A 72,089-nucleotide genomic window follows, 5' to 3' on the forward strand; every position below is an offset into this window, starting at 1 on the left:
AGTACTTAATCCCTAAAGCTCCAGAAACTGAGCATTTAAAAAGATAAAGTTTTATCAGATCAGTTTCTAAACGAAGCATGTACACATAGCAAAGGTCCATGAAGACATGGTTGGATGAATCCAACAGAAACACTCCACAATCTTGTGGGAAGCCTTGCCAGAAGAGTGGAAGCTGTTATAGCTACAAAGGGGGGACCAGCTACATATTAATGTCTATGGATTTAAAAATGCAATGTCATAAAAGTCCCTTTTGGGGTGATGGTCAGGTGTCCCAATACTTTTGTCCATATAGTGTACATTAACACTGGTTAAGAACCAAACAAGCATTTCATATGCCTTAACATTTTAGGTGTACAAGTCAGGGTTTGTGGCAAGTGACAGGTAGATCTATACTGTAACTGCACAGACCTATAATCGATTTCAGGAGAGATCAGTGGATCTACCCAGCTCAGATACCAAGCACTGCTGACTGACTGCTCCCTACCCCTATGTAAAAACACAGATGTTACATGTTTTAATCGTAAGCATCTATAAATCCCTCCGCATGACTTTTCAGACTATTAAATATATAAGATGAATTTCTGATCAAATTAAAGTCCTGCACCTGCAGCAGAATACACGATGATCTCATAAAATGAACTGCAGTTTATTAAGATTTATAGCACAGAAAAAAGTAAAACTCCTTTATAGCACTACAATACTAGGTTCCTGCAACACAAAGTGTTTAAAAATAAATATATATGCACATGAATCCACTACGATATATTTACCATTGACTTGTCATATTAACAAACACGACTCAATGGATCACATTTAGTTGTATAAATAGCTTCTCTGTTTATCTCTGCTCTGTAGTTCTGGTTCTGCACTGTTTGATGAATCCCAGTAACTTTGCAATTTTATCTTTTGTGTTCTCTCTGTCCAGGACTAGGTTATTTCATGGCATGCATCCTCAACTAACCCTGAAATCCAATTGTAAGGCTTTTAATTCTATTGCCCAGTGATGTAACAACAACGGTTGCAAGGGTCGCAACTGTGACTGGGCCCACCACTCTGTGACCCCGGCAACCATTTATTAGCCCCTTTAAACTGTTATCCATGCACACCAAAGGCCCGTAGCTTAGCTCTCCGTAACAAGGGCCAGAGAGAAAGCAGGTGTGGTAAGGGGGTTCGAGGGGGCAGAGGGAATGTATATATAAGTGTATGTGGGTTAACATGTATGTGTATGTGAGCATGAATGTGTATGCATGCTTGTGTGTTAGCATGGATGTGTAAGCATCGAAGTGTTATGCCCCAAACAGCCTGCCTATACCATCTTTGCATTGACCTTCCTACTAGCAAAGATGGCACAGGCAAGCTGTTTGGGGGAACTGACAAACTAGGGCAAAGATGGCACATACATGCTGTTTTGGGGGGCAAGGGTCCTGTGGTTTCTAGTTACGCCCCTGCTCATTTTATATATATATATATATATATATATATATATATACACACACACACACACATACATACACACACATCCTGTATGGTGTATTTGCGATTGCTATATTGTCTTTATTACTAACACACAACAATCAGCCCTCCGTTGCATGGACACACATATGCGTGTATTATTATTATTTAAGTGTATGCCTAATTAAATCAAATTACTAATTGGAAATGTAAGAGATTCAATAAATGTCTTCCAACAATTGGGTAAACAAAGTAACTTGTGTGTGTGTGTGTAATAAAATAATATCAAGTAAAAGGGGTAACCATGACATGTGACAGACATTTCTATAGCTTTGTGATGGGACAAACCCTGTAGCATGAGGGCCATAAGTGTCATGGTTAGTGATCTTAAGCACAGTCCTCTAGGGCAATAAGACTCAGGAACACCGACTTGTAGCAGACAGTGATTTATTTACAACTGATCAAATGAAACACACCAAAGCACAATCGTAAAAGAGACAAACCTAGCTCCCAATTGTAGCCTCTCTTGCTATACTATGATGGCCCAGACTGACAAACTAACTAGACCTCCTAGTCAGACCTAGCTAAGCTAATGCTCTGGAAAACCTCCCCCAGACAACACACAAAGGTCCAGATAGATATTGCCTCACTTGGCTTAGGGATGGTCTTCTTCAGAGCCTCTCCTTGCCCTGGGAGTGCAGGGAACTTCCTCTTCCCCCAACAGTCTCTCTGATCATGAGGCTCCAGGGGGTTTTAATGCCCAGCACCTGTGCCTGATCCAGGTCACATAGGAATTCAGGACTGGATCCTGCAGACCTCCTGCCTCTTAGCATGGATTTTCCACTGAAAGGGTAGATGAAGCACCCTGCTCTCCAATTGCTCAACTCCAGGGGCCCATATGTATGATTTGCATAGCACCTGCACCCAAATGCCACAAACAAACAAATCATCTCCCTTGGGTTTATAGCATCACAAAGACCAAACACATCATTGCAAAATAATTAGCTTGTGAGTTTCACAAGTTGGTAATAAACATGGTCCTTCATATATACATAGGAAACACAAAAAACAGCTAGGGGGATTCCTAGCTGGGTCAGACCCTATAATGCATCAGACCTAATATTGCACATTATATCTATTCATCTATCTATTTATGGCAAAAGGTCCTTATAGAAAAGGTCCTACACATATTCACAGCTGAGGGCTCAGCATCTGTTAATAAGTCAAAAAATAACAAATTAAGAATTGTCATCTTCAAACATTAGAATTGCTCTAAATACTGGTATATTAACTGTCCTTAAACCGCATCAGCAGGCCCGGACTGGCCATCGGACAAACCGGGCGTTTGCCCGGTTGGCCGGGCCGCGGCAGGGCCGGATTGATTTAGGGGCTGATGGAGCTGCAGCTCCAGGCCCCTACCTTAAAATAGGCCCAGTCAGGACCGAACTGACTGGGCCTATGCCTCTACGGCCGCATTAACACAGGGCATAAGGGGCACCTGCCCCTTAAGCCCGCCGCAACTGCGATCGGGTCCGCCACTCTAAGGGGACGGGAAGCCCCCACCAGGGCCGGCCTTACGGGTGTGCGGCCGCACAGGGTTTAAATTAAAACATTGGGGGGGGGGTTTAACTTTTTTTAACATCCTCCATGTTAAATAAAGTTTTTGTTAACTTTATTTAGCATGGAGGATGTTAAATAAAGTTAACCCCTCCCGATGTTTTAATGTAAGCCCTGTGCGGCCGCAGACCCCTTATGCCCTGCGTTAATGCGGCCGTAGAGACCGCATAGGCCCAGTCAGTCCGGTCCTGCCGCGGGCCCGGCCGCAGTTGCTGCTTGCTCCGGCAACAAGGTAAGTAGGGTGAGGGAGGGGGGTGCAGTGAGAAGGGGCAGAGGGGGGTTAGATAGTGAGAAATGGGGAGAGGGGATAGATAGTGAGAGGGGGTACATAGTGAAAAGGGGGAACATAGTGAGAAGGGGCAGATAAGATGGGGAGAGGGGGTAGTGTGAATGCGTATGAGAATGAATGAATGAATAGATGTGTGGATGAATTGTGTGAATGCGTATGACAATTAATGAATTCATGTGTGGATGAATTGCTTGAATGATTTGTGAGACTGCATTAATGAATGTGTTAATGATTTGTGTGAATGAGTAAATGCAAATATGGTACATGAAGGGTGGGCTTTAACAATAAATAAATAAATATGGGCTGCTCGGGCTTAAATGCCCGGGCCTATTTTTTGTCCCAGTCCGGGCCTGCGCATTAGCAAAATCATAAATATGAATCTAAAATAAATACATAAAAAAAAATCTTAAAAATAGTTTTTGGGTAAGGGAATCCGTTTGCAGCTCCCAGGTACCCTGCTGTACTGGGATTTTTCTTTATGTAGGATAGGCTGAGATTATTTACTATAAGCAAAGTCCTGACCATTAAATGACATCCCAATGAATTGTAATTTGAGACTGGTTCAGTATAACAGAGGTCCAATGTGTGTACAGCATAAGGCTCTGGGCTAAGGGAATGAAACACCCCCTTTGTTTATTTAAAGCTTATTAAAATAAACAGCAAAAAAAGACCACACATGGATCCAGGCAAAAACACCAACTGGGACAACATGTAGGAGAGGGAGAGGGTTAAAGTCTAGAATAATAAACCTGGGGCATTGTGAAATTGACTGACGAGATACAGTAAGACTCTTGTAGACTGGTCGTCTTCTAGCGCGATACCGCGATGGGACAAGCGTGCTCGGTGCAGGATGCGGCGTTGTATTCTGTTCTACGAAATATTTTGAAGACCCTGCAGCATCGATACTCAAACTTGATACCTTTTATTGGGCCAACATTGAAAACTTTGTAAAGTTGCATACGCTTAAAGGCTGTCTCATTTTTAGGTGCAGCTACATATACTGGGCTAGGGAGGGAGATCTTCTTTAGCTAAGTTGGGGAAGATAGATTTGTCTGCTGCATCACTGCTCAAAGGGTCACATGCAAAAGAAAGCTACTGATACTATCCTGTCTATGCTACTGTACTTGTCCTTCTGAGGCAGAACATCATATAACGATGTATAGTAGAGGGGTTGGTATCTACGAGGGGTTGGTGACAACGGGGTAGCCCAATGAAAATACATCTTTGAACAGTCTGTAAAGTAATAGAGAGGTGCCAGTTACCAGGAACAAAGAAATTGTAACGATGTCATATTTTTTAGAATTTTACCATTATTTAATTGGAATCATTTTTTGAAATGTATAGTTACAGCACACACATGTGGCAGCCATGGCTCAGATTTCCTTCCTTTTGGTTGCATAACAGGGGAAAGATATGTTCATCCCTAGCAGTTGGAACAGGACGGGTTCCCCTTTTAAGCCCCCATTTAAATATAGATCTCAAGTTGTACTTCTCCCGAGCATAAAGATGACTGCTCAAACTAATAAGTCTGCTGATTTTCTGGTGCACATGCAGATGTTGGGCTCACACTGAGCGCACATGTCTGGCGTTCCTAGGAAAGCAATAAAATTTGGTTTAAAGAGAGATCATAGGATTACATACCATCTGCGTCAATGTCCAGATTAAGAAATGTTACTTTATACAAGAATTCCATTCTTGCTGGATGAGGAGCAGTGGAATACTGTCAGTGGGGTAAATGAACATCTGGGTCAGAGGAAGTGCCACCAGCAAGGTCTAACCTTCAGTGCCCTCTGACTACTCGGGGACTCTCTTTGTGTCAGTAATATTTCAAATGTGTCGATTGTATTCAAAATGGCACACCATATAGGTATGGAGAAGCCGCGGGACTGGTCTGTCTTTTTTCTCATTAAGAACCTTCTCATTTAAGAAGAAGAAAAATAAACACAGAAGGAAAAAATAAATTTAAAAAGGAAGCTCAATTCTGAAATGAACAGGTACGGAATTTACTTTGTATTCTAAACTGCTTTGATGATCTGTGGACCTCTAATTGGTGCTGCTCTTGTTTTAGCAAGTATTACTAAATAATAAATGTACCTTACTGTTTGAACTCAGTGGCTTACTTAAGACTTGGTATGAAAAGACATGTTGTTCACTTACATTGCAAGTCTACAAGGGATCTTGACAATTAGCCTTTAAAAAAAAAATGATAGGAGAACCAAAGAAACTTTGTGCACTTACAGAAAACAAACATAATATTACAAAGAAACAAAGCAAAATTACATTTACAGCACCTTTTAGGACAACCATCAGGACAACTCTTGATAGAGACGTTCTTATGGTATAACAACCCAATGACGAGAACAGGAGGCTGAGAGAATGATCGATGAATGCTTGGGGCAATTAACCTATTGATAGTTAGTATGATGCTGATTCTGGAAGTCCGTATTCCGCTATGGAATGGTACAGACAGAGCCCCTTTCTCCCAGTACAGCCAATAACCCTCAGTGCCTGCGGTCTGTGTTTTCCATTCATCCAAGCATGTCCAAGGGAGCTTACGGACCAAAATTTTACCTAATTGCTCCCAGGCATATTTCTATGCAATTACACGTCTTTTTTTTTTTTTTTTTTGCATAAAACCTCAACATGATTTCTCTACCTTTTTTTTTTTTTCATTCCACCTAATGGTGCAATCAAGCAAAACATTTTGCAGCTTACAATATTTATCTCCTATGCCATTTTCTGCTAGGATTACGGAGTAGATAGCCCTTATTACCAGATTCCATTGACGCCCTAAAACACTTTATAACAACCAGACAAAATCTCATCAATGTAATGCTGGCCATCACTGAAATAGCCGATGAGTTGTTGCTTTTCTTGGTCAACCACACAGCTTCTATTTGTACAAAATATTTCCTTCCCAGAAATAGTCATTTTACTGTACATGGGCCTTCGTAGTGTAGTTAAAGCCTATCTAGAAAACCCAAGAAGTGCTGACCATATGTGATGGTGTATTCCTTCCATACAACACAAATAATTAATTTCTGCTGCTATGGCAACAAAGCATTTCAGCTGTTAAGAGTCCTTTCTTTGTTTCAGATAAGGACAAGCTAGAATAGACCTGAACAGAGGAAATATGAGGGAATACTGTAGGTGGAACTGCATCTTAAAAGAAAATGCTAAATGTTGGATAAATTGCTTGAATATGACCATACCTGAGACAAGACAACATTGCTGTTTTATACACATTACACTTTATAGCCATTCTGAAATTTGCCACGATGGCATTACAAACGTATTTATTCGGATGACTTTTCTGTAATGCCATTAATGGTGACAGGCGCTTGCCGGGTGCTGCTGCATTACACAGAGGCATTGTCGTAACACATAAAGGTTATATAGATGACTTTAGCATGGCTTTCCTCTGATATGTCAATGTAGGCAGCATGTCAAAAAAACATCTGTTCTGTACTGGGGTATTTTTTTTTTCTTTTCAAAGGTGAAACCCCTGATGAAGCACAGCCTTTCATTTCCTTATGTTTATATAGTTTTAGAAGTAAAAGCGCCCCCTTTACCCATTAGACATAAAGCAGTAACCAGGGAGAAGAGAAGGGCTCATTGTCGTCCTCGTATTTTGTGTGTCAGGGGACAATGATGGCTTTAGCCTTACTTAATGGGTGGCAGTGAGGAACACTATGATGTCTATGTTCCAGCAAAGGTATGAGAAGAGACATGAAAGAAATAGGCGATCCACTGAAAAAAAGGTATGTTATTCTAAAGAGCCAATTCATAAGCGCGGGGCTTAAATTCTAACAAGGATTTGTACTTACCCCAGTGCTTCATGTAGGTGCATATCTACAAGTAAATATATATCATGCATACAGTCCTCCTAAATAGAGATCCGATGTGCAAGCATATGTCAGAATTATAGTACAGTAAAAATACTTTAAAAAAAAAAAAAAAAAAAGATACTTAGGGGATGGTAGATAAGTGGAACAGATTTCCAGCAGAAGGCTATCCTGAATCTAAGATGAGACCAATGACTGATTAAGGTCTGAGTCAGGGAAAACAGGCAGACTAGATGGGCCAAATGAGTCTTATCTGCTGTCAAATTCCTTCTGTGTGTGTGTGTATATATATATATATATATATATATATACACACATACACATATAGACACACATATACATACATACCGGTATATATATATCTATAGACACACACACAAAAATGTAATGAGGCTAATACACGGTATGCTAATACTTTTCAGTACATTATGCCATTAAGGTGATACATTTCTTGCAATTTACATGAGAAGGTTGTCAATGTGATTCGGGTGAATCCTTTGTTGTGTTGGGTAGAAGTTTGGCTTTTCACGTATGAATAAGACACGGTATGTGAGCATAAACAGTGTACGCAAACACTGTATGTTGCCGTGTGATTCTTCTCCATGTATTAATGTTTGGATTATGAATGATGGTAGAGCAGCGCCACATGGTGGCAGTTTTGTAGAACGCACCCACATTCTCACACATCCACGTAATAACGAGTCTTTGTCACTGGGTGTGCGACTAATTGGGAGCTGTGACCTCGTCGACAGAAAAGTCCAGAACAGAAGGGAAATGATCTGCGCACAATCAACATTTTGTTCTATGCACTACAAAACTGGTGACCATTCACTTATTACTAATCTAGAGTTCAGACAGAGGCCGATTTGTTCTGGAGTACAGGCTCTATATACATAGAAATATATTTCTACATTACAGGTTAAAAAGAATATTGTGTGGGAAATTTGACTCAAAGAATGAGCCTTCTGTTTCCAGAACGCAGTTTTATTTCGTCACAGCGCAGCTGCGAGACACATCTGAGATGTCACATTCACTATTGAAATGAACTAAAGAACGACGTTACATGAACTAGCCCTGGGCCTGATATGCAAGCCCTGAAAGGCCACAGATGGGAGTTTAACACATACAAGGTGACTGCGCCAGAAACATTATGGCAGGGCTGGTTTGGGGCACAGATCCTAAACAGATGTTGAGTTTTAGTTACAAAAATGTGGTCACCCCCCCCTTTTACAGAGTAATTTCTCTTGTTTCAGGACATGTAAAGACATGAGCAATCTGGCAAACCGGGCAGTCCTAGAACTCAACTGCTGCTCTCGTGGCAGCACCAATACACCAGTGTGTGGCCACGGGCTACATACACGTGGCCACGCAAGTTTACAAGCGTAGTGTGCAGCTGCGTGTATCCAGTTGGCTGGCAGATACGTCATTTGGTGGCGGGCTGTGATTGGAAGAAAATCTGGTGCACAAACTGAGCAATGGTGGTAAACTGAGCAATCACCAGTAACATCCTACTGGTTGCTATGTTAACTGCCCCGTTTTGTACCGGGACCTGCATTGTAACTATATAATATAATTCAGTGATAACGGATTCAGGGTTTCTTACTATTATGGCAAAATAAACATTCTATCTGATATCATATAATAATCATTATGTTTCCTCCCAGCATTGATTAATCCTACCCTGCAAAAAACATGTCTCGTTCCAAGATGTAGAGAGTCCCTATAGTATTATAGTATTGTTCAGGCACTATTTAGGGACTACCTATGGGGCTAAAATGGTTTGTAGATTATTTTATTAAAATAAAAATATCCATATGTTACCTAGAGCAGGAACACAATATCTTAATTACCAAGATACAACATCTAGTGTCCCCATGATCTTTCAAGTCTATGTGGTCTGGTTGAACATTCACTTCTCTTGAACAGAGAGGTCCCCTAGTTTGTCCTGAGTGGCAGCTACACTCGGCTCCCCTGTCTGAGCCTTGGAGTAAACGCGTTCACCAAAAATGGTACTGCCGACACGGACATTCGTCGAGCCAACCTCGATCTAGGAAGACAGAAGAAAACACATAATTATCAAGTACAGTGAGGCAGACAATACACACGATGAGAAGTTTAGGCAACAACCCAAGAAAGACCTCTGGGTACCATCAGCAAAGACATATGCAATACATGGGAAAGGTGAAAATTAATTAATTTTTTTTTTTTTACATAACACAGATTTCCCTCCTTGTCCTGGAAACATGTACTTTTTCCTCTTTTTATAGTTGCAAACCTTGTCAGTAACGTTGTGGAGTCTCCAAATGTTTCTTTGGGACGCTGATCAAGTCAGCTCATGGGAAATCCTAAGCCTTTATGGTTAGAAGACTTACCTTTTCTCAACAGAACATGAAGCAAGGAAACTTAATTTCTAACCTATCCATACAAATATCCAGCACTATTTTATATAGTGTCATTTTACACCAGCAACCTACTCACCGCGTGCTCAAAGTCATTAGACATCCCCATGCTGAGCTCCACTTTGTCCAGCTGGAGTCCCAGTTTTTCACACACCTCCTGCCGTTCAGCCAGCAATAACTGCAAAGAGAAGAAAACCAGTAAATCCACTTGACCATTTTTCAAGTTACTTTAATACATCAAGTCCTTTAGCTCTGTTACAGATGACAAACGTGGCCTTAATATTGGAAAAAGTCACATGCCAACAAAATCAGCACATTATGCTAAACTAGAGCGGCAGGTATGATACTGAACTGCATGAAATAATTTATGGCAAACACACACACGGTGTGTATATATATATATATATATATATATATATATATATACACACACACATACATACAACACACCAACATTGGGTGGGGGATAAATAAGTTTGTATTAAGCACAAAACATTCGGCCATGATTCATGAAGGCTTCTTTCACGTTCCAAAATGTGGATATACCCCAACAGGGTGGATACCTGAAAATCTGGGTTTGGACCTTGTGTGACATCATGACCAAAACTTCCGATCGTCATCAATCCCACAAACTCCAGGCATGGGCACTTCTCCACGATATGTTTCACTAGTTGCACAGTATCACCTGCAGCAAGGCCATGTTTACCTGCAAAGAGAGTGGGTTTGTTTACCTGCAATGACCACCTTCCACACAACTGACACAATGAACCCGACTGCTCGGGCGGCTCATCACGGCACTTACTGTCCTCATCACTCGTTTTGACCTGCACCATGATCTTTAACTTTTCGGACGAGCCTTTCTTTTGCCAGGAGCTGTTTACTTTGTCAGCCAGTTTCACAGAATCTATGGTTTCCAACATGTGAAGGTTTGGGACAGCTGGGAAAGGAAGAAGTGTAGATTCCGATAAACAAGGATATATAGTCTTGTGTTGTTTCAGAAGAACCCACCATATAACTCCTAAAATCAATGGGCAGAAGTCACTGCATCTCAGCCGGAGCAGACAGGGATATGCCTTCTCATATAGAATCCACAACAGCAGCTACGAGGGACTTACCAACCAGCTTATTAATGTGTGTCTTCTGGAGATGTCCAATGAAATGCCACTTGATCTCTGGACAAGATGACAAAATCTAGAACACAAAAAAACCAAGTCAACAGTTTGTATTAAACAAAACATAGTAATAAAAAATAAACAATGAATATATTTTGCTAACGGACAGGAAAATATAACTTAACTATGATTATAAATACCGTATTTATCAGCGCATACCACGCACCGTGGTATAACATGCACCCCCACCTGGACCGGAAGAGAGGAAGACGCTGCTCTAGGATTTATTGGCGTATAACACACAGGTAGGGTTTGCGCTTCTTATTTTAGTTATAATAGTGCGTGCTATACGCCGATAAATATGGTAGTGGCTTTTTAAGTTCATTGAATAACATTTAGCTAATGCACTACTTTTTAACCCGGCAGAAATGGTATTTGTTGGAGAGCGAGGGCAGTTCTACTGATGTACCCGGGTGATTACCTCCACAGGGGTACTTCTGACCTTGCATCCTTCTACCTGCTGCTAAATTAATAAGCCACCATTATTAGTAAAACCCGTATAAATCAGTGAAGAGATAGGGAGAAATGAACGGTCTTACACCTATATCTGCGGTATACTCCCGGCACTTGCCATGTAGATCACATAGGTAACGGATAAATTAAAACTCACCCTTATTAAATAGCAGGCTAATGAACCTTAAAGAAAATGTGATTCAATGCACTATATATACTTTGTATATACACTGTGTTTGTATCTACAGATTAGGGAACATAATAGATATGTTAGAAACCCACCTTATATTTATCCCATAGGAGCAGCCATTGCTCTAATAGATGGGCATGATTTTCCCTCCCCTTTTGTTAAGTTACTGCCCCTCTTTGGTTGAAGCTGATTGGTCCTGGTTGTCTTTGTAAGGGCGGAGCGAGGAGAAATGTAAAGGACATCAGGAAAGGGAATTAGATATGCTATTTCTGCCACAGATATCAGTTCCCTTGGGTAAAACAAACAGTCCCTTACTTTTAAAAACTTATAGCACAGAATCAATTTCAACTGATTGAAAAAAAGGGACAGATTTAATAAATGTAACTGATAAAATATGCATTGGAAACAATTCAGTGTGTATATAATATGTATATTCTCTGTGGAGACTCGGAAAGAATGGCTTTGCGTAATGCATAGGTAAAACGGGTAAGAATTCCAAAAAAAACATTATCTATAACTATGCATTATTCAGAGCCCATTCAGCCATTCTTGCTCCAAAAACCTTCAAGGGTCGGACCTTCCTAATTTATGGCGAAGTCGGAGAGATGAAGCGTCGCGACTCACCTGCAAGTTCCCTACTTAAGTAAATAAACCCGAAAGTGAAATTCCAGGTAATTCCAATAACTTACATTTGTGTCTGAAGCCTTTTCACTAAGTTCCTGGACCTGAAAACAGAGAAAGGTCTTTAATAACAATTTAAAGAAACAGAGCAAGATTGTTAGCCCAAATACCAGGTGAGAGTACGCAAACACAGCCGACAATATGACGGCGAAACCAAGGAGAGTACAGATTTGCTGTGCAAGAGGTTCTTGGTAAGATCTCCAACCTATACCGCAGCTCATTAAAGCATAATGTTACCTGCTTGATTACATGTAACAAGAGCCTGTAGCCCCTAATGTAATTTTCACACTGGGATTGAAATGGGTCAGCTGTTTCCTCTTATCTCTTAAATTGGACACTCCAGCCATCATATGCACGTGACAGCTGTGTGGCCCCTAGATTTTTATGCTGTCCCAATTGCAAATCCATGCACATCACAGCTAGTTGCCTTGCATGTGATGCTCTCAGACCCCCGTGCTCAGGTGCAGAAAGCGCTGATTTTATTACAAGCACTTTCCTGCCACCAACTGGCTGCTTGAGGCAGCTGCAGCAGCAGAGCTGCATATTAATGTACTAAAGCATTACGGTACTAGGGCTGTCAGGGACAGACTGTCTCTATAACTCATTAAAATTGTTATTCAAATGTTGTTCTTCAGGAAACCAGACCATGATCACATTATAAATAATATCTATAGATTATATTTATCCCACGATTACAGACGCAGTAACTCTTCCACCACCCAGTGACATTTTAATTTAAATCAATAACGACTTATACGTGGAACAGTCATAGCACACGGTGTTTCTATAGGGTAATAAACAATGCTTGATTGACCACGTGATAAAACAATATATCAACTTACATAGTTCTCCCCGAAATATCTCTGTCCGTGTTGGTAAGCCTCGATCACCATGTCTGCCGGCTTTGTTTTACTGACGGCCACCAGCCTGGGCTGAATAGATGGCAGAGCCTGGAAAGAAAAGAGATACTTTTAATAAAGTGTTTAGAGCAGGCGTGTGTATGTTGTGCAAAGATTAAAGCAAGATGAGCCATGTTCCTTTTATACGGGAATTGAGAAAAAAAAAGACATGCATATTCTTCACAGCGGACAACGACAATATTCAGACAAAATAAATTAGGTAAACACAACGGGATAAGGTTTCCTGGGAGTTGTAGTTCTAACACAGCTGGGGATCTAGATCAGGGTAATATTTCTGGAAATGCAATATGGTTCATTCTCTGACACTATTATAATAATTATTATTTATTAATTTAAGGACTCAGGAGCTTGCAATCTATGACAATTTCATACAAAGGTCCCCCGCTCATGAGCTTAGATTGTAAAGGGATTATTTGGCTTCCTGGGAGAAAAGATGGGGTCAACGAGGCAGCGAGTAGTCCTAGTGTATAATATACACCTACCAAAGCTGCTGTCTATTGCAGAACTATAACTCACATAATGCTCAGCCAGCTTCTGCTCCCTGTGCATCCTGGCAGTTTGTCATCAACAGGTAACGCTTGCTGTTTTTAAAAATGGCAAACAAATATCTTACATTTGGAGTATTCACTATTAAAGTCCCATTAAACGCTATTTCTTATGTCACAATAAGTGGGAGCTGGGGGCACAACATGAAAACTGCACCCTAAGAATACACAGAGATTCTACAGGTATTGGTATTAGAAACTCATTTAATGCCGAGTGCCGAACAGCTCTCTGATGGGATTAATAAAACATGAGGTATAATAGGTTAGGTCACTAGCTGTGCAAAAGCAAGTAGAATGGTTATTTAACACTAATAATTGTAAATACTAAATCATCCCTAGACGGCTATTTGTATTAGCTATTGTAATATCACCTGTGTTCGCCTGGCTGCAGCATGTTGCACTCTTTCTCGCACAGACTGCAAAGCTCTCCCTATCTCCTCAGACATGCCTGCCCTCCACATTCTAGCCGGCTACTTCCGTTCCATTAGCAGCTAAAACCAAACGCTAAATCTCCAGCCAATAGAAATCGAGCACTCCGAGCGTCAGCCAACTGCAGCATCGGAACTTTGACAATGGGGCGGAGCTGCAAAAAGGAAACGGGGAGGGAGGAAAGCGGCCATATTGAGAAGGTCAGAAAGGAGTTTGGATTAGTCATAGTGAGTCGTGACTGATGAAGCTTGACCTATAGTAACGCGTTTATTGTCAATGTGCTGCCAGGAAGCAAAGCGAAACGTGTGTCTGTAACTTCAATACAAAAAGAATGCAGCCATTTCCATGCGCTAAAATGCACTGGAGCCAAGGTGTACTATACTATGTGTAGTTAGGAGCTACAATGTCTGCAATAACATGGGAACAAATACGTGTATATAATAACTATACGAACACTTCAGCCATCAAATACACATTAAAGCTGGGGCGGCCCCTTTACTGTTTTATGGTGAGGGGGGGGGGGTTTGTAGGACCCCAAGTGACTTTCCTGCCACTGATTAGCTGTCTCGAACAGCCAATCAGTAGCGAGAAGCATTGGACCACAGAGGCGATGTGAAGCTGCGTCGCTGCAGCTGCAACTTCTCCCTAATGCAAATAAATTTTGTTTTCCAATTTTCATCAATGCACATGAAAGGTAGGTATTATCCGCATCTCTGGAAGGTCTGATTGTGGAAGCAGGCTACTCATTCGCTATCCTTAGAAAAAAGACAGGTGCCAAGATCTCAGGTACAGGCCAAAGACGAAATCATCTCTCAGGTTTAGACCAGAGGTGAACTATAGCAATCACATGGAGGGTTACACTGATTTCTGTAAACTTTGTCAAAGCAATAATCTCCCAGACTGCTGGTACTTATACCGAGTGAATACATTGTGAGCATTTACTAGCACTTAAACAAAGGCGTCTATCATGTGGGCAATATTAAATGATAGGCAAAGGTCCACGGTATTATTTCTTATGTAGTGCTAATGAGATATAGACCTAGTATGTGCTTAGGTGGTTAGTGTTAGTTGAAACTTCAAGTTTTCCATTGATGTCCTCGCTTTGCTATGTGTGTGTAAGTGCATATTGTGTATAAGTGTATGGATTAGATTGTGTGTGTATGTATGTTAGGTGAATGGTGAGCATGCGTGTGTGTATGTATGTTTATAAGTCTAAGTGTATAGTGTTAGAGTGAGCATGCATGTGTGTGTGTGTATGTATGTTTCTAAGTGTAAGTGTATGGTGTTAGAGTGAGCATGCATGTGTGTATGTATGTTTCTAAGTGTAAGTGTATGGTGTTAGAGTGAGCATGCATGTGTGTATGTATGTATGTTTATAAGTGTATGGTGATAGAGTTTCTATGTATATTTATGTATAAGTGGAGGGGCTGTGTGTATGTATGCGTAAGTGTTTGATGTTACAAGTGGTGTGTGTGTATGTAAATGTATGGTGTTAAAGTGGCTGCTAGTGTGTATGCACTTGCTCACTCTCTCTTGCACCGCTGCAGCTTTCTCTCTGAAGGTCGAAAGCAGACTCACTTTTACCGGGGAAAACATGTCTGCCAGCCAGTGTCACGATGGATATAACATAATATCTGGCAGATGTGCAGTGGGTGCCCAATGCAACTGCAGGGGCCACATGTATAATTAGGTGGTTTGCCTCAAGAGCGGCCCCAGGGGAGGCGGCCTGCCAGGAAATCTCCTGGTATCTCCGTAGGCCAGTCTGGGTCAGCCCCCTGATTGGAGGAATGAGGGAGAGGCTGTTCCTGTGGCTCCGCCCTTTGGTGGATGTGCACCGTTATGTTAATCATTACTTTTATAAATGCACCTACTTTGTACGGATCAAGAAAGTAAAAGAGGCTTACAATAGAAACAGATCAAGGAATATATTAAAAATAACATGAATTATGTTATATATTAATGATAAAATATTTAATCGGAATCCCAAGATCCTGTTATGCATGGTGAAAGGGGAACGATGTATTGTATCAAAATTCTGTTTACAGCTGTTATCAAGCATTTTGTTGGGGAGGTAAAACACATTGGACGGAGCCTCTGGACACACCCTCTCCCTTGATTGGAGGAATTGGGGAGAGTGTTCCTGCACCTCTCTTTCTCTGTGAATCTGCGGTTGGCGGAGACGGTAGGTAGAGAGAGCAAGATTGCGAGACAGTGTCAAAGTGAGCGTGCGTAAATGAGAGTGCGAGGGAGAGTGAATTTCACTTCCGAATGGAAAAAGCGCTCCGAATTTCATCTGAAACGAAAGAGCAGGAAAATAAATTCTTTGTCCAAAAATAAATGGACCAAAAACTAGATGAAAGATAATTTTTGGTCCATTTGCACAAGTCTAGTAATTCGACTGTGTTTGAAGATAATTGAGTTTGGAAGTCCTTTTATCACTTTGTTTCTACATCCTCCTAAAAACTTTTGTTCGCCTCAATCTCTTGCCATTTGTGTTTCTTTCTTTCATTCCTTTCCATCATTGTCTTTTGCCCCATATGCAACTTACCAGGTCATGCCATATGACTGAAGGCATCTGGAGTGGTGCAGTTCCACCAAAATGGGAAAAAGAGCACATCCCAGTTTCCTAATATTTGGTTATGGAAGCTTAAATCTGGGTGAACCAGTTCGGCTCAAGCTGAACGTCAGGCTCAGCTCATTGGAGGAGAACTGCAAACCAGAACCAAACTTCCTTCCTCTACAGGTTTGCGTCTTCTACCACGGAAGTTCGGCTAAAACTATAGGTAATTAATTTTTGTACCTATGCAATATCGATTTTTAACTTTTTTTTTTTTTTTTACATTTTTTATTATTAATCTTATTTTTATTAGTCATAATATTTAGCCCCTTAAGGATCAGGGTTATTTCACTCTACAGGACCAGATCATTCTTTCTGTTTTTGCTATGTTTTTTCAACTGGTCTTTCCCTCTCATTTTGTCTACCTACACAAATAATATCTGTTTTTTAGGTCACATTTATTCACAGTTTTACAGGTATACGAATTGTACACATTTTATAAAAAATATAGTAATGTATTCAAAATGTACTACCCCATATTAATTTTCATTTATGTTAAGTTGTATTTTAATTACCTAGCCCTAATAAATTCCCCACTAATTACCCCCACCACATAAACTTCACAATATAAACTAACAAGTAAATATAAAAAATAATTAACCCCTTATGGGGCTTGGGACACACTGTTTCTTACTGTTCTCTGTCTCTCTCCTGCTCACCTTAACAATGCGAAGGGGAGAGGCAGAGAACAGATACAAACGCAAGTTTTGCCTTTGTCATCTGACAGCGCATGTGCATGTGATTGGCTGTAGAAGCAATCATATGGACATATGTAAAGTGAATATGCTGTAGATTGACCACTCAGGTCGTGGAATGGGCAGCAAAAGCAATCACGGTGACATGGAGCAATTTTAATGTCATTGGTCCTGTAGGACCATCTTTTCATGACGTACCTGGTATGTCATCAGTCAGGAAGGAGTTAAACCTCCTTTTTTAACATTACGATGAGCAGATGTCAAATTAAAGTCTATATGTAAAGGTATTAATGCGTATCTATTCATATTGCAATTATAGTAACACTTGGCCTAATCATTGTTGACCATCATTAATTATGTATTATTTAGTTGTTTAATTAAAATTAAGAATTGGTAAATGAGACCTTGATTGCTACTGGTTTTGTTACATGTTATATTATGGCCACTTGTTTCTTTATCCCAAGAATCTCTGATAATATTTAGCAAAGGCGATATATATACTACACCTTGGAACTGTCTATACCAAAGACAACAACAAATTCTTGTTACTATTTTTATTCATTTTGTTGTAAAATGTAACAAGGGACAGTTAATTTATTTTTCCATTGTTCTTTTTGGCTCTTGGGCTTAAAGCACAACCCATGAATGGAGAATGCTGGTAAAATATGGTGATGTAATATTATCTTTTTTTATTAAAATGTGTTACGTGGAGCACAATATTCTTGGATGTTGGGAAGTCCGGGTACTACACAACAACTCAAAGCACTACGGTAGATGGACATGTCCTGGGCGGCATACCATTCTCTTGTCTTCTCATCATAATACTCAACTTTAAAAGTGGTTGTAAAGCCATTGAAACCTCCAATGACATAGATTAGGTCATCCACCACCTCAATGCCGAAGTTGCTACGGCAGGAGAGCATAGAAGGTAGAGGGAGCCATGTGTTGGAAACGGGGCTGTAACATTCGGCACTGCATAACCTATTAGTGCCATCAAATCCACCTACCTGCAACAAAGTAATAAGAAATAACATGAGAATAATAATGTAAAGCTTCCTCGCTTCCGGTATTGTTACTATACATTTCTAATTTTATGTCTACTACTACTTCTTAGCAGACGTTGTAGACGTGGGATTATTTAACGGTTTATATAGCTGGCATAGGTTCTATAGGTCGGCTGTGATATGTTTTTTTGCCTCATCAAAATACTACTATTATAATGCTGAAATTTGTTAAAACAAACTGGTATAAACAATGCTGTGTTTCTAACATTTATTATACTATTATTAGCTTAATTTGGCTCCTCTAGGTTGTAACGTTGTTAGAACAGGGCCCTCCTCACCTATTGTTTCTGTGAGTCTAATTGTTATGTTATATACTACTTGCCATGTCCTGTTTACCCATTCTACAGCACTACAGAATGTGATGGCGCTATATAAAGCAATTAATCGTAAATTATAATATTAGCATAACCCAATGCACTTAAAAACATTCTTCAAAAGGCATATATTTAAAATTAAACATAATATATAAAAAGGTGATTACGGTGGAAAGTTGTATACGTCCACGGTAACCAGTGGAATTACTTCTTTGCTTTGGTGATAAGAACACATTTCAAACTTTCACCAGAATCATATTTTATACAACCCAAGTATGTTCTGTAAAATATGGGCCTCTAACCTTTTCAGAAAACAAGTACATACATATACATTGGCCACAATAAGTCACTGAAATATGAAGTGTTAACAAAATCCCCATACTGCATAGATGTGATGTCCGTAGGCTACAACTCCTACACCACTGCGCCTGCTTCTCATCGGAGTTACCATGGTCCATTGGTCGGTCTTGGGATTGTAGACCTCAGTTGAGAACAAGCATTCGTTGCCATTAAATCCACCACATATGTAGATCTACAAATATACAATACTTGTTAGAAAAACAGTAGTCCCCAGGCATGGTTTGCTTATTCTAAAGACCAAATTTTAAACCCCTGCCACACATAAGAAATATGTATATATTCAAAACATAGTGTAGAGCTGAAGTAGGCTGCATCTTGAATTTTTTTGAAGATGCCTTGTGAGCTCTATGTATAATTCCCTGGTACGATTGTGTGATATGTCTTGGACTGCTTCTAAGCTCCATTAACATGTGACTGAACCCCTCAATAGCAGGAACAACACCATAACTGTTTAAGTTTAATAAAGCTAGTGATAGTGACACACCTTTCCAGAGAGTGTGGTAGCATTGGCATCACTCCGTTGTTCGATCATAGGTGCAGTCAAAGTCCACTGATTAGTCTCTGGCTGGAATTGTTCTGCGGTGTTGAGTCTTACGTAGCCATCAAATCCCCCCATAGCATAAATCAAGTTCTGTAGTACCGTGACACTGACATAACATCTTTTAGAATGCATTGGGGCCACTTGTTCCCATAATTTCTTCACTGGATCGAATCGCTTCACACTGTTAAAGTAGTGCAAGCCATCAAATCCACCAATGATGTAGATAAAGCCCTTCAAGTACACTACACCATGGTAAGCCCTTGGATGCTCTTCGTCGCACATAACATGGACCCATTGAGCTGCTCTGGAATCATAGGTTTCGATGGTACTTGTAGGGCTTCTGCCACTCCAGCCACCAATAGCAAATAAGATATTATAAGGGAGGCGTGGTCTACAAAGTGGGTTTCTGAAGTTGGAACTGGATCGTCCACTCATGTTGAAATGAAAAATAGCTTCAAAAGCATTAATAATAATGGGTTTACAATCTTCTCTGTCCTTCACATAGATGTTGGTTTTCACATTGTTTAGGAAGTATGCTATTTGTATCAATCCCAGTCGAACCTGGTAGAGAGAAGACTTGTTACATTATGTAATGGGTGGGATAAAATATTACTTCTCAAAATAAGCTTTTGGGACCTCAGAGGTCTCTTTCATTCATGGAGAAGACCTCTGAGGTCCCCAAAGCTTATGTAACTTCAACTTTTTGTGTGTGTTGGCCCAATAAATGGTATCAACTTCATCTTAACAGTCCCATTTTGAACAGTATGATTTATCATTAACATAAAACACATCAAGGTGCGCTTAATGAATCAAACTAATAAGAGATTAAAAAAAATTACTCATTGTATTTGCAAAACAAAAAAGCAAGACTTTTGTGGGGCATTTTGTCCTTAAAAATAAAAGTTAAAGCACATATAGGTGATCGAGTATTTTCAACGATACCTTTGGAAGCAGGATTGAGATATACCGATTCCTTTTTTCCGGATCATGGTCAATCCATTTCAGAATGGCTTCAAACACAACATTCTCTTTATTAATATTGAGTTCATCCCTCTCTATGATGTAGCTGAGCTTCATCACCGACAGTTCCAAGAATTCCTCAGACGTCTTAAAGATGTTCTCAAAGTTATGCAGGATAAACACAAAAGCCTTCTGACACAGTTCGGGACAGTAGTAAATTTCAGTAAGACTGCAGATACCAATGCAATTGTCGAAGGAAAGATGAGACGTAAGAAACGCACAGCACTCTCTTACAATACCCATGATGTTAAACTGATCGGCAGCAGCCAAGAGTTGCTCTACATTACAAGTTGTGACGGGGACCCTTCTGGTGTAGGCATACTCTATAATCAATTCCATCATGTCTGGAGAGATGCCTGGAATGTTGTACACCCTTTTCTGCATATTATTCAAAATACTTGTAAATAAAACTCTGTTGGAAAAAGTAGACGTCATTAAAAACCATCTCTGTTAATAGTTTTCTAGGTCACCGGGGCTTGGGGTGACCAGGTCGTTGTTTCCACTATGTATTGTATAGCAAAGAACTGCATGAAAGTTATTGGTGATATGTACAACATATTAACGTATGTGTCCCCAGTTACAGGATAAAACAAAGAAGGCTGTATCTACTAAAGTAGGAGTTGGCAGGAGAGTTGAATCTGTTGTAATAAGTAGTCACATTCATTAAGATTTCTTGAACTATTTATTGAACTATGCAGTATGATATAATATATTTTAACACAGCAGCCCTAGCTGCAAGATTATAGCATACCTAAAATAAGAGCTGCAGCTGCAGAGGATGTTCTTGTGAGCCTTGAACTCTACGCCATTGACCATGATGACGACATCACACAGTTTACCCTCTAGCCTCAGCTCGTTGAAGACAGAGCAGGCCGTGGTGCTCAGTTGGCGTTCCATGGCTCTCTAGAGTAAACCTAAAGTGAAAATGTCCTCCAACCAGAGGAGATCACTTGGTAATCATGGTCTGCAACTTTCATTCCAGACAATGCTGATCTGCAAGGGGAACCAAACGTTCTAATCAGACCTCTGATGACTCCATTACCTGAAACGTTGCCCATGACAACATAATACAATTCTATAACGCTCATGTCCAAATTTTATGTACAAAAAATATTGGCCTGACTAGGATTATTGGCCTTTTTAAATGGTAGGTAAATGAACTTACCAGTGATGCTTAGCAGCCGAGTCCTCCCCTCAGTGCCCTGTATGTTACGTTGCTAGGAGTTTTGCTGAAACTAATCATAAGCACAGATTTAACAATTTGCACAGAAAATCACAGAACCCCTTTTAGTGCATGCAACAGATGAATATAATAATTTAAGGTGCCAGTGAGTTTTTTTTTTTTTTGTTTTGTTTTTTTTAACCCCTTGATGACAATTGCCGGTCCGGGCACGTCACGGAAATTCAAGTCGATAACAACAAATGACGTGCCAGGACCGGCACATCATTAAACGGGTGCAGAAAGCGATCTATTTACGCTTTCTGCACCGAAACGGCGTTGCTGTAATGCCTCGACCTCGAGGCATTCAGCAACGCCATTATCGGCACAAAGGGGCCATCTCTGGCCCCTCCCCGGGGCGTCAACATCCGCCATACTTTGTATGGCTGCGGACGCCCGTTTTAAAAACGTTTAGGAGGCGATCAACGATCGCCTCCTAAACTTAAATGGTGTCTCTGGAATGCCTCAATCAGGAGGCATCCAACGACACCAAACACTTACCTGGTGATGGACTGTGACCGCTCCGGAGAGCGGTCACAGCCGCAGCTGCCGGTGATCTTCGCCATCAGCAAGATGGCGGCGGCCCGGGAAAAAAAATAATAAAGATGAAAAGGTTCGCTAGACGGTCTCCTGACCCTCTAGAGAACTCTGGCTCCACTTGCAGGTTGAATATAGGTACTGCATTCAACCATGCAAGTCAATGGAGCTCAGTTTTCTAATCACAGTGTGATTAGAAAAAATAAATTAAAAATAAAATAAAATTAATAATAATTAGAAAAAAAATAGTTAAAAAACAGTAAAATGTAAAAATAATTTCCCACTGATGTCACTATCAGGGGAACCTTCAAGTTGAAAAAAAATGTTAAAAAATTTAAAAAAAAGGCAAAAAAAAAAAAAAATATATAAAAAATATATTTTTGTGAGCAAGTCCTAAAATTAGCATATTAGCTTAAAACAATTCTCGCATGGAAAGAGTTAAAATACTGGCATATTAAATGCCCATGGGGTGTCTACTTTAAAAAAATGTATGATTTGATGGGGTAAATTGAATTGGCCGGGTTCAACAAGGTCCCAATTAACACGGGGGGAAGGATGGCCACACATCTAATTTCCAATTAGAAAAATGCACACGTACCAAATGTGGCCTTTTAGTTCCCCCCAAAAATGACAAACCCATGCATGTGGGGTATCACTGTACTCAGGAGATGTTGCTGAACACATATTGGGGTGTCGTGTGACAGCAGCATATACCAGGAGCTGTAAATTCATACATAAAGTAGGTGTGTGGGGGAAAAATACACACAAAAAAATACTACTGCAAACTTTGAAAAAATGCTGGTGGTAAAATGTGTGCATGCAAAGAGTTAAAATACCAGCATTTAAAATACCCTGGGGTGTCTAGTTTTCAAAAATATATGGTTTTGTTGGGCACACTGAAATGGCCCGGCTCAAATATGTACCAAATAGGGCATGGGCAGTGGATCCCCAAATGCCAAAGTTCAACATTGAAAAATGCGCATGTCCCAAATGTGGCCCTTTTGCCCCCAAACAGCCAGGCAAAATCATTCATGTGAGGTATCGCTGTACTCAGGAGATGTTGCTGAACACATATTGGGGTGTTTTATGATAGTGACATATACCAGAACCTGTTTATTCATACCTAAAGTAAAATGTGTGTGAAAAAACAAATGCAAAAAAAGTTTGACAAAGGCTGATGGTAGAATAAGTGCTTGGAAAGGGTTAAAATACCAGCATTTGGAATACCCTGGGCTGTTTAGTTTTCAAAAATATATGATTTGATGGGGTAAATTGCATTGGCCGGCTTCAAAGATACCCGAAATGGCACATGAGGGGAAGAATTACCAGATTTGGAAAAAATGGCTTTAAAATAGCAAAACGCTACCTGTATTTATTGCTCCATAACGTGCAGAAAAAAGCAAAAAAACATAAAAACATTGGGTATTTCTAAACTCAGGACAAATAGTAGAATCTATTTAGCAGGTTTTTTAATTACCTTTTATAGATGAGTAAAAGATTTTTCAACTAAAAGTTAGAAACAGTCATTTTTTTCTAAATTTTTCACCATATTTTATACTTTTTTTAATAGTAAATAATATGATACAATCAAAACAATGTCATCTAAAGAAATCCCTTCTTGTCCTGAAAAAAACAATATCTAATGTGTGTGGGTTCAGTAAACGGGAAAGAAGAAAATTACAGCTAAACACGAGCAGCGCAGAAATGTTAAAACGGCCATTGTCACGAAGGGTTTAAAGCAAGTAGGTGGAACAGCATCTTTAAGTTTAGCATGTTTGTCAAATTTTTGGGGCTGAATATGGGAAACCAGAATTATGGACTTGATGGTTCATCTTGTAATTTACCTATCTATGCAGGAGATGAACCACTTTTTACGGTGTGACATTTTGTACGAATATATCCTTTTTGGGCTGACTTAAAATATTGTGGTAAATCAGTTTGTACATTTGACTGTTTTGCACATTTATTGATCCTGTTTTTGCACCTGGAGTTACTTTATAACAGTATTCATCATTGTTTTCCGAATGATCTCTCTGTAATTCACGTTAAGGATGAAATGTATTCGGTATAAGGGTTACGTATGTTCACTTACTTTTTAAATACCATCAAGATTTACTAATCAATGCCCTTGAGTCCTCACCTTCAGCCCATGGAAAGGGACCATTCATGCAAAGCATTATTGTTTTCTCTCTAAAATGGCCGTTGACAGCGCAGGAGTGTGTATATATATATACTCCCGTTTGGCATCAGGCGGTTGGAGGATGCATCATGGCTTCCACCGACTATAACGGAAGTCTATTACGCTGGGCACCCCTGAATAAGGCTACTTTCCAGCTTTGCCCCACCGTCAGCAACGTATTCTGGCCCGGGCTGACTAGGCCTAGGGTAGCGGGCGGCAGTTGTACCCAACGGGTCGGTTACAGGGGAGTCTTGCATGGACTGTATTTAAAAAACGCTGCTCACCTTCAAGACATGGAACACCAGGATATGATGTCATATCCCAGCATCCTGTCATGAAGATGGTGGTTGGGGAGGGGGGCTGCCCCGGGTCACTGTGGCTAAATTGATCTCAGTCAATCTCAATAAACAACGGATAACTGAAATATATCGAAAAATGACTTCACTATTGTGCAGTTTTAGCAACACATCGGCCGGTGTTATAAATCTAAGGTGATAACGAAAAATGTTTACCAACATGGAGCCGTGCCAGAAAGCGGTTTGGCTTATCATTGACTCACCCGTTGATGGACAAACCCAGCCATGTGCTCGCCCGATCTGCCTCCCCGGTGTGCAAACAGTGCCTGGGTATGTCCGGCTGCACGCTATGCAAGCATAAAATGGACATATGCGTTAAAGTTGCTGTTGTTATCTCCAGTCCAGCCCTGATCACATCTAAGCCTCTCACCCTATAATTCCTCTTACCATGTAACATACGCAGTTTGACGGTTATTTGCTGTATGCACCCGTTTGCCACAGGTTATGTTTAGCAGAGAGATAATTGGAGCAGAATAAATGACGCCAATCGGATGTAAAGACATGTTTATTTCACATACACACATCATAAACATTTGGATCATTGGATGCCAGTTATACAGAAAGAGAATAATTTGAAATATTTTAATTTTTTTTAATTCTTGGTGCTGTTAATCCTCAAACTCGTCCCAGAAATAAATTAATGGTGTCAAATTTAGACCGAATAAATGCTTGTCATGTGACACAAAAGCCGACACTGATAGGCTGTTGCCATATAAACTGTAACAGCTCCTTAAATGTTTATGTGCCATTTTAAGGGATTAAATATATTTAATGGCCGAGGTGGCATCTGTCACCTAGCCCGGTAGCTTTACCAACAAAAAAAATGCGATCTTTGGTAATAAGTCTTAAACTTAGCTAAGAACGATTCCCTGCTTGTAACACACAAACCCTAGTTCCTAATTAGCATACCTGGGAACTATCTAAATGAGCTGACCCCAAGACTCGAAATATTCATCATTTAATAGCCCATCACGATGATTCTATGTAGTGTCTCGCCAAATGTGTTAAACCAAATAGCTCCAATAGCTGTCCTTGACCTTGTCATTAGTTAAAGATACACTTAACTGAGTCACCTGCATGCAAGCAGGAATATCAATCATAACATATTCGGGGCAAAAGCACCAACTGGGAGTCATATATGATCACAGTGCACAATAGGAAGGAGTCCGTTCCAGACTGTGTGACTCTGGGTCAAACCCTGAAAGTTCCTGGGTACGCTTATTAGAAAACTAGAATTTGGTGGCTAAGAACGATTCAACCCACCTAGTCGGCCCATTTTAAAATACCTCATAATTACCGTATTTGCTCGATTATAAGACGAGGTTTTTTCCAGAGCAAATGCTCTGAAAAATACCCCTCGTCTTATAATACGGGTCGTCTTATAATCAGACCTCAAATAGGTCTGATTATGAGACTAAGATCCAGATCCCCCGCAGCTGCAGGGGACCTGGATCCTCCTGTGTTATGCCCCGCCAATTTACCGGTGCTTCTGAGTCCCCGGTGCTTAGTCCAGGCTGCGTGTAGAGCTCTACGCGACACAATCGCGTAGAGCTCTACACGCTTCCCGGACTAAGGACTGGGGACCCAGATCCTCCTGTGTTATGCCCCTCCAACTTACCGGTGGTTCTGAGTCCCCGGTGCTTAGTCCGGGCTGCGTGTAGAGCTCTACACGATATAATCGCGTAGAGCTCTACACGATATAATCGCGTAGAGCTCTACACGATACAATCGCGTAGAGCTCTACACGCTTCCCGGACTAAGCACCGTGGACTCAGATGCAGGGGACCTAGATCCTCCTGTGTTATGCGGCCCCCCCCAACTCAGAAGCACCTGTAAGTTTGGAGGAGGGAGGGGGAGGGAGTGTTAAATGGGGGGTGTAAGGCATTTCTGGAGACAGAGTGCTCTGTGAAATGACTTTTAACCCCTTTAATGCCACTCTGCCTCCAGAAATGCCTTTTACCTCCCTATATGCCACTCTGCCTCATTATATGCCTTTTAACCCCCTAAATGCCATATAGTGGCATATAGGGGTATAAGGCATTTCTGGAGGCAGAGTGGCACATTGGGGGTCAAAAGGCATATCATGGGGCACAGTGGCATATAGAGGGTTAAAAGGCGTATCATGGAGCACAGTGGCATTTAGAGGGTTAAAAGGCATATCATGGGGCACAGTGGCATATATGGGGTATAAGGCATTTCTGTGCAGGTTGAAAGAAAAAAAAAGGAAATAAAAACAAAATATTTTTCTCAATCATAGCTTTTATTAACAAACAATTGTTGACATAGTTTACATGAACTAACATTTACTAGTAAAACTTTTTTCCTATAGGGTCATCTTATATTCAGGCTTTTTCTTTTTTTCATAAGTTAATATTCAGATTTTGGGGGGTCGTCTTATAATCAGGGTCGTCTTATAATCGAGCAAATACGGTAGTTACCTAACATGATTTAAAGAAAATATATATATTTTTTTTTTTACAAAGGCCTGCATTATTTATCGACATTTCTTATAATTTATATAAATATTACATATATAATAATATGTATATTACCTGTTTCTTGTACTTAACATATTTACTTTACCTCTCCCTGAATTCCTTTTGATTCGTTTTGCTGATTTATGAAACAGGTAATAATTCATGTTGGAGTGACTCAATTCCCTTTTGTATCATAACAAGCTGGCTTTCACTGTGTCATTTCTCTTAGAAAGCAACATATACAAAATCGATACAATTGTGTTAAGGGATTCTTTAGAAAGTTTCCCAAGAATGGGGGAAATAGACACATTTGACAATTTTTTTTTAAAAATGAAAGCTTTTGGCATCATGGAAAAACTGGCGAAAACTGAAATATGGTAGGACATTAGTAACACTAATAATAAGATTTTTGGCAATTGGAGTTTAAAAGTCCATTTGATGGGTAGAGACACCAAAAACATCTTCGCCCAATGCCCTAATACTGTATCTGCTCGATTATAAGACGACCCTGATTATAAGACGACCCCCCAAAATCTGAATATTAATTTAGGAAAAAAAAGAAAAAGCCTGAATATAAGACAACCCTATAGGAAAAGTTTTACCAGTAAATGTTAATTCATCTAATCAATTTTTTTTATAAAAGCTATGATTGAGAAAAATATTTTGGTTTTATTTCCTTCTATTTTCCAACCAGAAATACCTTATACCCCCTATATGCCACTGTGCCCCATGATATGCCTTTTAACCCTCTAAATGCCACTGTGCCCCATGATATGCCTTTTAACCCTATATGCCACTGTCCCCCATGATATGCCTTTTGACCCCCTATGTGCCACTCTGCCTCCAGAAATGCCTTATACCCCTATATGCCACTCTGGCATTTAGAGGGTTAAAAGGCATATTCTGGGGAAGAGTGGCATATAGGGAGGTTTAAGGCATTCAGGAGGCAGAGTGGCATTAAGGGTTAAAAGGCATTTCACAGAGCACTCTGCCTCTAGAAATGCCTTATGCCCCCCATTTAACACCCCCCCCAAACTTACCGTTGCTTCTGACTTCCCTGTCATGTAGCCGGGGCAGCGTGTAGATCCCACGCACTTACGCTGCAGCCGGAAGGAGACGTGGCTAGCAGCGGGGGTTGTCTGCGTCCATCGCGCAGACCTTCCCCGGCTGTCAGAGATCAGAGTTCCCTGCACCGGTACCGGTGGATCGTAGTCGTCTCATAGTCAGACCTATTTGAGGTCTGATTATAAGATGACCCCGATTATAAAACCTTGTCTTATAATTGAGCAAATACGGTACTTTGTGGGGCACGTGTACTTTTTTTTTTTAACTAAAAATTTTAGATAAACTGCTCATATAAGTTTATGAAATCCAATCCTCATGTGAGGCGATTTAGAAATATCCATGTTATAAGTAGAGCTCTGGATGGAATTTTAATTTTTCAAGCACTGTTACATGAACCTGCAATCAAAACCAATTCTTCATTTCTCTATAAGAAAACAATTCTTGTAACAGGTAACATAAAATAGAGCTTAGGCAATAAATGTAAATAAATCGACCCAATATCAATACAGGAATTAGTTTTTGTGCTCATTTGGGGGTGTTCATCACAAACCGAGTAGGCTTGGAAATTCATGGCCAGAGATGATTCCAGAACATCTACAAAATCTAGAAAACATTCAGGCCAAATTTACATGGCCTATTCTGGAGCAGCATGCCAGCACTGATGGGAAAGTGTCGTAGAATAAAACAACTGTCGAATTTCCAATTTGTTTGCTATTGTACTTTCAATATTATGACCATTTCATCATCCGCTGCACACAATACGTCCAAAAAGGCATAAAATTGTCCACATTTTATCAAGGTTCCTAAGTTAAGTGTGCGCCTTGTGGCTCTCAGGGGAAGAACAAAACTTCCAACACCGGAGAAGTGAAATCTGTTAATTTTCCGATTTTGTGGTGTGATTAGATTCGGGTCCAGAATATAAGAGCCAGGCGGCTCTGGAGTTTGAGATTAACCAGGTGGAACAGCAGGCAGGTCTTTCCAAAAGCAATTATGGAGAACACAGGCAGTATTCAGACGTTTCTGCCTTGAGTTCAAATAAATAAGTAGTAAAGAAAAATAAAGCAAAAGATGGTGTCTAGCTTTAAAGAGAAAGCTGTGCACTATACATAATTTCATAATCTAACATATCACAGAACTACCTTTTTAATCATCCTACATTGTGTTTCGACAGGAAACCTGGTAACCCAGTTGATGCGCTCAATGGACAACTCAGGAGCCTGCTGGGAGGTCCTTCAAGTAGAACCACGCCATAAACCATCTAGAAAAACCGGTATTATGACTACCCCTTACAAGACAGTTTCACAGAAGGGGATAAAAACCTTACACCGACCAAAACACAAACTCCTATACGCAAAACCCTACATTTTTAAACAAAATACACCTATTGTACTAATCTACAAATAAGAAGAAATCTTTAAAAAATCCTGGTGCCCTGAGTTACTCCAGGGTTTTTTGTTTTTTTTACAGAAACCTGCAAGATTTTAACTTGGGTTTAAATATTCACAAAATAGTGGTAGATTATATTTTATATTATAAGGTTTCTTTTAGCTGTAATGTACCACAATCGCTGTAGCTAAACTATCAGAAGATATGAACCAGGGCTGTACAATTCCAGTTCAGTCGCAAATGGGCTGCAGTTTTTTTTGCAGTAAGCAAAACAAACTCATTAAACTGTATGTCTTCAGAAACCACTGGTATGTTTGTGGCCCTCATGGATCGGTGCTGTACAGCCCTGCTATAAACTGCGGTACTTTAATGGCATATAAATTTACAGGCTGGGAATCCTATAGAGGGACAGGCGGCGATGCGAACGAAGAACGGTTCTGATGCAAAGAGTTACATGAGGATTCAACACTGGAGTTCTTTGCCCTAGACCTGCCCCTTATAAATATATCCCGATGTAATTATTTAGACCTTTAACGCAATTGTGAAACATTAAGGACATTGTTACAAATATATAATGGCAGTAGTGTGTGCGTATCAGTAAGAAGCGGGATTATCACATCTGCAGGGTATAAAGACACGTTCATACATGACTAACGACAGCCGTCTCACCCTATTCCCCATTGATATTGATCAGAGACACTATTGACTTTAACATGATTTCAGTTTGTATATGTAAGAGCGGCTACTGCTCGGTTCTCAAGCATGCATGTCCAACTACCACGCATAAAGATGGTAGCTCATCTTGTACATGTTCAACAGAAGCAGACGGGGGAGATGCATTTTCTAATTTCAATAGCCACCTGTTAGTATGCAGTAAAACGCACTGGACTCCGTGCAAAATGGACAACAATATTCACTTTACTTGTACTTAGGGGTTAAAGAAATTACTTGACGTACAGCTGCACCCACGGTATGGATATAAGGTGGATTCTTTATTACATCTATATAAATTATGGTAATCTGTAAACACCATCGCACAGGTTTAGTGTATGGAATTGTAAAACGAAATATTTGGAAAAAGTGGCACAACTGCTTTAATGTTACACGGAATCAAAATGTATTTTTGCTGCATGTAGTGCGTGTGATGACTTTACACGCTATTATATGTGTACCGTATTTTTCGCTCTATAAGACGCACCTGCTGATAAGACGCACCTAGATTTTAGAGGAGAAAAAAAAGGAAAAAATATTTTGAGCTAAAAAATGGGCTAAAATATTTATTACAATAACTGAATAAGCTATGAACACAGTAAGACACACACAGTAAGACACACACAGACACAGTAAGACACACACAGACACAGTGAGACACACACACACACACACACAGTAAGACACACACACACACAGTAAGACACACACACAAACACAGTAAGACACACACAGTAAGACCTCCCTCCCTAACCCCCCTTCTCAGTATCTCCCCTCTAACTCCCTAACCCCCCCTTCTCAGGATCTCCCCTCTAACTCCCTAACCCCCCCTTCTCAGGATCTCCCCTCTAACTCCCTAACCCCCCCTTCTCAGGATCTCCCCCCCCGCCCCGGTCACTTACCTTAAACTCCTGTGTTGGAAGCGTGAGGCGTTTGTCTCGGGTGCCGGCGCTTCACTGCTGAGCGCCGGCGTCTGACGTCATATGCCGGCGCCCAGCGTAAAGCGCCGGCACCCGAGACAAACGCTTCCAACACAGGAGTTGAAGCGCTGAGGCAGGCGGCAGTGGCGGCGGCCGCCGCCAGCAAAGGATTCCTGTATATCTGTCAGGCAGGGGGGCCCGAGAGTTGCCGAGCGGTTGTCTTCAGCAACCGCTCGGCACCCCTTGGGCCCCCCTGACTGGCAGAAATCCAGGACTCCTCTGCTGGCGGCCGCCGCCGCCGCCGCCGCCTGCCTCAGTTGCGACCCCGGATTTATCGGCGTATAACACGCAGGTAGGGTTTAAGCTCCGGATTTTAGTTAAAAAAGTGCGTGTTATACGCCGATAAATACGGTATATCGTTGCCCCCCCCCCCCCCCTCCCTGCCTGCATCTTCGCTCCATAAGACGCGGCTGATTTTTCATCCTACTTTGGGAGGAAAAAAACTGCGTCTTATGGAGCGAAAAATACGGTAATTCAGTAGCAGCATCTCACATGTGTAGCCTTACTGTACTATCCATAAAGGAAAGAAGCGCAGGCTTCACTAACATAACACGCGTGTGAAGATTGTTCAACCCCGACATTAATAAGAATCCTTAAATCTTCACACAAAGGTTCTTTTTCATACCTTGCAAGGGCACAGATGGATCATACGGGGGCATCTTCGAAGACAGACAGACCTTCAATAATTCTGGGTTATAATTACCTCCTCTTTGAGCACCGGTGAGAGACTGGTTTGTTCACACTCACAGAATAGAAGAGAAATAGGTTTCCTTTTTGACATGAAAATATAAAGGCTTCACAGCTTACGATGTCTTATGTTCAATTCCTCACAAAGATGTAGCAGACTTTCTACAGAATGCAGCGGAAGAGCAGCGTGCTAACAGAAGTTCAACGAGTGGTCCCTGTGTTGTACCTGGTAAGCTTCCCACCGCCCGATGAATACTGCGCTATGAAACCCATGTACCGATTTATAGTTTATTTTCCTAATGAAACGTGTGGCTGAGATCTAACAGGTAGACGGGACAAGCAGTGCTTCATTTTTGGCTACACAGCTCTCTAGAGCAAAGGACTGGCAAGCACTGGCCACGGTGGAGTAGCGTTTAGTGTCATCATGGACGGACCTACTAGGTCAAGCCAGTAAGTGGTTACAAAGAATTAGTTAGTGGTGGAGTGTGACTATCGCAATGCATTATTCGTAGCTCTTGCATTCATTCAAAAGTCAAAAACTCAAATTAAAGTGTGAGGTTGAGGGGGCCAGACAACCTTCGTCTTGTTTACAAAAATATAAAATTCTTGAACGAAAGCGCAATCCATTCACGAGCTCTGACACAAATAGATTTGGTTGTAGTATACAAACTTGTTTAAAAAATAGAATAAAAAAAAAAAAATCATAACTAATCCTGGAATAATTCAACTTTCAGCTATTTCTTAAAAATTAGACGTTAGCCACAATCCTCAAACAGCCAGCTGCTCTGCTCCGACTCCTTGAGGATCCGGCTGCTCTGCTCTTTTAAGTTTGAAAGGGTCTTCTGACACCATCGGCGGAGGATGAGATGTCCCCGAGTAGTCCATAAACATTTCTGGAATGTCTTTACCAAAATAGATCTTACTGTTGGCAGCAATGGCTTGGAACTTCATGAGTTGCAGGTATTGGGGTGTTAATTTTAGCTGTGGATGAAAGAAGACTGAGTAAGATGGAGAGAACACATGGGGAATGCGTCAATGATGGCCAATCTCCCTACGCTTCAGTAAGAGAACTTGGAGCAGAGGTGAAAGGGAGCGGACGCATACTAGAGAAGTGGTGCTTCCAAGGTTGTGTTCTACCACCTTAAACTTTTGTAACTGAATATACAGCATTAGTAACATTTCTGGTACTGTTGAATGGCCAAGCCCTTCCCAGAGATAATTCTGTCATTAAGGAAAACTCTCACATCATGCATAAGTTTTGGGGCAACCAATAGGTTGTTATAGAAATGGCAAACCTTCTTGAAAGCGTATGTGTTGTTTTCATGCGTTTCCAAGTAAAGCACCTGCTAAGGTTTATTTAACATTATAAACATTACAAACACGGCATGCGTTCAGGTGGAAATAGAGGTGTGAAGCCATAGGTTACATCTTAAGGGTAACAGACATATTTGTAAAAAAATAATTCATGGATGTCATATTTTTATGACAATTACCCTTTAAAAAAAGCCATAATGTTTGGTAACGCTGCATATATTTTTTGGGGGGAGTAGAAAGTAAAGCAATATTTTACCTTATTGGCCTCTGCCAGTCTGTGCGCTGTGTAAAACTCTGCATCAGCTTTTGCTTTCTCACGAGCGAGGAAAGCAGAGTCTGTCAAAAACAAACAGATTCATTTTCCAATTGTTAACAGAAAAAGGGGAAAACAAATAAAAACTCTTGCATAATCTAACATGCTGTAACTGCCAGAAAAGACTCAGATCAGATGACCTGGATGGGGATTCATCATAATTAGAGATACATGTGAACAGCTCCCGGCATTGGAATAAAACCTATTCATTTAACCAACACCGGCAGTGACAAAAGCAGACATACAGTACGGCCTTTCACCCAGCAATGGGGCAACACCCAGCACAGACCCCGGTAAAACACAAGCAAACAAAGAACCTGTTAGCGGATTCTAAGAACCGAGAAGACACTAGAAAGGGCTGTGTCTTCTTAGTGTGGCCTATCTAGTTAGAAGGCGAGTAGGAAGTCAGTTCTAAGCTTTACCTTCAATTTCTGAAATCCTCTTTTCAGTTTCCTTTTCCATCACTTTCTGCCCAAACTTAATCTCGGCAACTTGGGCGACCTTTTCTGCCTCTGTATGAAGACAAATTATTTTTGTATGGAAAACACCTTTGGACCTTTTAATGGTTTTGTCAATGAATGATTTGTGTGCTTAAAGGGACAGTATAATTTCACTTCTAGCCTTAATATGTATTATTTAAACATATAACACTTTAGGGAGAAGCTGTACAGCTCCTTCACGGTCCAACAATTCTCACCACTGACTGGCTGTTAAAGCAGCCAATCAGTGGCAAGAAAGCATGAAATCAATGAAAGCGATTCCAGCACAGGTGGTCTCATTCGGTACGCCCCAAAAGAACACATCACAGCTCAAAGGACTACAACAGGCCATCCCTCCTCCCATCCTTTAAAGTAAAATGACTTTTAATGATCCGTGGTATGGCCATCATTACGTACCGATAACAGCCTTTTTTCTCTCGGTCTCTGCTTCTTTCTCCACCACCTTCTGCTTTTGTGCAGCAATCAGCAGCTTGGTCTTCTCACTTTCCCTGTAACGCATGAAACCTCATAAGGATCCAAGTGGCAACAATGTGATGGTTAAAGAAAAAACAACTGGCTCGTACATTTTTGTCTGGCTCCTCAATCTAAAACACGTGTGATGTTCTGATATGCTATGTGCTCATACTAGCAGATCTTACATTAGCTCGTAGTTCCTGCGAATGGTTTCAGGGATGTTGGGCTTTGTGACTCTTACAGCCTGCAAAAGGAAAAGGACAAAGACCATCATTAGATCCATTTGTTCAGACCAATCAACTCATTGTAGACTCCTAGAGTTAATGATTTTCATTAATGAAAAATAATGCATTTTATTAAAGTGTAAATACACCTGAAACCATAACCCAGTGAAGGCTATGGATAACATCTGAGCTACGCAGTGAGATTCTGCAAATACATCCCCCAATGACTTCCCTGGTAACCTGGAATTTCGGTTGACCTGAAACATTTACCATACAGATGTCCAGGGTCCAAGTTGCCAAATGTGTTCAGCAGATCACTTAAAATGCATGTGTCACTTTCTTACATGGTATATATTATTGTTCGGTACGCTTAAAAAAACAGAAGTGTGTAATGGTCATTCAAATGTAACAAACTGCGAGCACAGCCATCCTGATCACTTGTCACACGATTTGTATCATTATTCCAAATCATTAGGAAAGGCAGATAACTAATTAGTAATTCGCCCCTGTGTCTCTGAATTTAGCTTTATTGATTTCAATTGAAATATATTGGGAATATATTATTGATGATGTTTCAATTAGCCATAGATTAGTTAAATAAAACATATGCACACAGGTTGATTTGTCAATGTCATGTGGCATTTGTAGTATAATACATAACACGGTATACTTCAATGCAGGGATTAATCTGTAGTGAGACTGTGGTCTGGCTTCATGCAGGCAGGATTAAGCATGCCTGCTGAAAACAAATGTTGCTGGTCGTTCCACAGATATGCTCAACAATTTCCTTTCTAATTTTCTTTCTAAAAAATTTTTTCTAATTATGTTAATCATATTAATCAAAGCACTTGTATTTATATATCTGGAGGGACACAACTATTTAAAAGATGCACTCCTGCACACGACCAGGAAATGATTTCATCTCTTCAATGCGGAACGTTAAGTGTTTTGGTATGTTGGCAAGTCTTCAAACACGGCAGGTTCTATGTATCTGCTCAGTCTCATAATCCTAGTATTGGAGCAAACACGGACAACATGCACAGCATTTGGGAACACATTTTATGAATGTTTTGGGTTCTCTTTGGTGGTTCATTTTCCAACATTTTGTGTTCTGTGCCGTTCTAGACGACTGACGAAATATTTCAGAGTAATGAAGTGTTAATGTACTTAAGATAAGAATAATTACTTAAGATAATCAGAAAAATGTTGAATATATTTTTCAGAAGGAAGGCTCACGCCCGGGAAGAACTGCACAAGATTGCTCTTCAGAAATCTTTCCATACCTGAATGATGAGTCCAGGCGCCATTGTATTGAGATCTTGCTGCAGGGCCAGCTTGAGGTTCTCATCTATCTGATCTGTGTCGAGTAGAGAACATTGCCAGATTACTAATCACCAATCATTCTAAAGCAGCCCCTCGTAATGCTGGGAGATGCAGTCAAACAGGAGTTGCCTACTATTGGCGCACAGAAAGAAAACAATACCCTACAGTAATGGAGAAAGAAAAGCGTTCCTGCGTATCTCTTTCAACGCAAATCTGTCTGCAATATTCTGGCCTGTTGGAGTACTTGCGCAAAAGGGTGAAGCCATGGCACGCACCAGGGGGACAGCCTCTTCACAGTTCCTCCAATCACCCTTTTGCCCAAGTATCTGGATAACGAAGTGGATGAAGAAAGAAGAACAAGAAAAAGCAAGAGAAGAAGCAGAGCTGTGTGGAAGGAGACAGGGACACGGAAGCAGTCAGTGGAGAAGGTAGGGAGACACAGAACGTGCGAGAGTGAATGACAGCGTGAGTTACAAGCCCCTAGGATTAATCTGCGGTGCCACAGATCTGAGGTCTAAGTAAACGACAACCTCTATTATAAGACGAGGTCGTTTTTTTCAGATTTTTATAACTTAAATATGCTAATTTAGCCTAAATCCATCAAGTTCAACCTGCACTGTTGATAGAGATGTGCCACTTACCAAACAGCTCTATGTAGACTTCCTGTAATGTGTGGACACTGCAAAACTGGTTCAGCTCATGGTGAATTTTGTTGAAGATCAACGCTTTATCATAGTCAGCAGTGAAGTTTTTCACTATATCATACACTAGGAGGAAAAGGGGGGTATTCAGCAAATAGGACATACAGGGTGCTTGTAAGAAATAGACAAACTGTGACAAGTTGTTCTCATTTAAGTGCAAACTGATCTGTAATAACAACCAAGTTTAATACTCACCAGCACCAGGGACTAAGAAATTTACCACCTCAATTCGGTCAAAGTAGATCATGACACCACCACTGAGGAAGAGAAAAGATGAGTTAGGAACACACCTTCAAGTCATTAGCCAAATTCAACTCAAAACAAATAAACGCTATAACGGACGTTGTGTACCCACTGATATACCTAGGCAGACCTTGAATGTGAAAATTTTATGTGAAAAGGGGAGACATTTCGATCCCTTGGTTGGTGGACCCATTTTTGGCAAGAGCATTCCTCAAGAAATGCTCTGTAGCATTAGAACACAGTGTCACAGTAACAGGTACTGCATTCTAGCGGCCTGTCACGCATTCATGCAATAGGGCAGATGATATATTTGAGACCTAACAGATATTGCCCCGTTTTCTGTTCATGATGATAACCTACCTTGTACCGCATGGAACATTCTTCACCTCGTCTGTCTGCAAAGTACTCTTCAGGAAAGAAGGAAAAGGTTTGAAATTAGTGATGCAAATATTCTATATTGGTTATGCATGATTTTTCATTTCAGTCCATAGCAGTGCACATCAATCAGGATCTGGAGAGCCCAGGACAGTATCTTTCCTTCCCAATGTGTCCCTTCTGGACCTATTTACCTGTAGGCTCCTAGATCATCTACCTCCCCTACCATCCATTGTCTACTTCCTTAACCCCAACTGTCTCCTCTCAAATATCCTCCCAAACATCCAGCCAACCAATCTGCAGGATTACTTGCTAAGACTATATATAAAACTATTCATTATACATCTTTTTTTCTATTTGCTTATGAAATGTCAGCCAAGAATAATTCTCAAATATTTTTATTTTTTTTTTAAGACTTACAAAAATGTACACAATAAAGGAAGGGGAAACAGATTCTTGGTTTTAATGGAACAGTCCCATACATTTTGAGTGTTTCTAAAGATGTTTGGCAATCCTGAACTTTGCCCATGCTGACCTCTGAGAAAATGACTGCCCCATTAAGTATTAGCTGATAATAATAATAATCATCGTTGTTCTTACCTGCACTGATTTGAAAGAGGTTATGAATGGGAGCATTAGATGGAATCCCGGCCCACTTGTAGAAGTAAGCAACGCTCCACCCCTGCAGAAGAAGACAGTAGAGCAGGTTAGTCTATTAGCCACTATGTTCAAATATCAGAGTCACTTGATAAAACACATGGAATTCCACTGCACAAGGCTCCAGATTACATCGAAAGAAGAGACTTCTGAGTTCCCAAAAGGTTATGTCATCCCTTCTACTATATGTTGACCCAATATTATGTACCAACTTCAACTAAAGAGTATACAGAACATGAATACAAAGCATGTTCCCTGGGTACAATTGCCTAGTTGTTTTTAGACTACATACTACATAAAACAGCTAATAACCATAAAATAGTCGGCAGAAAACAACAGAAACTGCACAAGACACAGCATGAGCGTTAACATCACAATTTACTAAAAACCCATTTTATTTCTTGTGCCATTAGTTGCATCATGTGCAGAATCAGGGATGATCAACATGATAAAGATAGGGCGGCATGTATGGGCTATGCCGGCAACTACAATGTTCTGAGGAAATTCCCTCACTGTATTAGCTTCTAAGACAAGATCAGGGACTGATTAAGGTCCAGGTCTTAAACCCAATGGTTCTTATCGGAGGTCATATTCTATGTGTCTAATGCAGGGGTTCGACAAACAGTTTATTTTAAGAAACAAACAAAAAAATATAATTTTTACAATTATGCCGATTATAACAAATATTCAAATCAATGTTCCAAAATGAAATATTCAAAACACTGCACTTCTTATACCCTTTACGACCTTATGGACATACAGGTACATCCATAAAACGCATGTCAGGATGCCCTTATGGATGTACAGGTACGTCATACAGAAAACGCAGCAGCGCTCTCAGGTTTACAGTATATCTGGCCTGTATATATAACTGCATCCGAGGCAGTCCCATGAAAACTAGATATTTTCCCTCTCCCCTCCACCTTTGTGATCTGGAGGAGAGAGAAAGAGCATTGTGTATATCAGCGAAAAGAAAACCATAGCTGTTATACCCTTTGATGCCCATTCCCTCTAACCATTCTATAACCCCTGATCGTTGCGTTAAAAAAAAACATGTATTAGTTTAATGAGTTTAGTGTGTGTGTAAGTGTGTGTGTGTGGGGGGGGGGGGCTAGAGGCAATTGGGGATCGTTTAGAGGGTTTCTAAACCCTAAGAAAACCCTCCATACGCTCATATTGGAGCACTGACCCCGTTATTATGACCAGGACAACGTATTTGGAAGATTCTTCTATGTTATGAATAATGCCCTCCTAGCGGTAACTCACAATTTGACAGATTGTATAAAGTAAGGACCACTATTACTTTTTTTGTAATAAATTCCCTGAAATTTACACCCCCCCCCGAGCAGAATGGCTTGTCAAATTCAAGGGCAGACTGGACTTCAGGCAGTATTTCCCATCAAAGCGCTCACGGTAAGTTCTAGAAGCTTTGCAAGGGCAGTACAGGATATACAATGGGAAGGGCAGTCACTTAGAGCCCACAATCTACAGATACATGAAAATAGCGGTATTGAACAAAGATTTACGTTACTTTAGTCTAGTTAGTTGTTGGGCTGAGAAATCCTTTCATATCATATAAGAGGCTTGTTAAATAATTAAAAACAGCGTATTATTGTTTCAATGCGGCTAGACTGAAAGCTAGAGTACCAGTGAATCAGGATGCCTCAGGCAGATCCTGGTTTATCGCCTAAGTCTGTCACATCTCGTAGCGATGATCCTTTAACTTTGTTTGAGGACATGCAAATGAGGACAATTAATTCCAGATTAACAAGTTGAGCAGCCACCTGCTAAAGCCAAGAGTTCCTGTGCCAATATTATTCCCGGATCTACATCCGCTGGGAAATAAAAGCTATTCTCCTTGTTATCAATGACAGTTCCAGATGCATTGAAATAGCCAATAACTCATTCACTATGCAAACTAGCAACCTGACAAAAGGAACAGGAGTAAAGCACTTTCCCCAAATCATTATCATATCCATTCCGTCCCACGAATTAACAATACAAGCTGGTGAGCGTCAACGTTTGAGTGAAGAGGAGTACAAGCAATAGTCTTACCTGTAATACACTCCAACATGACCCTCTTCTATTTTATGTATGGCTGAAAACAGGGAGGCGGCAGTAATTGCAAACCCAACGGCTGCCAAAGCTCCAACCTGTGACATCTTCACTCCTGTACAGGACAGAGGGAGACAACACGTTACACCACCTCTTTCAAAGAGAAGATCGCTTCGGGCCAGGAGGTTGCGCTTATGTTTTGGCATAATCTATTCACAGAAACTGGATGTATAGGGTACAAACAGGGAAAAGAAAAAATGTCGGTGCGCTAAGCTAGTCTCAGGCTCAAATAATACAAATGTATAATATGAGGCCTACCAAACAGTGTGAGCATGCTGCAAATACAGTGTGTTGGCTGTACAATGTATACAAAAAACAAAATACTGTCTGCGCTTCTCACCCTAATAAAGTTGGCAACAAATATATAAACATAATATAAATGAGAGGTTTTGGTTATATGAATTGGCCAAAGCATAATTAAGCTCACCCGCCACGTCAAGGCACACTCTCAATAGGGTGAGAACCTACTCTCACCTCCTACATAGTGGGCACACAAAGCAGAGCCTGAGACTAGCTTAGCGCACCGACATTTTTTCTTTTCCCTGTTTGCACATATTTGAGGTTGTTGGCTCCTCATCAGTCTGGTTGCAGCTTGCTGTCCAGGGGTTAAATGGGAGGAGGTTTAATTGCACCTCCCCCAACACATTAATCTGGTTTTGGTAGCAGTATAAACTGCTTTGTGTGCCCACTATGTAGGAGGTGAGAGTAGGATCTCACCCTATTGAGAGTGTGCCTTGACGTGGCGGGTGAGCTTAATTATGCTTTGGCCAATTCATATAACCAAAACCTCTCATTTATATTATGTTTATATATTTGTTGCCAACTTTATTAGGGTGAGAAGCGCAGACAGTATTTTGTTTTTTGTATAGGGTACAATCCAACATATGTGGGTCACCAATAAGGTGTCTCTCTACTTACTCCTCTTCGTTATCAATAAGTTATTTAATGTGAACAGGAGTCTGAGACACTTTTTGACCACAGCTGAGGCCCATCTTTCCAGCGACAAACAAGGTAGCCCAAAGATACCAAAGGACATGCTTATTAAATATTTAGTTAATAAAGAAACAAAAACCATAATGTTACTCAACCATACCCAACATACATGTATACGCTGGAGAAGAAATGACAAAGAAATCAACACATGCACTAATGTCTCTGGTTCAGGTAAAATAAATAAAATATATATTCCATAGGGTTATCATTGGTCTTAGGTTGATTTTTTTTGTACCAGCTTGGTGGCAAAATATCAGCTAAGGGGCTACATTGTGTATAATAAACAACAAACCAACTACAACCCATCTACATAAACTGGAGGCCAAACTGAATCTATGTCCTTAAACACGCAACCTATCGCTCTGCAAAAACAACACAAAGAAAATGCTATGTGTATGATCAACAAATCCCAGTTGTTTGCATATTTATAAATAACTTGAAACACATTTATTGGTTAAAAAGGATAAAAAGGGCCTTCTAATACTTTAAGAATAAACACATATGCAATAAATGACCTTTAACTTGAGGTTAATAACATTTAAAGGGATAGTTAACCGTCTCTGGAAGCCTCACTTAAGAAGGACGCATATTAAAGTACCTTGTGAGCAGATCCTCACCGACAGACGACTCCGAGACGAGCCGAGCGGAGGAAAGTATATGACATGTATGAAAAATAGCTGGGTGTCAAGGAAGGTACAAACACCTATTGGGGGGATACTGCAGAACCCATCAATGCATTTGCATGGGGGACACCATGAAACTTTAAAGGGATCATACAGCTACCATATGCATTAAAGCGCATTGGCTGGAGTGTCCCTTTAACAAGGATAACATCAGAGCTAAACGCTTACAAATCCATTGAGAAAGCTAAAGATTACAATCCATTTGTTTCTGTGAACTCCATTTAAGGCCCGCTGTGTTAAAAGCCTGACACCTTTCAATGCCACATGCTGCAGATCAGGGTAACACATGTGCAGTTACATGTATGCACAATTCACACAGTCACATAAACGAATCCTCTTTATAAACTCCACATACTGCCAGGCATGAAGAAAGTCACAGGTGCCAGGCTGTAAATAGCAGTCCTGTGTTAATAATATAACTGCAATAAGAACAACAGATACATATTAACCAAAATATATATCGCATGAAAACATGCCGATTACAGGTAGATGAGCCCTACAAGAGGAACACATGACCTTTCTCACAATACCTGTAAGACAGAGCTGATCGGCTTCTCCTTAATCTTCTTTTTTTTCCCCCACCTGCACCAGCTTCTTCTTCCGGGTGTCGCATTTAGCAACGTAATAGATTGGAGCCAAAGCTGAGCAGGAGGCAGACATATTTGTTAAGGGCATTTCTACTAGGCCGGTAATTTCCTTACCCACCAGCAGGTGGCGAGAGAGGCCGCGCTATGGGAAGGCTGGGACACATCAGAGGTGATTCTCAGTGTGAACATTATATTATATGAATTGCTATTTAATTCATAAATAAATCTTAGTTTAAATGAGTTGGGAATGCAGAAGCTATAAACTTCATGGCTGTTTATGAACTATCTGTTCACATATATATATATATACACAACAGAAGAGGGGTCCATCTTTTGTAGGAGCTCAGAAAGTTAGCTGGATATGAGTGGATTATTCTACACAATAACTTGTCCTACACAGTCGTAAATATCCTTATGAAATAAATTGTGTAAAGCAAAGTAAATAACTTATTTTATTCTATTGCCCCTAAAACAAAAACCGTAGGTGTACCTCCTTAAGCATTTAAGACATTTTGGCATTTGTCCCATGTATTCGGCCGTACTGCATACAAATAATAATAATAAAAAAGATGATCATAATAAATATTATTAACTTATATAGCGCTATAATATTCCGCAGCGCTGCATAATCAGAACGTAAAAAGTAGCGAATAACATAACAAAAGGTGATGAGGTCCCTGCATAACAGAGCTTACAATCTAGAAGGTATCATTTTTATAATTTTTGGTCCAAATAAACCAAAGTACATAGAAATAGAAAAAAAAAACCAACTTAAATGCATCATTTTACATTTTCATGGGATATGTAAAATTGAAGATCCTATCACAATGTATTGGGAAATATTTTTGTGATAAAGGCCGTGCCTATTTCATTTTAAAATTTGAAGGAAATAAGGTTGTTGAATAACCTGATTCTTAAATTGTTAAAGTCTCTTATGTTATTTATTTTAATTTTATGATCCCAATATTATATGTTTTACAGTCACATTTCAGTTGAATCATCTGTCGGCTTCCGAATACGCACTTCTATTACTATAAGTGCTTTTTAAATAAAGAATCAAAAAAGTATATTCTTTGCACAAAATAGATAGCTTGTTGAAAGACAGTCATCATTTAAAATTAAAGAGTGTCAGCCTCTGTATGTCAACCGTCTATCACCACAATGTCTCCAATCAATCACAACAATTAGCAGGCTGACATTACCGGAGAGACAGAAAACATTTAGTGCCGTGGTGTCTTTTATATTCCACGGCCCGTATTTATAAAGAGTTCTGGAGCAAGGCTCTAAAAATGGAGAAATCGCCATGGAAACCAATAGAATGTTCCTGTCCAATGTCCAACCGTTAGAACTTCTCACCAGCATTGCTTCATATAAATAAGAACTACATATTTCAATGTGGGAGGCCCCTATTAGTCTAAATCGGATTATTATCCATTCTCCAGGATTTGAAAAATTGACAGGAAGATTAATATTTACATTTATTTTCTGTTTCGAATTGTATATAATAAAAATACAGGCCTACACGGTGAAAAATTCAATTACATGATGATGACTTCTTCGCATAGCATGCACATCAAGACTGCGTAGGAATAATTACTAATAATTGTTAGGATGTAGTACTAGTAATGGGTTTTCTAAGACCACTAGTCAATTTTTATGCCTTGTGGTTATTTAAACATCCATAAAAAATTAAAAAAATACCATGTAAATGATAAATTTGACATCACAAATAATGCATCAGTCAACAGATGCTGTAGGGAAGAACCGTAACAAAGATGCGTAATAATACGTTAGAGCAGGGGTAGGCAGCAACATTCTTTGTGATGGACATTTGGGTAAATGACCCATAAGCAACAATAACATGTCACAGACACTGGTGTCCCCGTTCTGACACTATACCTAACTTTGTTAGAGGGCACATAGGAAAAAGGCTGACTGCAGCATCATTCTCCAGTATATGCACCATTGTGATAAGAGTGTGGTTTAATATCTGAACTTTGCTTACCAATGCATGTAATGTCTGCAGTTTAGGTGAACTTGGTCTTGAGCAACTATTAAATTCACTTTTTGCTGAATATGTCATTGCTACTGAGTTGCCCCAAGCTGACCTCCGACCACCATATCGTTGAGTTGTCTATAGAGCTGAACTAGAGTGAAACTCACAGCAACACAACTGTTGGTGGTGGGTTTCCTCCATGTTCAGATACTTGGAGCAGATTTCAATTAATTATGGTTTGTACTTATCAAGAACCAAAATGCTGATGAGTTAGACATCAGTGACTACGAGAAGATTTGTAGAAGTCATTGGGACACATTGGGTATTTATAAAAATGCTCAACACTAATGTCTGTTGGTAGAACAATGGTAGGCAACAAATAGATTTTCAGCTATTGTTGTTGAACTACACCTTTGGTGACACCCCTGTTGGCTGCCCATCTTCACCCTCCCAGTCAAAAAAGAAAGTTACATCTCTGGTGTACTTGGACCACCTTGGCTATTATTATTGAAGGAAATCTGGTAATACTATATCCGTAACAAAGGGAGGGTTGGTATTGGTACAGCTCTCGTAGCACCAAAAGAAATATTGACAGGACATTCCTGGATTGAGTCCAAATGCTTTCAATACTTGTCAAGAAAATTTGAGTCTTCCATTAGATGGTGTTGAGATGAACTCAGCAGTTGCTGTTAAGCCCTGTTGAGACTCTTCAGCAGTTTAGTTTGTCAGTTGAGTTGGACAGTCTGCTTTATTTTTTGTGAGCATGACCAGTTTGGGGACAACCCATGTTCTACTGAACAAGGAAGTTGAGTATGTTAAGTTGGTTCTCTTTTTGGAACTCCGCTGGCAACTCTTCTCTCTGTGAATAGTCAAACTAACATGAAATCTAGTCAGGTTGTCAGCTAAGTTTACTTGAGTGAATCCGCAAGTTGCTTCATTTAAGTCAATTGAATCAAGCTGACTTTACCAGCTTCACAACTCTATCCAAATTGACCTTCTGTGAAAAGACCCCTTAGTTTTTTCAGCTGTTCCCTTTATGAGCACCAATATAGTGGTTAGACTTCCTTGACCACATGGCTATGGTATAGCTGTGTTTTACTGCACTGGCAGATTAAAGAAGCCTGCACTATTTTGGTTATTACATATTGAATACTGTACTCTCATGAGTCAAACTGCACATGTTTCAAATAATTGAAATAGTTTAGTAAACACATTACATTATATACATTGATTTCCAGTAAAGCAATAATTTGATTAATTTTTATATTTGTGATTATAAAACCAGCAACATGTACAGTACATTTAACTATGGCAACTTTAACTTGCTACCATATGGTGTTGCAGTTTCTTTCCATCATTTCACAGAAACATAAATCGCATTTCCCTTTTGTTAGCAAACAAACAAGCAAATACATAAATTAGAGAATATGAATCCCCCTCTCCGTGTTTGAGTCTGGAGTGTATTTAATGCATCTGGTAACAGAATGTACCCTTTAAATGGTCATTTTCTCATCTTTGTAAATGCATGCAGGGATTCAGCAAAGTCTGCCCTAAGCATTTGCCTCCTTGGTTTGTAGAACATGTGTTCAGCTTGCCAGAGCACATTTATTGATGGCCAGCCATCTCCAGCACTAACTCATGAAGTTTCAGGGGGTCTAACAGGCATGCACAGAAAGCACTCGCATTGATTTACATTGGAGTGCTTTTCTGCCACTTCTTGGATGCTTGAAGCAGCCAAAAGTGGAGTGAAAACTGGACCATTTATAGAGTAATATAATGTTCATTCTTCATGAATGGTGCAGCATGGCACAATAAACCATCCACTGCCACTTCAGGTTCTCACTGTGGAGCAACCAGGACAATTGGTCCACCTTGGTTCTTCTGTGCATGGTTTTAAACTATACTGATATATCAAAATGTAATGTATCAACACCTAGTCCCTTTATCTACCAGGCTTCAGGGATAAAAGTGTACTTGAAATTGAGAAATGATTTGCCTGATGAAAATATGCCACTCATTCCATATCTTTCACTGCATTTTTTTCTACACCTTTTAAGTTATTCCTTCTGTCTGTATATTTCTGAGACATCCGTGACAACTGTTGGACCTTGTCACCGATTCCACTTAACAGCCCAGGATTCCTGACTAATGAGCCTTTTTTCCCCCTTCATGACATGAGAAACACCATCAGTAATGCACATGTATAAACAGACACACATGTAACCCTAAACTGAGCAGAGGCTCCACGCTCCCGTCAGGCTTGTCATGAAAATGATTAATGACCAACAGGCTCCAAATTACCTTCATTGTCAGCTCTGCATTGTTAGTTCTGACAACTAATGAGGTCCGACAGTCCTTCCTTTCTCACACAGCACTTAAAGAGCGTGTGATTCTTCTTGCCGACCCTTAACTCTTATGCTGCCGATATGCCAGATCTTTCTTCTAAAACTCTTTGCGTGTTTAATGTGTAACTCTGCTCGGTAACTTTACAATGAGTTAAATTTAAATTTAACATTTCATCTCATCTACTTTACTATACATCGTGAACCTGTGTCTACTGTGAGCAGGGCCTCTTAGTCGACCCAGCTTAATGCATAATGTGGTAAGAATGTCACTGGTTTAGCTATGCATTAAGCAGGGAAAAACACATAAACAAGTGAAAAACTTAGGGTTACTGGTCTATGACATCATAATGCATAAATAAGAGATTAAGAGACATTTAAGCGATTAAATGTTTAATCTCTCCTTGGTTTATCTGGAACTGTCAGTTTAATGAATAAAGCCTTCTGAAATGGTATTTTTTCCTTATGCACATGTTACTGCATATGTATGTAAATAAGACTAAGGCACCAGATTAGGCAAAAAGGCTCAGCAGGTAAAGTTTAGCTGAGTTTGGTTCTAGTGGCATATTTTGGTCGAAACCAACAAGGACTATAAAGGCAGGTTCAATCCCTCCTAAAACTGGGCTAGTTATATTGCGGAAATCTGGGCAGACCTTCAAAGTAACTTTTCTGCCCTGTTATGACATGAAATCTTGGTGTTCTGCATAATGTAGATCAGCACAGGACCTCTGTTGCCTGCCGTGGCTAGAAGTGCTGCCTTCTCTAAGGGAATTGACCTCCACAAATATAGCACTGCTTGGTTCTTTTCTACAGTATTAACACATTTTGCCAGTTTGAAAAAAGTGTTGCCAGGTTTAGCTGCCATTTATTTCAATGAGGACATGAGTTTTTAAACTGAACCTAAAAGTACCATACTGATCCTAACAATCTTTTATCGGAAAAACAGCACTAGTGCAAGCTTCTTCCGAGGGTTGGAATGAACTTGTTTATGAGACATTTGCACATTTAACAACAGAGCCTTTCTATGGCCTTGATGAGAATGTTTTTGGACAAACCCTGAAGTTTCTGCGCTTCAGCCTTTCAGTAGCCTGTTCAGTAGACTAGTGTCCCAGAGAAATGCCGTTCTCCTGTAAGGAGGAATTTATTTAGAATATGCTAACGAATGCCTGGGCAGGTTTCACAAGGTGTGCCATGTGCATGCTACCTGTAGGTAAATGAGCCACTTGATTACAAAAAGAAGGCTGTCAGGTAAGAAGTATGTATAGGAATTGAGTTTACGTTCATTTTCCCAAAAAGAATGACAAATGAGTAGAGATCCAGACGACCGTTATTACATATTGTTGTTTCCCTATAAAAGAGACATGTTTCTGGATGTGCACATTCTTCGATTTCCATTAACAGTAATTGCAGCTAGTCAGGAATAGATCCCAATATATAATAGGTGCAATACGTGGTCCATATGTGTGTAAATGTTTCTTTGAAGACCTTCCACATGCTGACCTGGCAAGTCTTCCGTTGTGTAAATGGGCCGGCTGGGGAAATCATAGAGATCACATTTGTAAGTGGCCCATTGATTAGAAAGCGCACCAAGGGGCCTGATTGCTTAAGGGTTCTCTAGTTTGGCGGCAGGGGACTACTGTCCGTAGGACCACCACTTACGTCACGGCCAGAATACGTCACCATGTCACTCCATATTTCTGGGTATCCTCTTAGGAGAATAGATGCAAGCTATAATGCCCTAGTGAGCACGTCCATGAAAACTGTTGGCCAAGACTGAATTGATGTCTCCTTATTCTATGCTTTTGTGCATCTGTTTCACATTTATTTTGTGTGCCTTTCTTAATATGCCTCTATCATGATTTACAGTGGGATCTGAGAGCTCTCTCAACACATATATGCATCTTCTTACACGAATGTACATGCAACCCTTCACATAAAGTCATGTGGTTGGGTCTGCTGGGCTGGACACAGTTTGTTTTGGGTTCCTGTGCCTATTCACTACTTATCCAGGTCTTGCAATGTGTCTTAAGTCACCTGATTTTCATCTTATTAGAAATACAATTTGTATACATGATATTCATTTACTTAGTTTTCTTTAGAAGTGAACTAAAAAAACTACATTTGGTAGATTCTGAACTACTCTATGAAAAAGTGATATTTAGATAAGCAGTACTTGCAGATAAATTGTACCTGACAGATTCACACATCTCTAATGCGCTCATCCATTTCATATAATAAGGGGACATCCTCTACGGCTGGAGGAAAGAAGGTTTCTACACCAGCACAGACGAGGGTTCTTTGGTAAATGGTAATGGTAAACTCAATAAAAGAGTTCAAAAGGAGCCTGGACGTGTTTCTTGAATGCAATAATATTACAAGTTATGGATATTAGATTAATAGGGACAGAAAGTTGATCCAGGGATTTATTCTGATTGCCATATTTGGAGTCGGGAAGGAATTTTCCCCCTGGTATGGGGCAATTGGCATCTGCTTCATAAGGGTTTTTTGCCTTCCTCTGGATCAACACAGTAGGGACACAATATGTATATAGGTTGAACTTGATGGACTTTGGTCTTTTTTCAACCTTATGAACTATGTTACTATATCTTTACTGCATAATTCATACTGCGTTGGATACAGACTTCTAGTTCTCATATGGAACACACATTATGTTGACAAATATTCATTATGCCCCATAACATCATTTGAGTGCTCCTCAACCATTAAGTGGTTTAACCTGAAGAGGTTATTTTGGGACAGATAAGATGACAAACTCTGAGATTAATCTGTATACTAGAAAGTATATGCTTAAAATCCATTGTTCTTGAAGAACCTAAAATCAGATTTGATAAATACTGATGTATGACCTGCCATTTGCTTTGACTGATGGTCATTTACTGTAGCCCAGTTAGGATCTTGGCCAGTCCAGTAGGATTTCAGATCCTTATCATAAAGAATTCCACTTGTTGCACTCTGTCCTCTCAGAGGTGGCACCTCTATGACATTACTTTCCAGAAGCCACATTGCTTTCTTGACACTATAATATATTTATTTACAGAGCACCAGCAGATTCTGTAGCATTTTTGCACTATGGGGACAGTGTAAATTAACAATAACACTTAAACTGACAAAGTACAAAATAAAATTAGCACATGTTGGGACATAGTGGTACAGAACAGGGCTCTTTTCTTGTGAGCTTGCAATCTATTGACATCAGTGTGTGTGTGGGAGGAAAGTGCCTGCATTCTTCTGATCCCATCAGTCAGCAGAACCTCTTTAATCAGTACGTAATGCCAGTCTTATTCATTTGGAACCACGGATTATCATTTAGAGACGTCTTCTTTAACATTAGTAGATACTGCAGACACGATTGAGGTAGATTTTGTGTAGCGCACTTATGGCTGTGCCATATAAATAACGGTGTCGGAAAATACCCATTGCCTTAATGACATTTTGATTCAGGATCATCCCTGGGTACAATCCAAACAGCATGGCATGATGTACTGGCTGCGTACATACTAAATCCCGCGCCACAATCATTTGTTCCTCTGCATGCAACTTCCACACGTTGGAACTGGGAGGATGTAGTTGTCCTATGTGTGTCTCATACAAACATTAATCTTTTGCTTAGGAATCCAAGCATCATTTCTTGCATTTTAGAATGGATTATGCTGTTCTATCCAGCCAGATTTGTTTTGAATAAGAGACTTCTTTACTGTTCCGACATTCAGAATTTACCAGTGGTATCGGGAAAATGTCTCATGTGACCATTAATTAAGGAGCACCACAGCAGATGGGCAAACCATACTAGATTTATTTTAAAAAGACATCCTATTGATTATTCTGTTTCAGCCATTCGTCTATTCCCTATATTTTAGGCCTTCTGTATTTATGATTAAACAATACACTCACTTATCTACTTGTGTCATCTGTCACCCTGGTTTCCTCTAGGTTAATAAAACACCAAAGAGCATATACATCAAACATCTGAAGGGGACAGAGGGTCACTGAGGGCCAGGTGTATGCAGCACCAACAGCAGGATCTGTATAGATACCCTAGATATGTCACACTGCCTAGTTAATGGACGGTAATCATTCTTGACTTCTGTCAGGCAGAGGAAGTAGCTGGAAAGGGACTTTGTGGACACTGCCTTATCTGCCGTGGGAAAGGAACTAAAGAATATACTTACCATTGTGTATCTATGTAACGCTGTGTTTATGGCTATGAAAAGTGAAGCAATGTGGGATGCCGTATGGAGATAATACAGACGCTTACTGGAACGGGAGCTGCTACTGCACAGTTATTTTAAAACAAAGCAAAAATCAGCCCATACCCAGCATACCTTGGTAAGCAATATAGCCATGGACAATTTGGAGTAATCTGACGTAATGGCGTGCAACGGAATCCCCGGCGTGCTTATTCGGTCTTTATTCATGCAGCAAACCCAGGAATCTGAATGTGTATGCTTTTTGTGCTTTTTAGGTTGTGCACTCCCCTATTTTGTATATATTTTGGTCCGGGTTATTTTAAAAGTGAAAGTCATTCATCTGAAAATACACTTCATATGACAGATAGTTACATGATATTTGAGTAAAAAGCATAAGTCACCAAATGCTATAAAGTGGGTTGGTCATAAAACATAAAAATGTTCAGAAAAGATGCCATCCTAGATTCTTTAACTTATACGTATGTCGTATACGTAAATTAGAATAACAAAGTTATACAAAGATATATATATATATATATATATACAGTTGTACAGAAAATAAATAGAGACAAGATGGTTGTGTCAGAAGTGTTATTTTATTTACTCATTTATTGTATAACCAATAGATAATGTTCTCCAGCTCAAAAAGGTCTAAGTTACCAGTTGCTTATATGTAGAGAAACTGGTAGGTAAGAAAACAGAAGCATAATAAAGGTTAGTTTTAACTATTAGAAGGGGTATTGGTAGAAAGCACCTTCTTGGCATCTGCTACAGGGGCTACACTGATCTCCAATGTCAAATCAGGTGAAAGCCAAGAATGTGTTCAGTCCAGAAGAATAAATCAACCAAATTTCATGGAGGATATATTGGTGAGAGATTGTCTCCCATTCTTTACACAGTGATAGCAACAGGTGAACTAAACAACTGGAAAAGTACAAATGTGTTTAAAAAAGCAGAGTCTCAGGTGACAGTGAAAAGTCACTGGTCTTCTGATAAAGTCCCACAAGTGTCTAGTCAAGAGCTCCTTGTGTCTAGTTTGTGATGGTTGAGAAAAAGACAAATGAAGGATGGAGCATTTAAGAAGTAAGATTCCTTCAGCCAGGAATCAAGAAGTTCAGATCTTTCAGAAAAGTGGAAGATTCTTCTAGGTGTATTGGTTTTGTTGTGTTGCAGCATGCAGTTCAGGCTCCTTCACCAGAAGTATAGAAGCTTCCATAAATATGTGGCTATAACTCCCCAAGTCATGAACCCCATCTAAAAGCAATGCCCTTCCTTTTCCAATCTTATTTTCAGTTTTATGACCCCATGCACTTATGCATCCCTTCCTGCGGGGAACCTTAAGACTGAAAGGTGCAGATGCATGGAGGAAGGTCCATCCTCTTGGAATGTTTCCTACACCCATGATAATGACATAACAATATGCAAAAAATGACTCGGAGCAACCCTCAAATAACACCAGGGCAAGAGGCATAAATAAATTAAATAAAGTTGCAGGCAAATTATGTACTAAAATTTGGGCTAAAAGTAAATATTATATAATGTGGACATAGTTTTATTGGTCCAAGAGTTGAGTCATTAGCTGAAGTTGATAAATTTCATTAAGCAAATCACATAAGTTTTTGAACCCAGGGTCTCTTTTTTATTCCAAATAAAAAAGATTCCCACAATCTTTTGTGTCGGAAAAAATAAGATGACTCTCCTTCGACTAAAGACTCAACACTTTGCATACTTTGTGTAAATAGTCGAGTGCATGCTGGAAGAAAAGATCTGCAAAACTGTCCAAAAGTTTTCAAAACTCAAAGTTTTTTTTTTGTTTTATCGATTTATAAAGTTTTTGGAGGCAACAAGTCTGCTTTAAACGTATCAATTTATTCACATTTAGAATATCCAAGTTCTACTTGGCCATACTGTGTGCACAAATCAGAAACAGAAATAGAAACAGATCTATTTTTGTGGGTTGATTGACTGCAGGAGTAATATTTCTACTGGAATATTTACCATCATGTAGAAAACAAGCACACAACATTTTTTTTTGCTGGAAATATGGGGGTATTCTTGTGTCTTTTCAGAAAAAATAATAAATGATCTATAAAATGATCTATGAATAGAATCGGGTGATATTTCATAAATAATTATCAGGGAACGGGAAAAGACAACAGCTATCAGGGAACTAGAGGCACTTAAAGCTGGGGACAGACTAGGGCAGCCTGGTGGGCAGCAGGGTACGAGGGTTTAAAAGATAATTGGAGGGGAGGTGAGTTGGTTCAGGAAGGGTATTAAACTATACAGGGCCATGGAAGGCATTTGTGTGTAGGCGGACTATTGTGAAATGACACAATATTGTGAAGTAAGCTAGCTGTTTTGATATGAGGGTGCAGAAGACCAGAGAGAAGAATGAGCAGAATATAAAGGAGAACCTGAAGTAGGAGTGATTCTTATTATTTGCGAAACTCAAAATCAGATTGGATGATAGCTCTCAAAGACTAGTTTGGATATCTATGGTTAAGATTCTTTTTTTATACTAAACTAAAGCTCTCTGTATAATTCGGAATAATATGAGTCACATATTGACACCATGAAATTAAACGGAGCACGTAATATATTTATTATTTCTGCTTGGCCGTGTCCACCTATCCAAGTCCATGTAATGTATAGGCACATTCACCGGAGCACTAATTTAATGTACTCAGAATTATTTCTTATGTTTTTTCCTTGAATTATAAAGCCCACATTATGCTATTTTTGGGGATTAGGAATTGGATGCAAGTAGAAATTATATAAATATATTTAAAAAACATAATCTGGCACATTTATTCTAATGTTTTTCTCTTTCTAGATGTAGAATTGTGAATCCAGAAGTTCAAATGCGGATTTAGACAACGATTCAGCTGCTAAAATCATGCAAAATGCCCAGGTGTGGGCCAGCTGCTGTGATGCAAAGTATTTGCCAAAATCTGTACGCATTCTTGTGGACAATATATTTATAGAAGATTTTTTTTTTAAGAAAATGGAATTGGAGGTAAACAATTTATCTCTGCCCAAAGCGTTTTTGAATATTTGCATTTAGGAAGAAAGCGTTTGCATCTCTCAGGACAGGTATACATTTTATTTAAACTAAATTTAATTTAAAACACAAGGTAGATTTGTGAAATGTATTGTTGTTTCCATTTTTGCAGTGGTACTACTTCTTATACACCCTTATACTTCTCCACTTGGCCCCTCAGGAAGCTCCTCACGCGGCATGACTTGTGTTCTGGGCCGCGGGGGATGATGTCCTGGTATTCTACCTCTGAAGGACGTGTGGTGCAATGGAAGAGTGTTACGAAGGCTGTGCCAGCAATAGACATCTGTAGTGCAAATGGGTTGGTTACAAAGGAAATCTTCGATCTCCCCAACCTACCCCAATGAATAAGCAGTGCTCTTGAGAGCCTGATTGTCTAAAAGGTCACTCTGCCCCGGTAATATTGTTACTAGCATATGCGCCCATCATTAAAGTGATGTGATTAAAAAGTTTCAATTTTTTACTGTTTCCACTATCCATTGCCCTCTCTCACCACCATAACATAAACTAAGTCAGTATTTCTGCCCTAATGCTCCCACCATTACATGACTTTAGTTTTCATGTATATCCTAATACCTCCAAAATGTCTTTTACATCCCACCATAACACCTCCAACACTAGGCACCATAGACCCCGATAATGTTATAGACACAGCACCCTCCCCATTATTGACCATGCTGGTTGAACATCTAATTATAGCCCACTATTATTATTAAAATATGGTGGCCAATACTATGTGGCACATATCGGCAACTATTCACAATGCATGGAATCCACCACTGGTAACAACTAGTGGGTACGATCATACAGTTAAAACAATGGCAAGAAGCATGTCAAGACAATCTAAGATTTCTTGACACCAACTTGGATGCTGTACATGGTTAATACCCATAAATGCTTAAATATTTTAAGACAGTTTGTCACTTACTAAACACAAACGTGATACAGAGGAAAAAGAGTAAATTTGTGGATGTTCTCAGTTGGCCAGAGATCCCTGAACACTTCTAGTGTTTTATTTCTCCTTTACTTAGCAGATGAAATAAAAGCCCAGCTGAGCGACTAATTTCATTTGACAAGATACACAATACGACAGAGTGAGAAGAATTGCTTAAAATGCTAGTAACAGAGGAAAAAACAACTTTTAAAACTGAAACCTCAGAGCAGAAAATACATTCTGACCCAAGTTCAATATAATTACTGCACCTGACTCTGATACTTAATTATTCTTTGTTAAAAGGGGTTGGAAATATATGCTTTGAAGCTGCACTCCATATAAATCCATTCTCCTGTCCACAGACATTTCCATCTATAGAAGCTCAGGATAAAACCTGATCAGTGTTTTCCAGCACCTAATTAATCAACCTGATTATATTGCCTGAAGTGCAGCAATTCCTGTTTCTCTCCTGCATTGACCTTAGCCATATGGTCTTGGTGATTAAATAGCCATCATAAATGGTTCTTGAGGCTCAAGATGAAATGCTTTCTATGGCTATATTGGCTCTGCTGGAAAAAATGGCAATGTTACAGCTATATTATTGCTGAGCATTTTAATTTCAACCATTATTGCTAAAAAAATGCACATTATTAATATGGGATTCATTTATTAAAGAGGATCAGTCACATCTGCAATAAAACTTTAATTAAATCTAGTACCGAAAACCATCATTTAAGCATATTATTATTATTTTTATTAACTTTTCAATTTTTAATGATACAAATTTATATATTTTTTTCGGTTCTAACATCACATGCAATAAGCCTTCTTCAAAAGCATAACTTGATAATTTCAAGCAAATGTTTAACTTGTTTCCATGATCTTTCATGTAAAGACAGAATCCCAAGGTTGTCCCAAGTAACAGCTCAGGAGAGCCCATCTCCAAAAAGGATTCTAGAGAGAGCTTAGAGAGGGGCTACAAAACTGGTAAATGGATCCCATTTATAGGATAAACGTTACCAGGAGAGACTAAGGGATCTCAATATATATAGCCTGGACTAGAGAAGAGAGAGGAGATGTGATGGAAACATGTAAATACATAAAAGGGATTTAACAAAGTGCTGGAGGGAAGTACAAGAGGTCATAATCTAAAACTAGAGGGTCAGGGGCTTAGATGTAATGTAAGGAAGTTTTATTTTTTGCTGAGAGGGTGGTAGATAAATGGAGCAGCCTCCTTCATGAAGTGGTAGAGGCTAAAACAGTATGGGGATTTAAACATACATGGGATTGGCATAAAGCTATCCTGAATCTAAGATAAGAACAAGGACTGATTAAGGTCTGAGTTGCTACACCGGGAAACACGGGCAGACAAGATGGTCCAAATGGTTCTTATCTGCCATCAGATTCTGTTTCTACATTTCAATGTAACCCTGTCTTTGTTATACTACACATCGATCTGTAGCTCCATAGGATGTTTACACCTTTGCAGTTCCTCTGTAAAGTTACTCTCATCAGTATATACGTCGACAGAGAAGCCTTCACATACCACACAATAGAAAATAACAAACACATTTTTATTGATTCTTAAAGTGGATTTTTTTGTCAAAAATAAAAGTGGCATTCGTTTTTATCATTATTCTTATATTTCATTTATATAGTGCCAACAATTTACGCTCACATCACATATATTCAACCGATATATATTAATTAAAGAGGGACCGGCTTGAAAGGTTACAGTCTAGAGCTCGATCAACAGAACATTTTGTACCCTAAAGACTGGAGTTTGATAATAGATGTTTAATAGCTTTCAACCCTTTCGCGATCAAGAGTGTTTTGTACCCTTGGCTGGGTTTGTTTGGCATGCTTAACATATGTTTGTTCAAACTTCTTTTCTTCTTTAGCGCACTCGCAACAATTAATGCTTTCACTTGAAAAAATATTAAGCAGCTGCATTAGATAAGATTTATTCTCTAGCGCCATTATAATATTATTTGACAAAAAAGACATACCATTATTTATTTAAATTAAAATAAAAAAATAAACTGCAACAAAAGAAATAAAAAAACCACAGGTTTTTGCAGTTTTGTTTAAGATTTCTTTAGCAGTATATACCGGTATGTCACAGTAGAAACTGAAACAATTTATGTTAAACAACATCACCCATGTATAATAACACCACGCGTGTATAGGGCTTTTTAAATATCTTTTGAAAGGCCAAAACACTCCTTTACAAACTACACAGTTTTGTTGTAAATACTTTTGGCTTGGTGGGTAGTATAAGTTTTTTTTTTCTTATTTTTACGTTTTCATTTTTTGGGGGACATAATAGTAGATCCATGGGAGTTTCAAGCAGTTAAGTTATCTTTAAGGGTTTAAGGAAATTTTACTTTACTGAGAGGGTGACAAATAAGTGGATCAGCAGAAGTGTTAGAGGCTATTACAATAAGGAAATTCAAAAATGAATGGAATAGGCATGTGGATAATGGATATCCTTAATCTAAGACGAGATCAAGGATTTATTAAAGGTTTGACACCAGGACAAAAAGGGCACGCTAGATGGGCTGAATGGTTCTTATCTATTTTTGTAAATTCAATATTTCTTAATGTCAAGTTTGTTTTTTAGGTGACATATGCTCATTAAGTGAAAAACCCCACAATAATGAAGGCTTTATAAATATTTAGGTATAGTAATGTAGGATGTGTACATTTTCTCTTTAACATCCTTAGACAAGGATATTTTTATGTGTAGTTAGGATGATTTAAGCAGAAGTGTAAATCACATGCCTGGGGCGCCTATTTTAGAACTTGTTTCTAACCTTCAAGGTCTAGGCAGTCCTATATGTATACATAGGCTCAATAAAGACTCATTTTCATGCCTCTGATTTCTATGCTCAAGCAGGAACTGAGTCTTGTGTAATAATAACCGATACCCACTAGTAGGCATGGATTCTATTTATCTACAAAGCCTTATTTTAAGTATGGGTTTAAGTTGGTCTTCAAGAGTAACATTTTACCAGGAATGGTAGACATTAAAGCCACATGAAATTTGCAGGATGCTTCCTGTTTTAATGATGTGTCTTATGCTACATGAACTAATTAACTAAGCTTAGAGAACCTTCAAACCGTCAACAGTATTGAGATTTAACAGAGAGGTAGGAGACCCCAGCTGTGAGCAGGGACTTATCATTATAATGTTCTTCATCATTGAGATGTCCAGTTAGAGTGATTTGAGAGCATAAGAGACTGCTTTTCTGCAAAACTGGTCTTGGTGAAAACAGAGCTCGAAACATCAGAGTATATCATAAATATCTTAGAGGACCAAGACACCAAAGTTGTGGAAGCCACCCAATGGTTATTTGGTATGCCCTGTGTCTATGTGTTATTGCTTGAGAGTCTCTTTTGGTTTTAAATGCAGAGCAGTCCCACTGATTCAGCTCCCTTGTAAGCAATCTAGCCATGAAAAAATATATAGGACCTGCCAAACTTGGGGTACTTTGACATAGTGACGGGCTACGCAATATATGGCCGCATAGAGTGATGGGATCAATCCTGTTGAACCAATCCTGTTGAGGGTTACTGCATCTTTTTAATCACATCTTCTGGATAATATACCAACTTCCAGTATATCTTATGAATTCTTTAAAACCTGATGGTATAAGATGGGGCAAAGGAAAAATGGTCCTTGTATAGCCCACACTACACTTACCTATGATTTGTAATGTTTCTTGTGGAAGATAACAGAGTGGACTGATTTGATATACATCAGATTCCGTTGTGATTTTGATACATTATTATGCACAATAAATTAACAGAATTCAGCGGGCTGAGCATTATCTGGGTTATAACCCAACATAATAATTGCCTCTGGCCTGGTGAAATGCACTTAAAGTCTGTCTTGCCCTCAAGAGGTTAAACATAAATTTGGCTCCTGAGCACCTGGTTGTAAAAGCATTTCAATGTCCCCTCAACTCATTAATCATTCTGTGACAGGATGGAATTGGCTCGGGAAGTGTCCGCCTGAGATATTCACCTCCTCTGTCTAAATGACTGCATGACAAGTAGGGCTTTGAACTAGAGTTCTTACTAGACAAGGTGATAAAACAGAGGGACAGCTGTTCCATTCATTTAGCAGCAATAGCCCCTACACCTTTATGGAGTGGGAGGAACAACACCAAAATACACCCAGCTCAAGCCGACAGGATACTTTATGATGCCGTGTGTTCATGCTCAATATATATATATATGCGGACATCTTTAATATGAATGACATCCTGTAACATTCGAGAACGTATGACTGACGTTATGGGATGAAATGTTCCGTGTGTTCTGGAAGATGTGATCTGAGGAGTGCTTGGGGCTCAAGTTGTCCTCTGTTGTAAATTAATCATTGTCATGTTTGGCTTCACACCTGTCTCCGACACAGCCCATCCCTTGAGACATTAGAATGTGTTGAGACATAACAAATTTACTTGTCATGTGCGTTCCCCACGTCACCTCACCATATAAGATTCACACTTTTCTACCCTGACTAGTTAATTGGCCCATGTGAATGGAGCAAATGGAGAAAGCAAGCAGTGTTCATTTATGGTCAAATATACCGTATTTGCTCGATTATAAGAAAACCCCCCAAAATCAGAATATTAATTAATGAAAAAAAGAAAAAGCCTGAATATAAGACGACCCTATAGGAAAAAAGTTTTACCAGTAAATGTTAATTCATGTAAACTATGTGAACAATTGTTTGTTAATAAAAGCTATGATTGAGAAAAATATGTTGTTTTTGTTTTTATTTCTTTTTTTCAACCTGCCCCCCCAGTTATGCACATCTGCCCCCAGGCTTGCCACTCTGCCCCAGAAATGCCTTATACCCTCTAAATGCCACTGTGCCCCATGATATGCCCCATGAAATGCCTTTTGACCCCCCCCCTATGTGCCACTCTGCCTCCAGAATTGCCTTATACCCCTATATGCCACTCTGGCATTTAGGGGGTTAAAAGGCATATTATGGTTTAGAGTGGCATATAGGGAGGTATAAGGCATTTCAGGAGGCAGAGTGGCGCATAGAGGGTTAAAAGGCATTTCTGGAGGCAGAGTGGCGCATAGAGGGTTAAAAGGCATTTCTGGAGGCAGAGTGGCATTAAGGGGGGTTAAAAGGCATTTCATTCCAGAAATGCCTTATGCCCCCCCCCCGTCCATTTAACACTCCCTCCCTCTCCCTCCTCCAAACTTACCGGTTCTTCTGAGTCCCTGGTGCTTAGTCCGGGCAGCATGTAGAGCTCTACGCGCTTGAGCGGAAGTTGTCTACGTGAATCGCATAGAGCTCTACGCGCTGCCCGGACTAAGCACCGGGGACTCAGAAGCACCGGTAAGTTGGGGGGGGGGATAACACAGGAGGATCCAGGTCCCCTGCATCTGAGTCCCCCGTGCTTAGTCCGGGCAGTGTGTAGAGCTCTACGCGATTCACCTAGAGCTCTACACGCTGCCTGGACTAAGCACCGGGGACTCAGAAGCACCGGTAAGTTGGGGGCGGAAGATCCAGGTCCCCTGCATCGCTACGGGGGATCTGGATCTTAGTCTCATAGTCAGACCTATTTGAGGTCTGATTATAAGACGACCCCGATTATAAGACGAGGGGTATTTTTCAGAGCGTTTGCTCTGGAAAAAACCTCGTCTTATAATCGGGCAAATACGGTAATCTAAAAGGAAAACATACCATGTACACCCTATAAACTCATTAACATGGTAATTCAGAACTGCACTGCCACAAGCTGGCAATCATAATTTCAGGGGCCTGGCGGTATTGCAGTTTTCAAGTAAACTTTGTGTTTTAAGTCACACAAGTAAAGGCAATTCTCGTCGTTTTAACAACATCCCTAATATTGGTGTTATTGTAATCTTATTTCTAAAGTAGATTCTAAGTACAGTGCCTGTATCCCAGCTACCCAGGGGAAATCATCTAATAAAAACAAAATAGGTAGATCCACAGGGACACTATGCAGATTTTCTTATATTATTTTGTATTCATAACTTCACGATATATGTAACACCAGTGGTGCGGTGGTGTGCAGTACAGTCCCAGAATGTCACTTGTGTCCTTATAGCAATCAAGTATGCTGCTTTTGTATCCAAAATCCCCAGTCTGGTTTACCTAACTCGTCCTTCTTTTTTTATGAATTCTGGGCACACGTGTGCTTCACCAATAAATCTCAATATAATGTTTTTATTTTTTTAAAGGTTTTAATTTGTTTAGTAGAGTTGTGTTAAATAGATCATTGGGTCATGAAGTCACCCTGCAAATCTCAATTAGTGAAGAAAAATTGAATCAAGTTGAACCATAAATCGAAAAATTGAAACGTGAGGGATTTTTTATGAGACTGACTGACACATATATCCCACTTTTGCACACTCAAACACACTAACCATTCTTTACCATACTGACCACATAATCAGCCATACCGATGTGCACTCAAGCACACATACCACTCTCAGTCAAACTAACACAGTATTCTAAGCCATATGGCATGCACTGAAACATACATGTTACTCTCAGCCACACACACTACCAACAGTAAGTGATGGATGTGTTTTGTGTGTGTGGGGGTGGGGTGATGTATGTCCAGCACAACAACACCAATCACCACCTCAATCAACCACAAGTGTTTAAACCCATTCACATTTTTTTATATATAGAAAAACTATTGAAACTCGTTATTTGAAGCTTTATACAATCAACGTGTAGCAAGTTCAAGTTTTGTGGCAATTTCTGGCATTAGATGAATGACTAGATGGCATTTAGACTAGATAAATCTATTTGATTGTTCTAAAACAACTGTTTCATATTGCGACGTGGTTTGCTGTGTTGCTGTGTTTGGTAATCAGTTACTTGCAGGTAAGTTGCGAGGAGATGAAACATGTTATCACACCACATTAACTATGCAATGGAGTAGCAATGTATGTTTCTCACACATTTTTCTTTTTTCTTTAAATTGCTTAGATACATTTACAAGATGACATTTTTAAAGATCCCATGTATATGCAAAATGGCTCCCTGTTCCCTTCAGACCCCTTAGAGATAAGCCCTGGATAGAGAGTTCTATTACAGCTGCTTATCTTCTTAACATTAACTTCTCAAACAGTTTGTCACCCAACTCTATTACCCTTTGCATTTTGCTTCTGTTTAAACCATCCCACAGCACCCAATTATCATTTTCCTACCTGCCCATCACTCACACAATTTCCATAATGTCTCTGAAGTCTTGAATATTCTTTCATTGTCATCTTGACCTCAATTGCTTGCTCCTCATTTTATCCACTAGCAGAACAGAGGTTAGCATGTCCTTGGAATTTTATTTTTCTAACTTGCTTTTACAGAGTTCCTTGAATACGTAATGGAGGCAGGCTTTAAGATTAATGTCCCAGTATAAAAAAGCATGATGTTGGGGTGATAACCAGCAGGATAGGGGTGTCTGTTTTCTGGAGGAGTCTGACCTGTTCATCATCATCATTGAGGAGATTATGAAAAGCAGGGTTGGACAATACGGGGTAGAGGTCATCAGGATGTTGAACAGATTGCATGTTGGTTCAATACAGAAGGAACATAAGTGAAGCTCAATGTGTAAGGAAGTTTATCATGACTAGTTCTTGTTCTATCTATGCATTCATACAAACACTGTCTGAACACTGTTGCTCATGCCTGGGAACCAACATCAACTTGACTGCCCACCTGCATCCCGCAAGAGTACCCTGAGCCAGAAACTTCCCAAGAATGCTGATGCTACAGTCCATAAAAACAGAAACCAAACGTTGGTTTGGAAAATAGCTATGCTCAGAAACTTAATGGCTACTTGGGTTGGGGAAAAGTTACTAATATCTAATAAAATTGATTTATACTATATTTAAAAGTGTAACATCTCTCTCACACTTTGGTACATCTCTGTAGCAAGAAGAGTTCTTACTCATCCTACTCAAGAGAAGTGGAACGGTATGATGTAGGCTTTACCACCCATAGCCTTTCTTTCCTCTCCCAATATGGCTTCTTTTCTAGGAGTTTTGGTTTGGTGGTTAAGGGTGTATCACAGTGTTCTACAGACAACGCTGGGCACTAAAATCAGCCCAGGCACTTTAAGGCCAGTGGGCGATAAATTACATACATGCAGCCACAACCCGTGCTCTTATATTTTTGTGGCATACAGTCATGTGTATCTTGCTAGTGGGCATACACTAAAAGGACTGGATCTGCCAGCAGTTAAGGTAAGTGGGCAGCACCTTCACCAATTTACTCGCCTCTCTATAACCCCAAGTGTTGCAGTGGTAATCAGAAACAGAAATGTGCTTAATTAAATACATTATTTTACTTCTCAATAGATCACATAAAGCCCCATCCTATAAAACAAAGGTATCCTTCTTCAGCCATTTCAGATTTTGAAACTCCCATCCATGTTCAGCTATCTACCTTCAGGCAAATGTTTTAATCATGCTCCCAACTTCATGTTGTTAGAAGCAGGGATGGATTAAACATTAAACAAGTGACTCCCGCAAAGATTGATGTCCTAATAAACAGGCTCCATAATTTTCCACCAAACACATTTACTGGCTCTCGCTGTCTTCCTTTTCATGTAATTATTCAATGTATGTTGACTTTTTGTTAACCCGACTCAGCTCTACAGAGCTGTAGAACATTTTGTCACTTTTTTTAAACAATAACAGATCTATCGACTACGCCTATTAAGAATATGAAATAAAAATATTTTTTTGTGTTATGTTTCTTGTTCTCGCTTGTTACGTGTAGGCTCGTTCTCGCTTGTTACGTGTAGGCGCACCGCCAAATATTTTTCAGCGCCGCTGAATAACATTGCTATTTTTAATAATAATAAACAAACAGCTACAACCATGTATGTGGCTCATTAAGAAGGAAGAAAATCATTTCTTATACCACCCCTTCCCATAACCTCGGGCCGCTCTGTGCTCCCAGTTACCCTCTAGTGTTTGTACTGGCAGTGCACGATGCTGAGTGGAACTTCACCCAGCAAGTGTTAAATCTCCGGCTATCACAAAGAGCCGAAAGATCTGTGTTTCCTAACAACCTTAACAGCACGAAAAGTCCTGCTGTCAGCACAAGCTGTGCATCCTAAATTAGACCTGGGTATAGAAGCGGTGGAGAATTAATACCGATGTGACCTTTCATACAGTAGCGCTATACATCACGGCTGCACTAAATAACACAAGCTGTTTTGCTTAGCTGTGTGTAATGATTTACATGGCTCAGCACTCTTAAAAAGAGTTGCTGGGGTGTGAGAGGCATGGCAAAGCTTACAGTTTAAGGGCATGGAATCAAGCAAAATAAGGTTAATAGACAGGAAAACCCAATACCGTATAGAGCATGCAAAAACATTGTTCTTTAATATTTAAATATTTCGCCTTAGGCATGCAAATGTGTTTTTTTTTGTCACCTATGGCTTCCCTTTTCTGCTCAGATGAGAATTAAAGGGAAAAATAAATATTTTTCTTTGTACATTAAATACAGCGGTGCATAATGTAATATTGTTTAAAGAAAAGTAGGTTTTATTTAATTTCGTTCCAACGTACTTCCTTTATCCAAAGATCTGGAGGTCACCATTGTAGGTAGCCATGATATTTTTGGTGGCGTTCCCTGCTGAAATACAAAACTGATTTCAGTCTTTATGGCAATGTAATGATGCCCTGAATACCTAATGAAGTGGTTGCCTCCAAAGTCTTCAGACAGAGTGCCAATGTCTGGGGATTAAGACCAAGACGTTCTATTATTTACCACAAGGCGGTAAACAAGTACTCAGTATGTTTATCTTTAAGATAGTGTTAAGGTAACAGAGACAGAACATACGCACAAAATTACGCTGTCTAAAAGAACATTCGCCATTATGTGAAAACTAGAATTATTTTAAAGGAGAAAACAAAACTTTTAAAAATACTCGTTTTATTGTAATGGTACCGTAGTAACAGGAAAATTTGATGGGAGTCCCTATTTAAGCTTGCATTGTATTACGGCACTGTGCTCAGGAATGGAACACCCATGGCTCAGAAAATCGTAGTTGGCTTGCCGCAGGAGTGTTCCACACCATGATGGTTGAGTAAAGGAACAGAATGTTAATGACAATGTTACCTCAAGATGCAGGACAATAGTGTTAGGCCACAAACACCAGAAAGTCAACATACAAATTAGATAAGCAAAGTCCATACATCGGCTGAAGTTCAGGAGCAGGTCTCCAAGGCCAAAGACCAGTAATCCCCGCTAGGGCAACAGACAATAACAGGTATAAAGGCACTGAGAAGCTCTGAAGCAGGCAGAAATGAACACTGAGCTGGTGTGTTATAGTGTATACATGGAGGGTATGCCAATAACCAGGAGATATGGCTACCCGTACATGGGTTACCCCAGGTAATAGAGAATATCCAGAGCCACACCTGAAGTCAAGCCAACCCAGAGGTACCAGACTTGACTCCTGGGAGATGAGCATGGCTGCCCTTGATCAGCACTTTGACAGCCATGTGTTTTATCTGGCAGTAATGCTGCTCCAATGAAGTATAGGGGCCAATATTTAAATAAGCAGTTTCATCTATGTATGTTGTTACAGCAAGAGCCTATGTTTGTTTCAGTTTCCAAACTGGAGGGGAGGGGACCATTAATATATGTCTTTTTGTTAGGGTTTGCACCTAAGCACCTCTTGTGTTCCTGTGCAGGCTTTGTCTGTAGGTAAAAAATCAATGTGCATGAACAATAATCCTCTCTACGCTTGCTATGGACGGTAAGCAGTATTATTTGGAGGCCACGTTTAGGTCAAGCGGTGTTGCCTGCCATGCTGATACTCGGATGATCTCAGGCTCTAATGTCAGGGGAAAATGTTAAATTACAAGTAGTTGACCCAATATAGGTCAGCGCCGTGAAAAAAAACAGGACCTTAAGATATCAAAGGCAGAGAAGCAGTCCGCATATGGCCTGGACAATGCTGGAGGTAAGGCCTTTGTCAATTTAATTTGCCAGCTAATTAAGCCACATCTTTGGCAGTAGTGTTGTGTGCTTATAAAAGTAGCCAGAATAGTTTCTTGTCCTGGACATGTAATAAAATAAGTTGAAAACGTGCTTGGCATTTTAAAGAAAATAACACAAAATATCAGTTTTATATGCTGTTGAATAATTTAAAAGTATAAGTACTCAATAAATACATTTATACAGTTTTACGAGCAACATCAACCTTATTCTAAGTAGGAGTTTTGACTGTTTAATAAAAGGTCCATTTGCTAAGCTTGAAGCACAGCTGCAAACGTGTCTCCTTAAGAGACAAAGAGTTATATTTGACAGTGTCCTGTTAAACATCTTGACTGTGACCGTCATACTTAATGGTGACATCTGCTGGTAAGAATGGTATGTCCTTAGCCAATTAACATCTATTTATGGGACAAGCAAAACCCTCACTTCCAAAAAGTATTTTAATAGACAAATGTAAATCGGTGCACCATGAAGACATATGTAACATCTGATATGTATACCTCGATCGAGAGAAAGAGCGGGTGGGACATTGTAGGTAGCTCAAAAATATGTTAAGTTACTAAATATATTGTATCTTTACAGAATACGTGTCTTGCTGTGAGGCTGGTAGGTAAGTGGAACAGCCTCCTAGTAGAAGTAGTCGAGATTAATACAATGTGGGAGTAATTATGGAATTATGGAGTAATTCTACAAAAAGGTGCATACTAGATTGACCAAATGGTGCTAATCTACCATCAAATACTATGTTTCTATGTTGCTAAATTACTTTTCATATTGGAGCCACCAGATCGGTCAAATTTTATCTGCCGTTACGATAAGTGTTTCTCAGTTTATTAGACATGATTCGTATTTTAACATATGTTATGCTAGGTTAGAGATAACCATGGGGACCTGCTTTGCAGGATTCATTATGGCTTTATTACCAATACATAAATAGCTTCATTATTTGATCCAGTGCAATGCCAACAGTAGCTCCAATATTAGGTTTCTTGATATTGTGCTGACAGATGACTTGAATGCTAATGGTGTCACCACAAAGGCATATTTACAATCAATCAATCAGTTGATTAGAACTAATATATTTTAGCAAATAGTTTCCATCATCCAGTGTAGCGTGATAGCTTCCTAAAGATAGTTTCTGTGCACGGTAGTTGGAATAGACACTTCATTTAGACTTTCCGAATTCCATTTTCAATCCAAAATACTCAAAAAGCCCTTTATGTTTAAAAGCAGCCTTAAATGACCGATATGTGCACACAACAAAGCAAGAGATCAGCATGCACACAGCAAATATTATTTAAAAACATCTATCACGTTGGTGATTTAGCATCCCGGAATCTATTTTTTGTGTATATTTTTAGGTTTTGACCAGACTTTAGGATTAAGCACCCCACCTACCACACAGGTGCCTCGTTAATGGTGTCCATTAATGGTGGTCATGAGAGTCTCAATGGGTTAAAAGTAGACTCGGGCACCAGGGGGCTCTTCGTGTTCGTCTTCGTGCTCGTCTTCGGGGGGAAAAAAATCTTCGTATTCCGCGAATATTCGCCCGTTCCCGTCTTCTCTTCGGGCGAATATTCGTGGACATTCTTCGTGTTAGTTTTTTCTTCTTTTCCCGGTTAAGGGGTTAATACGGGGTTAACACAGCTCTGGCGCCAGGAGTTTAAATGTACGTATGAGCAACTCTATTGGTCGTCAGCGGGGGACTCGTCTCCCTGTTATTAATTGAACAGGGAGAGAGACCAGTGGGATGTGCCGGGTAAGTTGCAGCATTGGGGTTTTAAAACCCCAATGCTGCAACTTACCCTGCAGATGCCACTGGTCTCCCTCCCTGTTCAATTAGTTAAAGACCAGTGGCATCTGCAGGGTAAGTTGCAGCATTGAGGTTTTAAAACCCCAATGCTGCAACTTACCCGGCACATCCCACTGGTCTCCCTCCCTGTTTAATTAGTTAAATGTCCGTACGAGCGACCAATAAAGTCGCTTGTACGGACATTTAACTAATTGAACAAGGAGGGAGACCAGTGGGATGAGCCTATTGGTCACCTGCAGGGTCTTCCTCTGGCATCAACCAATTGGTTGATGCCAGAGGAGGTCCCTATAGGCGACCAATAGGCTCATTCGCACTGCCCTGTAACCCGTGACGGCGAACCTGCGGATTTCCACTTCCGTGAACTGCCGCGATGCCGCGATGCCAAGGTAAGTTAGAAGGGGGGGGAGAATGGTGGACGAAGACGATCACGAAGATCTTCGTGGTGTGTGTCTTCGTCTTCGCCTACGTTTTACCGCCGCTGTCTTCTCTTCGGCGTGTCTTCGGAACGAACACGAAAACGCACTCTTCGTGTTGTTTTCATGTTCGCCCGAAGACGAATGCACAAGTCTAGTTAAAAGGCAGTGCGGTAAGCAACATGGCCATGAAAAATAGGACTCAACATAGTGGCGGGCTAAGAAATACATGGCCATATTGTGTGACGGAATCCCCAATATGTATGCCTCAGATAGGTGCTTTTAAATAGTATTTGCTGGATGTGCACTGATCTCTATCTTTGTTGTGTGTCATTTCAGTGGCACCCCAGAATCTGAATGTGTATGGCCTTTAGGGTGTGCTCCTCTTTCTGTATTTTGTAATATACTTGTACTGCGTTCCCATAGACAGCAAGGGAGGGATTTTGGTCCTAAAAAGAGACTATTTGGGTTATTGGGTTCCAGCACTGATACCCCTTTGCACTCATGCCATTTTACAGACTTTTCCAATCAATGACTGGCACTGTAGACTGCTGAGCGTTTATGTAGATTTGAGTACAGCAAGCACATAATCTTGCAGTTAGTTGTCTCATCAACCATGTGTCTACTTTGTTTAAATTCCCCTGCAAATGAGTGAAATTATGTTTTGAGTTTATTAACCTTACCAAATATTCTGTAGTCAGCAGAAATCAAGACGCTAATTTAAATTCCCACATCTACTTTTAATAAACAAATTAAAAGAGAATACGAGCAACTCCAAAATCTCAAAGCGTTCTTCTTTCCAATTAAAAACATCTTATTTACAAAAACAATCTGCTCTGAATGTTTAACCACTTTTCCCTATCCAGGTACAGAGAGTCACAATCAAGGCATCGAAAGGCTTCAAAGCTTTATAGTATGGAGGAGCAGTGTTATGGAGGGCCTTATATGTTAGTACCAGAATTTAAAATTTAATTCTAAAGGTATTACTCACAATTTGTAGAAAGAAACATAAGAATAAGACCAAGTCCTGGTTAATTGCTGTCAATCTGCTCGATTTACATTGATTAAGAACATTAAATGTATTATGATAAATCAGTTCTGTTTCTATAGGGCACTCACATTGTATCAACTATATTGTAAGTGCAACAAATTCATATATTATGTTTAATAACACTCATGTATCCATTATGTATAAACTATTGTCATACTTGGGTTCATTCATTCAGTCTTTCAAATGTTTTAATTGTGTCTTACACTATAATACCATTCTATTATATAAAATACAGTATTCATTGAATAATAAAAGTCGCATATTCTTCGTAGTAGGTTTTGGATATCCAAAAAATAGACATTTCAAGAGGGGAGAAATGCAGTGCAGTTATTAACCTGTTGTCTTCCAGGGAAATTAGAAGACACTGCCCTTTACAGGAAGGTGTTGGCACGACACACAAAATACAGCTTTTTATACCCAGAGGCCTCTAAAATGAAAGTGTAATGCTATGGGGCAAAATGGTTACGAATCTAAATGTCTATTCATGCAAAATATCTGTATGAGATAACATTTATAATATAACTATATAAATATGTAAATATAATCAATGCTCAAAATATAACATTGTACAAGCTCGTGTTAGTTTGCTAAACTGGTCCTGCATAAGACATGGGGAGATTTATTTAAAATTATTTTGCTCTACGCATTATAGAGCACCGGCTTATATATTGCATAAGAGGCTCACAAACGATGGCCCTATATGTCTTATTGTCAGGTTGGTGTTAGCAAGCCTTGGTCCCCAAAGACATGCTTGAAATCAGCCATCTAATAAATGCTAGTAATTGTGATGGCATTACACGTTCCATATTGGAACGACCATTTTCCTACTGTACATGTGTACAGAGATTTGGGGTATTATACAAGCAAATCATGCAGAAGTTTCAATAACAGGTTGCCGGGACTATAGTGGCAATTTCATCACTATTACAACCAGCCCAACCACCTATAAGTTGAATAAAGCATTCAGGTAGCATGTTTCATATTCCCTTTGCGTGAATACAATGTGTCCTCATACCTGCGCATCAATGAAATCTAGCAACAAGGAGCCTCATTCAAGAAGCCAATAGGAGATGATTTCCATGGCACGACACTTGTTAACTTATTAATGGAACATGATGGACTGGAGCTGTGACCTGCAGCCTGAGAACATACGTACCAAAAACATAAAGGCAAGACCAAGTGATCTTCATTTCATATTGCAGCTGTTTCCAAAGCTGTTAGTTTTGTAAACACGATTGTGGAATAAACACCATACATAATCTATTTATTAAAATGAAAAAAACAGGTTTGTAAGCTCACACAAATAAAACTGATCCCCAACCCCTCAATGAATATAGAATAATAAAATCCTAAGGAATAGATGAATGGCACACAAAGGGTAAGATTTTGCTGTATTTTAAATTACATAAAAAGTCATTTTCAAGACAAGACGTCTATCTATCCATATATTGCATATACTGACTGTCTTTATAGTATGACCTGCCAGTACCTATTGTCCTCTAGCTTGTAGGAAAATGAGGTCATTGGTCACAGCCCTTTTGAAAAAGGGAATTCTTTTGCTACCATGATTTCTAAACACGTGCCGCTTTGATGGCTGGAGAACAAAAACAAGAATATTTCCAGATTCTCTGCATAGCCGCAGGACACCTATTCACTAGAGTCAAGTAAACAAAACAAACTATATTTTGGAAATATTACCACATAAATATGTCCATTAATCCCATTATTGGCGCTAGGTTCCGTTGAGCTTGGCGTGATACCCACTAGCTATATTAATGTGAAGAATTGATTTTCAGGAATATGCCAATACTGCTATTTCTGACTTCTGTAGCATATTGATTTTTAGGCTTGATTCATTTTCATTAGTTCATTTAAATTTTACTGCCGATTATTAGCCATTTGAGTTGTCATATTTGTTTCCTTGCTGTTAGATCACTAATGTCCTATCAAGTTTATTGCCCTTAATGCACTATGTTGATTGTGTTTTATGTGATGGATTTTCTGCCTGAACTATAGCTAATTTTAGTGGCTTTCAAGCATTAGATGGTCTTGGCAACATGCAACGAGATAGAGTTCTGTAGACAGGGAGAGGGTAATGAGAAGTGTGTGACTGTTAATGAGTTGTTCTTTTTTTATGTGTGCTTATATATGTATATACTGTATTTATATACCGATATATATATATATATATATTATTATTTATTGTTTTATATAGTGCCATCAAATTCCGTAGCGCTGTACAATGAGTGGACAGGACATAACAAGTAGTATATAACATAACAATTTGACTTACAGAGACTACAGGTGAGGAGGGCCCTGCTCAAACGAGCTTACAATCTATATATATATATATATATATATATATATATATATAAAGAGATAGATAGATAGATGTGTGTTCATGCTATGTTCCTACTACTTTGCACTTACTCTTGCTAAGGGAAGCAAGTTCACCTCCATTATCTCCTCCCTGTCTCACAACCCTAAATGCCTCTTCAGTACCCCTTTCACTAACCCTTCTGACTCTGCCACATACCTCGATAAACAATTGAAACTATGAGATGTGA

The 72,089-nt window shown here is 39.7% G+C and overlaps 3 protein-coding genes across 3 annotated transcripts; all 3 read right to left on the minus strand.

Annotated features, from left to right (window-relative positions):
- Positions 1–9,112: 9,112 nt before the first annotated feature.
- LOC149300130 (pyridoxal phosphate homeostasis protein-like) lies at positions 9,113–14,024 on the minus strand. The gene is made up of 8 exons (XM_089485565.1): positions 13,935–14,024; positions 12,941–13,048; positions 12,107–12,142; positions 10,718–10,793; positions 10,405–10,539; positions 10,166–10,308; positions 9,682–9,780; positions 9,113–9,250 (listed from the first exon to the last, which is right to left on the minus strand). Exons 1-8 carry the CDS (start codon positions 14,022–14,024, stop codon positions 9,113–9,115), a joined length of 825 nt encoding a protein of 274 aa, XP_089341691.1.
- Positions 14,025–14,748: 724 nt separating this feature from the next.
- On the minus strand, positions 14,749–21,500 carry LOC149300131 (kelch-like protein 10). Its single transcript, XM_089485566.1, has 6 exons — positions 21,355–21,500; positions 20,526–21,015; positions 19,527–20,144; positions 19,065–19,214; positions 18,001–18,311; positions 14,749–14,821 (listed from the first exon to the last, which is right to left on the minus strand). The coding sequence occupies exons 1-6, from the start codon at positions 21,498–21,500 to the stop codon at positions 14,749–14,751; spliced, it is 1,788 nt and encodes a 595-aa protein (XP_089341692.1).
- An 11,468-nt stretch (positions 21,501–32,968) lies between these two features.
- Positions 32,969–40,465, minus strand: LOC149300132 (erlin-2-B-like). The gene is made up of 11 exons (XM_089485567.1): positions 40,359–40,465; positions 38,247–38,328; positions 37,632–37,678; positions 37,224–37,285; positions 36,969–37,094; positions 36,288–36,361; positions 34,966–35,024; positions 34,724–34,815; positions 34,250–34,339; positions 33,771–33,850; positions 32,969–33,181 (listed from the first exon to the last, which is right to left on the minus strand). Exons 1-11 carry the CDS (start codon positions 40,463–40,465, stop codon positions 32,969–32,971), a joined length of 1,032 nt encoding a protein of 343 aa, XP_089341693.1.
- Between the last annotated feature and the right edge of the window lie 31,624 nt (positions 40,466–72,089).

This window comes from Sceloporus occidentalis, unplaced genomic scaffold (assembly GCF_023333645.1).
Source record: "Sceloporus occidentalis isolate IW3139 unplaced genomic scaffold, rSceOcc1.0.p SCAF_26, whole genome shotgun sequence".
Classification (NCBI taxonomy): Eukaryota; Metazoa; Chordata; class Lepidosauria; order Squamata; family Phrynosomatidae; genus Sceloporus; species Sceloporus occidentalis.

Coding starts and splice junctions, on each gene's coding strand:
- LOC149300130 (XM_089485565.1), bottom strand. CDS start 14,024: ATGTGGAGGGCAGGCATGTCTGAGGAGATAGGGAGAGCTTTGCAGTCT. Junction 12,143..12,940: donor GATATTTCGGGGAGAACTAT/GTAAGTTGATAT, acceptor CTCTGTTTTCAG/GTCCAGGAACTTAGTGAAAA. Junction 9,781..10,165: donor GTCCAAACCCAGATTTTCAG/GTATCCACCCTG, acceptor TTCTCTTTGCAG/TTATTGCTGGCTGAACGGCA.
- LOC149300131 (XM_089485566.1), bottom strand. CDS start 21,500: ATGGAACGCCAACTGAGCACCACGGCCTGCTCTGTCTTCAACGAGCTG. Junction 19,215..19,526: donor CTACCACACTCTCTGGAAAG/GTGTGTCACTAT, acceptor GTATATTTGTAG/ATCTACATATGTGGTGGATT. Junction 18,312..19,064: donor ACGGACATCACATCTATGCA/GTATGGGGATTT, acceptor ACTTTGTTGCAG/GTAGGTGGATTTGATGGCAC.
- LOC149300132 (XM_089485567.1), bottom strand. CDS start 40,465: ATGTCACAGGTTGGAGCTTTGGCAGCCGTTGGGTTTGCAATTACTGCC. Junction 37,286..37,631: donor AATGTTCCATGCGGTACAAG/GTAGGTTATCAT, acceptor TCTCTTCCTCAG/TGGTGGTGTCATGATCTACT. Junction 34,340..34,723: donor GAGAAAAAAGGCTGTTATCG/GTACGTAATGAT, acceptor GTCTTCATACAG/AGGCAGAAAAGGTCGCCCAA.